We start from the raw sequence: 64,284 nt of genomic DNA on the forward strand, positions 1-64,284 counted from the left end.
GGGAGAGGCCTTTGCCCTGCAGTGGGCGTAACCAGGCTGATGATGATGATGATGATGATGATGATGATGATGATGATGATGATGATGATGATGATGATGATGATGCCAATTCTTTAAAAAAATCACTATTTGCGTAAATGAGCGTTTTTGCTTGAAACCTAGAAAACAAGAAAAATATTCATCGGTAGGTCTCATTTTTGTCCGGCGTTTCAGTTCTAGCTGAAAAGAGTTGGTGAAAGCAAATTTACAATAAAGCTAAAGCGACCCACAGTCTGCACGAAGCCGCAAGCCTACATGCGCTCCAATGATGGTGACCTGCCAAAGTTAAAGTCATGCGTCACTGGCGGCTCAAGCAATCTTTCCTTTTTTTTTCGTTTCTGCATCCGTTCTTTCTGCGTCTGCGGCAAAAACGAGAAGTGAGAAGGCACATAAACAGAAATTGGTGGAGGCAGGTGGTAGCGTAATGGTTAGACTGCCCATCTCCCAAATGCAAGATGCTGCATTTGGGAGATGGGCTCGAATCCCGGTGGTTTGTTTGCGAAGACAGCTTTTTGTGCTCTCTGGTGACTGCGACGCTCAGAATTAGGCGGCAGCCTGACGACAACGGTCGCTGTCAACGTAACCGAATAAGCGGGCGTGCAAAGTCACACTTAAAGCCGAAAGTACATTCAGAGGAAATACGCTATGCTCTTGTCGACAAAAAAAGTGATGAGTAACGAGCGGTGTTGTTGAGCGAAGCTGTAGCCCGATAATGTCACCATAGACAGGACCACGCTCCTATCCCGGTGCTCAATGGAAATATACGTCGACAGCATGTTAACTAGCGTGTTATTGATACTTCATTAAGGTCGTTGCGTGTTTGTGTTGTGTCTAGCAGGAGCGAGTAGTATAGGAGATGACATTGGAGAGAAGGCGGTGAGCGAAGTCCGCGAAAAGTAATTGAGGATAGCCATATTGAACGTCGACGCCGTGTTGAAGAAAGCCTGCGACTTCAGTTGCTCAGCCGACAGAAAGGCTTGAGTGGTAGCATACCGCTGGGCGTATTTGGTAACCACAGCGATAGACACACACTTTGCGGAAGTAAACAGAGAAAAGGGACGTAGTCAGTTGGCCGCCCTTTTTGAGCTCTGGTATAGTTTGAAAAATGAATGTGGCGAAGTATAACGCACCAAATAGTATATGCGAACCCAAATGAATCAGCGTGGTCATACTTGCGCGACATGCCATGGTGACTTGCCACCAGGACATCATGAAATTGCAGCGATGACAGTTTTCATTGTGTACTTGAGAATAAAAACGAGCACATCAGAGACGTCCGAGGGATGTTTCTACGGTATAAGAGCACATCGCCCCCCCCCCCCCCGCCCAAATAACTAAATCACGAATATAAGCTTACGAATAGGGGCATCGCAAGATCGAGCACTAGGGCGCTTGTTGATCTTGTTCAGGATGACGTCAGCGTTTCATTCAGCGTTTATTTCCGAGAAAATGAGTTGGAGTTACGTTTATTTGCATCACAATGGCGGGCGTAATCAGGCAAACATTGACAGCATTTCATTAGAGGGTGCCTGACTACTATGTGGAGATTACGTTTAACAATGACAACAAACATAGAAAGCTTTGCTTACATCGATTAGCACATACGTGGGATCCGGATAATTTTGTGACTATCAATTTAGATGCTTCAGAATGGCGCTCATTAACGCAATATTTCCATCCACAGTGAGCAAAAGTGGCTGTCGTATCCACAGTAGAATTGATTTAAATGTCTTTAATCCCATGGACATTATTTCGTCGCCAACTTCCGTGGGATTGGAGTCGTCAAAATGGGATACAGGTGACAGGGAAATCAGGAGCTTGATGAACGGCAAGAAGGCAGAAGCTTGCACAAGACCTCAGGGATATAAAATGACTTTTTGAGCAGCTTGGTCAAGGGGCCACGCAATGGTTTCCACGTCTAATAAAGATCCTCCGAAATATGAACAGAGGCCGACGAAAATGCGGGCATTTTGGGAAAGGTGGAACCGCTGGAAATTTCAGGACAGCATTAGTCTAAATATAAAAGATGACATAAAAATAAGAAACCATAACGTTGACAGGGTGGCCAAATTTTGGCACAAATAAATTGACTGTTGAAGCAGTTCAGCTGAAACGCAATGGTGCGAAATAAGGCGAGAATGTCGGTAAGAGTTGAACAAAGGTCGAGTAGGGCCTGTGGCCGACGCCAGCGCTCGGCAGCTGTCAAGCGACTGCCCGTATTAGCCAGATGCCTGGTCGTCAGTAGTTACAGTATGATTCGGGTCTGAAATATTGGACGCTGACTCCATCACATTGAATACAGTGCATTCTACGGTGTCACTCTTCGACAGCTGGCACCAATTCTCGCGCAAGGAGGATGGGAACAAATTGTCTCACGTGCCGGCTGTCACCTTCCTCGAACTTCCAACTTTCCTTGCCCTCCGTAGTTGCTTAGTTTTTATTGGGTTGGGCTGCTAATCACGAGGTCTCGGGATTGAAATCCCAACCACGGTAGCCGTATTTAAGTGGGTGTGAAATGCGAAAACACCCGTATACTTAGGCTTAGGCGCACGTTAAAAAATCCCAAGTGGTCTAAATTATTCTCGAATCGTCAACTACAGCGTGCCTTATAATGAAATCGTGGTATCGGCAAGTAAAACCTCATACTGTGTTATGTAACATTCGTTAAGGATATCCTGGGCAGTCGCACAACTCCTGAATACAATTAAGTGTCAGGAGTTGTGCGCCAGGTCTTTGAGTATGTGGATAGCCTCTATGGCGCTCGATATCTGCGAGTCTACGTTACGGCGGAACGGTAACATGGTAGAGAATGTGGAGAACATACACATCCCGCATATATTACTGCACGATAATCTTAAATAGCGTTCTTGCTTCACGCACGTGGATAACCATCATTGGAGACTACTTTGGAAACTAACTGCAAGTATTGTATATGTAATACCCAAAGGTGTACCTGGCCTGGTGGCCAGTAAATATGACGTAATATTGCGAGCAGCTTCGGCCATAGCATGCTAACGGATGACGACACAGACTGAAGTGACTAGCGCAAGAGTGGACAGGGGACACTAAAGTGGCTAGAAGGACAAGCGCCCAGTTGGAAGTTTGCGCTTATCCTTGTCGCCTCTTTAGTGTCCCGTGTCCACTCTTGCGCTAGTCACTGCAGCATGGAATACCAACTAGCCCGGTCTCACACCCTGCGACGACACAGTGACAGTTTGCTGAATTATTGGGTCGTGAATTTTGTGTCAAGGTGAAAAAGCAACATATCCATGTATATGTCTTAATACTTAAGCACATCTAGATGTGCAGCTGCGGCGGTAGCCCATGAGTGCGCATTGCAATGTCGCTAGTGAAATAATTGTGTGCACCTTAACGAATTCGATAGGTGAAAATCAAAATCCGTCCACGACGGCGTCTCTAGTAAACGCTGTGCGATGTTCGGACGTTAACAATGCGTGCTGACTGACGAAAGGCTGCCACGAAGAGCTTCTGACGGTTGGCCTAGCTTCTTTACTACGTAGAATCAAAAGAAAAAGAAAAAATAGCAAGAAGAAAAAAAACCGTATCAAAAGCCCAGAATCAACCATTGCTCGTCGCGACTAAACGCTCTTAGGATGACGAGTAATTTCCAGGCGACGAGCGGCTACGCTTTATCAAGAACACTGATAACGCCGGCGGGACAAGCATTGTGGCGAAGTTCAATGCGCAGGGAAAGCGTTAAATTATATTATTTTTGTTTTGTTGACGTCATCACGCGTCACCGCGGGAAGTTTGAAAAGCTTAAGGTCAGTACGCCACGTGGTGGCACTCACGCGAACTAAACCCTTGTGTCCAGAAAAGCTGGATACGAGCCCCTTTATCTTTGCTCCACTCTCTTTAATACTCCCTCAAATGTCCTTCCAGAAACACCTAGTAATATAAATGTGCGTATGGAGGACGTACGTACTACTCACCGACGTCGTAGTGAATATAATTATGCCTGTGGTGGTGCGCCTTGCGCCCGCGTTGCACGTAGATTGGCCACAGGCGAGGAATCGGTGCGTCTGCAAGTGCGCCGATGGTATACCAAGTTCTCCAGTATTCAATCTTCACAGTATTCTTCTGCGTCCCGCGTTATTTCCCAGACATACGTGCCGATTAGCGTTGCAATTCACACGTTGTTTCTTACTAATTCAATGTGGGTGCCAGAACGAGCGCAGCCTCACTGAATGGCTTAGACGGACTCCAAGCCATGACGGAATTGCGGGACAGGAAAGAGCAGTCATTTCGAGGGGGCGGGGGGGGGGGGGGCATGTAGCACGAAAGAGATTCTAAGTTTTCCTGATACTTTTCTGCCCCGTCAAGACAAACAAACGCTACTTGGAGAAACTCGGCAACGAAAGTTTAGAAACTTAACGGTAAACACAAGATAAACACAAGGTCCACCTAGTCAGACCAACAACACAGCGCAACCGCAGAAGAGAGAAAGGTCGTATGAGGTATATATATATATATATATATATATATGTATATATATATGATCGTGCCGGCTGTGCATAGGGCACATGCAATGTGACCCATAATTTTCCGCTTTTGGGTGTGGTCCAACAGGCATGCACTCGAATTCGCGTGCAGCTACAAAAGCATATGTGATATCAAACCAATCAAAAGCAGTCTGTGCCGCTTCCATCGTATACCTCTTTGCGCTATAGTATATAGTTGCACGCAACCAAATGTGTCCGAAGCATTGCTGCACCAATGAGACTAGCTGACATAATAGTTCTATGGTTCAGCGGACACGATGGAACGATCGCCTTCCTCAGAAATTTTGACTTTGACAAGTTCAGCGAAATGGCTTGGTTTGACGCTTGTAAGTAGAGCGGATAAATTTTGCACGGCGCGATGTGATAACGGTTGTGATCGAATGTGTAATGAATGTGCAATCATGGGGCGCAAGCTGCCCAATACGTCGCACCCTGTCGCTCACTTTGCAAGATACGGCGCTACCGACATTTTCATTTCATTTACTGTGTAGCCTTAAGGGCCCGAATGCATTTGCTCCGTTATCGTCTCACGCCAGTGAAGGAACGCAAGCACCCGGCAGAACTTTTGCTGGGATATCCAATAAGGGCAAAGCTCGACAGCATCATGCCGGCCGACGAGGCAGCAAACGCAGAGCTGTGTACCGAACGTCAGCAGTGATGGCAAGTTGGACAGCGTGTGTGGACGCGAACGCTCCGGCCCCGAAAGAAATAGATACCTGGTTATCGTGCGTGATAAAGGAAAGCGCATGGTCACAGTAGACACGGCTCAAGGAACGGAACGTTTCCTGAGTGCGATGTCGGAACGCTTCGGCCACGGAATCGCGCGATACCGACAGAATACCTATCGTCGCATCTTGGACTCGCTCCACGAGATACACCCAGGCATGGCCGCCATAAAGAACATGGCAACATCCCTGTTCTGGTTTCCAGGCGTGGATGGTGAAATTGAGCGATGGGTGCGTGCATGTCCTGCTTGGTGTACAAGCTGCGGCGATGCCTCCGTCGCAAACTCCTGTTCCATGGCCCACAAAGGGAGAAAAATTCAGCCCGTTACAAGCCGTTCATGCAGGTCCCATAGAAGGACACATGACATTCGTGGCCGTGGATTCAGAAGCAATGTGGATAGAAGCACTTCCAATGAAATCGGCGACAGCAGAAACGACAGTGGAGATCCTCAGGGCTATGTTTGCGAGGTTCGGCCTACCTCGCACGCTTGTGACAGATAATGGACCTCAGTTCACAGGTTTCGACTTCCGTAATTTCTTTGCTCAGAACCAAGCACAACACGTGACTACCGCGCCCTATCATCCACAATCAAATGGTTTAGCGGAGAGGGCCGCGAGAACACTGAAAGAAGCTTTGAAGAAAAATTCAGTGCCCTTCCACTCTGTGAAGGATGACCAACAAAACTGTGTACTTGGGTACCTTAGTGGCAAACTGCACCTCCGCCGCGGGTCGGCCCGGCATTGTATTACCTTCGGGATCGGCGCACGTATGGGGAGTGCTTAACGCCTGCTTCACCTCCGCCGCGGGTCGGCCCGGCATTGCACTATCTTCGGAATTTTGTGTCTACACACGGACATTATCCTGGGGGAACGAGCCCTTAACAGCTCGCTATAAAAACGAAGGAATCCAGCTACAAGCACGGAATGCAAGATTTTTGTTCCGTTATCGTAGCACGCCAGGGAAGGAAGGCAAGTCCCCGGCAGAACTTTTGCTGGAATATCCAATAAGGACAAAGCTCAACTGCATCATGTAGGCCGCCGAGGCAGCAAACACAGAGCCGTGTACCGAACGTCAGGAGCGATTGCAAGTTTGCCAGCGTGTGTGAGACGCAAAAAAAAAATGAATGCCTGGTATCGTACGCGATAAACAAGGAACGCGCATGGTCACACTGGATATGGCTCAAGGAACGGAACGGCGGCATCTTGACCAAGTGCGATGTCGGGACGCTTCGACCACAGAATCGCGCGACACCGACAGGGTAACGCCCCGTCCAGGACGGTCGGACAGAAGTACAGGATACACTCCGACACCGTCAACGGAACTTTTGCGTCGTTCAACGAGACAGCGCCGTCCTCCAGAGCGTTCTTATTTGCGGGGAGGGAGGGGGGAGAGAATGTCTGGTATCATCATCACCAGCAAGCAGACCTCGCTCGGCTCGTGACGCTGGTGCTGTGAGCGACCCTGGGCTTGAGCAAGTTCCGAGCTAACGTGTAATAAAGGGACGTTCCACAAATGTATGACTGACTGATGTCATGCGTCGCAGAACGAGGGCATTACATAAGGCGGGGGGAAATACAGGATGGTACAACTATGCTCGTAAAGGAAATACACGGGATGAAAAAAAGGTTTTTTTTTTTTGTACAAACCAGATTTCAACTTCCTCGGGCGCTCTATTCTAACATATATAGAGAGAGATTGCGACGCCAACAGTGCTATTTACGCAATAACGTTATCATATTATAATTGTAATAATTGGAGAAATTCATACCTTTCATGGCTTCTCGCTAGATGCGCTTCTTCTTTTACCTCTTTTAGCGCCTCAAGAACCTACAGCACAGTGCACTGTACCAACGGTGCCGCTCTGGCTTTTTTTCAGCATAGAAACTATATATATACAACTTACAAATGAACCATGTTCTATTGGACAAAGCGAGCTCGAGCACATGGTTAGTTAAAATGTACAAAGCCACGACCGCAAGTGACATCATTACCTGTAGTTTTCCATTTTTCGCACCACTTTGCGCGATGCAGTCGTGCGATGTCTTCTCAAAAGCTCAAGCATAACAAGAGACGGTGAGACTAAAGATACGCATTTACGTATGTACAGTATACTATATCTGCCCTAGTCGGACATCGGTCCAGTGGATGGTATATCCAGCAACGGTAATCGGGCGGCGGCTCTTGCATGCTTACTCAAAACAGTTAGAGGTGTCAAATTTGGACAGTTAGGCTTCACCTCTGGGCCGATCCCAGATACTGTGTAATCAAAACTGGACCGATCCCTGCACTGAAAATGAGCTTTCTTTGTCTGCGACCGCAGGGTATGGCGTGTCGGCTGTCTTACGGAGTAAACTGTCTCACAGATTAAGCTGTGAGACAAGTTCACGCAATTCATTCACACTAGGCCAACACGACACCGATTTTGGTCTGCCGACTGTCGGCGACAGCGGTTTTTTAAACCCTTCGTGTCGGCGCCTCTGTCGCACTGTACCGACGCCGACAATCTACCGATGGTCGGCGGAGAACTCGGCGTCGGTACAGTGTGGCAGAGGCGCCGACACGAAGGGAAAAAAACGCTGTCGCCAACAGTCGGCAGACCAAAAATCGGTGTCGTGTTGGCCTAATGTGAATGAGCCTGTAGGCTGCCGTTCCTGGGTAGAGCGTCGGCGTCGGCGTAACCGCGCGAACGCGTGTGTGACTGCTCGCGCGTTCGTCGTCGTCGTCTACCGCAGCTGGGCACAAGCAGTGGGAGATGGTGCTCAACAGCTCGGCATTGGAGGATCAGCGAAAGCTGATCGCCAGGGCCTAAGTGCTGCTCCCGCCGTTGGGGCCCTGGACTGAAGGCCCCACCCACAACGGAGATCCACCCCTCTCTGTGCCCTATCAAAAAAAAAAAAAGAAAAAATTAACGGAAGACACTTTGTCGAGATTAAAGTGTGAAACGGCGGAAGCCTGACACCATTGACAATGGCGATTTGTTGCGTCGGAAACACCACGGAGGCACACAACTCGTACACTGTTATGTGAATATTTGTTTGTTTATTAGACGCCTGCAACGTCGTTCTGGACGAAGTGTCAAAGTAGTTTGTGGCCTCCTGGAACTGTTGCAGCGCCGTTTAGGGATCAGGAGGAGACGCTTCTTCCATGGTGGTGTCGGGGTGTAGTTGGCCATCCTCATCCTCCACTTCGCTTGATTCACTTGTACTTGCTCGGCTTGCCGCGGCAAGACGGCGGTCACGGCGCTTCCGAGCTTCATTTGCCTTGGTACATGGGCATGCAGCGAGTCGCTTCAAACGCATTGCCTCTCTTGCGTTGGCCCGTCGCGTCCCTGGACTCTGTGGTGTCGGACGGGCCTCACCGCCCTGATGCATGCGACGTATACGCTCAGCCTCTCTTGAGCGCCGCTTACGTTCAGCGGCTGCCGCACGTCGCGTGTTGGGAGACACTGGTTTGGCGAGACGAGGCATATCCTTCCCACACGATACCGCAAAGTAAACTGCCGCCACCGCAACCGCCACATCACAATCAAGCAGACGGTCGCCACGCGCGCCTCGCGACAGTGACGTCAAGCCACACAGCGCTCAATCGGGAGGCCACTTCAAGCGCCGGACGACAGTGACGTCAGGGCGTACCGTCGAACACACGGCCGCCACGCGTGCCGATGTCCTGAGTCGTCCCGCGCGGCGCCGAACCACCCCGACACCCGCACTTGACAGTGACGTCACGCATGCGAGTCAATCAGGAGGCGAAAACCTGCGCCTAGCGACACTGACGTCACGACACAGAAGAGACCAATCAGGAGGCCGGAAAGCTGCGAGTTTCTGCTAACGGCAGATGACCTTGACAATGAGCCATTAAAGGCTTCCGTCGTATTACCACCAATTTTTCTATTGCTTTACTGAAGAAAGGCAAAATGCAAATGGATCTATATTTAGTCATTATTGAGAGGCCACCATTTTTTTTTAAACAGCAGTAATCTTTCCTCGTTTTAGCTCGTTTGGGAAAATGTCCGATTTGAATATACTATTAAAACAAAGAACATCTGATATCAGATGAGCAATCATATTTATATGGTAAGGCTGCATGTCATGCTGTGGTTTTCAATATTCGCATGAGAGGAAGTACCTTGTGAGGTGTTGGCAACATGAAAAATTAATGAGGAAGACGAGTAATGGAAGCCTTGAATTCGTGCAATTTGTTCACAGAATTATTGAAGCAACCACTGAAGGCATCAGTTATTTCTTTCGGATGACCATAAACCCTATCTTCATGCCCGATTAGTTATATGATGATCAACCTTGACTTTTCTGTTTAAGAAGTCATTCACAATTTTCCATTTTTACTATTATCTGATCTACATTCAGTAATTCTTTTTTTATAATACTGGCGTTCGGCTTCCCTCAATTTAGCATTGAGAGCAGAGCAGATTTTTTTTGTACCTGCAAAGCAGGCGGACATTAAAAGGTTGCTTTTTCATTTTTTTCATAAAGGTTTTCCCACATACGCAACGCTTTAAATAATTCAATATTCAACCAGGGTCTTTGAGAGGAAGTTATTATTTATTTATTGCATTTCTATCAGTGAGAGTTCAAATCAAAGTGTGTGCAACAAAGTTGGGATTTTCGACAATGTCTCTGTGAGTCAGTAATATCAGTTACCAAGGGTCAATTGATAGCTGTGATAGCATCAATGAATCTATTTCTATCTAAAACAAGCTTAGTGAAAGCAGAAATGCTGCGAACACAAGGTAGAGAATCGAAATACAAAAATATAGGGTAATGATCCGTGGCATCCACACTCAAGGTACCTGCTTCAGGCTTAAGCAGCAAATTTTGTAGTGCATGATCAATAAGCATACCTACGTTACTACTACACCTTGTTGATTGGGTAATTAGGCACTCGTAACCAGAATTATGAAATATACTAGAGTAGCTTGTAGAGGAAAGGCTGTTTTATCGTGTAAGTTAATATTTATGTCACCCATGATGATAAATTTTTTTTTTGTTTCCATGATTTTAGTGAGTGTGTCACAAAATTCAGTGGTGAATGAGCATGGGGAGTGATAAATAACTCCGAATACAAGTTTTTGGTTGTCAAAATTAAGAAACTGGTTGTCAAGTTCGAGCCATACATATATGCAATTGCAGACATTTATGTTTAGACTGCGTCTACAATGTCAATGATATGTTGCACCAGTCGATACAAAGACAGCAATGCCACCATGATTGCTCTTTTGTCTGTGGCAGTACTCTGAACTGTAATGCGGGAAACAAAAAAGATTGCGAGCATCATCATCACAGCCAAGTCTCAGACACAAATAATCGTAAAAGCAGTACGAAATCTCGAGAGTAGATTGTTTATGCTGTCAAAGTGCCTGCGCAGGCTTCTAGCATTAAAATGAATTAGCGATAGAAATCACTGCGACTTAAATTGGTTGAGAAAGTCGACAGAAAAGTAGGATGCCATGTTTGGGGATCAAAAGAATTAGCATTATGAACTGTGCATGCAGCTAGGTAATTATTGCAAGGTCAGATACGTGAACAATGCAATGGACCCTGCTGTCCGTTGTCTTCAACACCTTAATTTAACAGTTATTGGTCCAAAGAAACTTCCAGTTCCTTGCCTCCTTTAACGCTAGAGCTCTCGAAACGAGCACCTTATTCTCTGTAGACAGATGGTCATCGACAAACACAGGAGGATCAAGCGTTGCGGAAACACCAATGTTACTGAGGTGAAGTCTTGCTTTCTGTACCTTACTGATGAATTCTGCTTTCTTTCTGCATGAGCAAAAGCGAGTGCTCAGGTTCTTTCGGCTTTCCGATATTGTGGAAACCCAGTGAACAACGTCGAGATCACTGGGCAAAACACGGCACCCAATTTTTTTCCAATGGTTTGCATGATAGCTGAGCAGTCTTCACCTTGAGCGCATGGAATGCCCCTGATCTCGCATTGTTGATTCTCGAATATTGATCAGCTACTTTAGTCAGGAGATTTAGTCATTTCGGACTCAAATTCGTTGCCTCAATATATTGCTAAATGAAAACACGTATAAAGCTGTGCTCAAATATCACTTCAGGAAGTATCCAGGGTGTCTACGAAGTTGTCATTTCTAATGTGCCCGAGTTTTCCAGGTTTTCCCTAAGTGCCTTTGCCAAATTCCCAGAGTGACCCAGAACTTTGTTTTATGTGAAGACGGGCTGACACCATGTCGCCCGATGCTGTCACTCTCTAGCAAGCGTGTTATGCCGTGGCTCTGAGACGAGAACAGTGCTGCTCGGAAGGTGCAGATTTCGTCATCCCAGTAGCTGTCATGCCAACGTTGTTGCCGTGCCATCGTCTTGTCATTGCTGTGACACACACAATTGCTTGTCTTATAAGGACACTTTGTGCAATCTGGAAAGTGCGAAACCCCACAAGAGGCTATAGATAGTTGCAAAATTCTCTGCAGAATACAGATTCCCCCACTAAGTGGGATCCTTTTTTTTTCCCTTCCATTTGGTTTGTTGCGGTAAATTACTCTCGAGAGGAGCGGAAGGAAGAGGGTAAGAGTGGGGTAGAGGGCTACTGTCCTTTGTTCATCGCGTTGGTAACTAAGTCTGTGATACACATGTCCAATGCTAGTGCAGTGGCAGGAGGGGACAATGTAGAAAGTTGAGAACGCACTTTGGTGGAATTTTCAAGAACCTTTCATTTATTACAGCAGACACCAATGCAACATTCGCCTTCCTGGCACGAAGCAAACATTGCGAATGGTGGACACAGGACACGCAAGGTGACATGGCTTACCACACAAGACGGGAGAATTGTGAGACTTGTCACATCCAGTCTGCAGCAATGGCAGTATTTGCTTTGTGTCAAGAAAGAGTGTTGCATTTGTATCCGCTGTAGTAAATTAAAGGTTTTTTGAGAATGCCACCTAAGCGTGTTCTCACTTAAGAATTAGAAGAATGCCGTCACTCACACACCAACAATGCATGCCAAAACTACGCTGCACACTGTGCTGAAGAAAAAGATCAACACCAAATGTGGTCAAGACCTGTCATGAAGAGGCCGACCAGGAAGGCTAGACAAATGGTGCCAAAAAGTACTTTGACGTCAATGACTGCCTCAACCAAGAGTTGGATTAATATGGTCATTCATGCACCGAAAAAGAGCATCAACACTATACTGCACAAATTCCAAAGAAAGAGCAAGATCTACAGTAACTGAGTGATGAACCCTCATCAACAACAAGCTCAGCTATTCACTTGGATAATCTTCAACGATTTCTGCGAACATAAATAATTTCTGCTAGATAAAACTTAATGCATTCTATAACGAAACGAACACATAGTTAATCAAAGACACCAGTATGCAACACAAACAACAACTGCAAGTTTAATGACAAATCGCTACATGACAGCACTCCGGACAGTATAAGAGCATACCATGTGACTTGAAATGCTGCAACTAAGCCAGGTACCACCACCATTGAAAAAAATGAAAGCAGATTTCCCACAATACGAGAGAGATTAAACCACAGTCAAAGTCACCACTATGACTTAACTTTGTACCCTCACCACTTTTCAATGTTCGCACTGGACTCGCTTCACACTCGCTGACCCAATAGTTTCAAGTAGTTAAGCACCTATAAGTTTAGCAGCCTTACTGGAAGCCTGGCATTCAGACAGGTCCCCTGTACTGTCATGCAATAGATTGGCAGCAGCACTGTATCAACTGTGGACATGCTGCTGCGTGCAGTGCAGTGAAGATGGAGTGCGAGGCAATGGCAGGCGACCGAGCCAAGTGGTGTCGGGGGACCAAACTTCGAAATTTTTTTTCTCACTGAAAGCAAAAAATACTTCAATTAAATTTCATCGATAAAATTTTACTGTATTCATCTATCATATACATCATGTTGCATAATTTTGCATTGAGGGCTGAACACAAGGCTCAACTGATTTTTAATCAAGTTCAAAACCTTTTCTTGAAAACTTTGAATTTCCCAAGTAAGAAATTACTTTGAGTTTATTATTTGGATACTGGGTGACAATATCAACGTGTTATAAAATATAGGAAATTAATAAACAATTATATAAAAGCTCTCCAATATCTTTCATATTGGACTTCCAGAAGCACAGCAAGAGCACTGTGCGTGGAGTTCCTCACTTATGATGGCATGAATCAAAGTGCGCAGGTCTGTAGGGAGATGGCCGTCATAAGTATCTGTATGACCACAAAGGGACTGCAGTTCTTCAAGGCGCTGGCACATGGTGATGACATCTGGCACGGGGGTAGGGTTCTGTGTAACCAAGGCACTGAAGCCAACAGTGTTGATTCCCTCGATGATGTGAAGGATGCAGTCGCTTTCGGACATAGCGGAGTTTACATGCCTGCACAGGGCAAGGACATCTTCAATGTAGGACGTATGACTCCTCAGAAAATTGAACACACTGGTTGAACTTCTCTTTATAAATTTCAGTGTGAATAGCAGGAATGCCAAAAATAGCACGAAACTTCTGCATGAAAGTGGTGCAGTCAGGGAAGTCAGGCTCATGGTTCAATAACCAAGCTTTAGCGACACTGGAGAGTTAGAAAGGGACGTAGCTAAGTTTGTGAGAGTTGTCCCACCTATTGTAGTCGCTGACACAATCGTAGTTCTCAAGTGAATCTTCAGCACCTTCACCGTCTAAGCCAGCGAATACTTGGAGTCCTGCTGACGGCTATTGATTGTCCACACAGAAGACTGGGCAGAGATGGCAGCATCAATTGTACAGGGCGGGTCTTGACATTGCAGCAAATGGTGGAGTGATGCGATGACCCGAGTGGACTTCCAGGGAGAGGTCTTGGGGAACAAGAAGCAAACTCCACTCCTTCTGAGAAACTTCTTTATTCTCAAAGATTCTGCGCCACGACAAAGTCGTCGCAGCTCGTGATGATTATGATATGTACAGATGAAGAAGATGAGATGCAAATATTGTGCTCACAATATATCCAACCCACCGTGGTGTGGTTTCTTAGTGGCTTCGGTGTTATGCTACTAAGCACAAGGTGGCGGGAATTAATTAATTTAATTAATATTTGGGGTTTTACGTGCCAAAACCACTTTCTGATTATGAGGCACGCCGTAGTGGAGGACTCCGGAAATTTTGACCCCCTGGGGTTCTTTAACGTGCACCTAAATCTAAGCACACGGGTGTTTTCACCCCCATCGAAATGCGGCCGCCGTGGCCGGGATTCGATCCCGCGACCTCGTGCTCAGCAGCCCAACACCATAGCCACTGAGCAACCACGGCGGGTAAGGTGGCGGGAGCAAATACAGGCTGCAGTGGCCGCATTTAGATGGTGGTGAAATGCAAAAACTCCTATGTATTATGCATTGGGTGCACATTGAATTTAATGTGTGGTGGTTAGTGCCGCAAGGGCCAGGTATGGCCAAGGAGCGCCATGCTAGTGTTAATGAGTTTGTAGTGGAGTGATGAGTTCTATGAAGTTGATGTGACGTGGCTGTAAAGGGGCCTAAATATAGTCGCTGTAAATTGCGTAAAATTTACGTATAATAAGATTATTGCAATGACTAACGACATGTACTATGAGCATTGAAATGCACTGTGAAAGAATGATATGATGTACAAAATATGTCAGATGCTAAAATTGACTAGAGCATTACTGCCGCATTAGAGCCCTTGAAACACAAGGGCTTGGAGGCATGTGCTATACAAAATAACTATCACAGCGGCATCCTCTGGAAATAGGATGCGCTATGAATTTAATGAACTTATAACATGTAGAACAACATATTTCAAGAAACCGAGGACTGCTTTGGTGTTAAAAAGCGGTTCTTTACCAAGAAACATAGCCGGGTAAAGAGGGACACAACAGCGGTATGCGAGAGGAAAATGTTTCTCACAGCTTCGGCTTCCCAGCACTCCAGAAGGACGTGGAGGACGGTCAGCCTCTCACCACATCTACCACAGGTTGGAGGTTCATTTCCAGTAAGTAAAAAATTATGGGTGCCAAATGCATGTCCTATTCTGAGACGACAGAATAGGACATCTGTTTGCCGTGATTTCATAGCGGAGGGCCAGAAACCTAATTGTGGCTTTACTACGCGTAGCTTATTAGTTTCTGCGTCCCACATGCGTTGCTAGTGGTTTTTCAGTTTCTTTCGTAAGAAAGGCTTCAGATCTGTGACAGGGACAGCAGCGGTAGGATTAACAGCATGCGATGCAATTGGCAAGGCCATCTGGTCCGCCAGAATGTTACCCTCGGTGCCCCTATGGCCAGGCAGCCAGCATATAATGACATGCTGGTTAGTTGGATATGCTTTACACAAGATGGAATAGAGCTCAAAAGGTACGGGCTTTTTGTGCTGACAGAGTGACATCAAGGCCTTCATGACACTTAGGGAGCCTGTATATATAACTGCTTTTTGGAGTTTTGATTTTGTTATATGCTTCATAGCCAACAGTAGTGCATAGGCGTCAGCCGTAAAGATATTTTATCTGGATGCAGCACACCGGATTCCGAGAAGGATAGGCCGATGCCTACATAAGACATTGCGGCATGTGACTTCGAAGCGTCTCTGCAGAACTCTGTGCAGGAGTGCTCGTACTGGAGTTCTAGGAAATGCATTTGGATTTTGAGCTCTGCAGTGCGCTTTGTAACTTATAGAAAGGATATGTCACATTCCGCCACCTGCCACTTCCAAGGAGGTAACAGCTTGTTTAGATGCATTAATCGACGTTCGAGGAGTGGGACATGCATTTCACCACTAAGCTCCCTCACAAGCAGCGAGAAAGGCTGTCTTACAGAGGGACGATTATGGAAAAGTGTAGCACACATCATATCGTTAACGGTATTAAAACATGGATGTTCATGGTTAGAGTGTATTTTGAGAAAATATGTGAGGCTGATGTACATTCTCTGAAAATGGAGTGACCACTCATTTGATTCTACGTATAAGCAAACATGTCACATGGTATTTTTTTGTATTCCGCAGACATCTGTAGCAAGCGGAAAAACACTAATGCCTAATAAATAGAAAGTTAGAAACTGTTTAACTGGACATTTTGCAAATTGCTCTGCAACTTTCTAATTAAAATTTTTTTCCTAACTTCGTTGCTTCATAAGTTGGTAAATTAATCTTGACTAACTATCTGATTAAGCAAACTACAAAAATAGCCTGACAAATAGGTCGGTGGACCAACCTTTATGAAGGGCTACCAAAAAAGGTCGGTCCACACTGAAAAATGTTTGTTGTCATTTAAGCAATGTGTGTGTGCGAGAGAGAGAGAGAGGGAGAGGGGAATAGATGGTGTGCAGTTTGCACCCCACTTGAGAAATAGTTGCACCTAACTACATTACCATCAGTATTTGCTTGTCCTCTCACTGACGGGCATAATGTGGAAAGAATACACCAAAGCTGAAATTTATTCATGGAAAGGATAAAAGTTCTATAACGACAGTTATGGAGATGTTATAGCTGAATTCACAGCAGTGTCTACATTGCTGTCATATGCATAGTAGCTACTGTGTGCTGTTGGACCATTCAGCCAGTATCTATCTGACAGCATATCAGTAGCTGACATGCTGACAAACAAAGCAGCTGGCAACACAGCATGCTTACAGGGACAAGTGTGCTTATCTTGAGCATGCTTCCCAAGACCGAATGCAGTGACAACTTATAACACAAACAGGTCATTTTGTAAAATGAGTGGTTTTATTCAATGTCTCCTGCTTCATGCTGTAGAAGCAAAACAGGCATTCAGAAAAGCAAAAAAAAAAAGGAAGTTGTGGTGTAAATTAATGCTTTCTTCGTTTATTTTCACTCCTGCTTCACGTTCCAGAAACAAAACAGGCACTTGCCAAAGCAAAGAAGAGTCAACTTGGCTTTTTCTGTTTAATGTGCACGCCTTGCTTACAATAAGAATAATGACATGTGCAACAATATTAAGTGTTCAATGGCATGCACTCTCTCTAGAAAAATGCATGTTCTGAAGCTAAAGTGGTCACTTGCTAAACTCTGGAAAAGAAACAGAGTCAAATTCATGATGTAGAAACATCTTGTAGAGTTTTTCCTGTACTTTTGTGCCCTGCTTGCCAGTCTTCAAAATGTCTATAACAGTGATGGTCAGATACTGCCCTTAAATTAGGTTGCCTGTAGCACAACCTAGCAAAGGAACCATCTGCAACATCTCAGCAAGCCATAAAAGCTATCAGCAGCAGCCCCTTTCCATAAACATGTTGTCCTTACCCCAGATGGCTGGGGGAAATGGTCTGGCAGTTCCCCAACACTCCAGAAGCTGTGACAGCTGCCATTCGTCCATCACACACGTGAGGTGATCGACAACACGGATGTGATCATCACCACAGAAGCTGAGACCTGGGCTAGGGATTAAGGCAACATCTAAGTTATTCTTTCCCTCTACCAGAGGGGATAACTCAAACTAAGAAGAAAGAAAAAGCAAGGGATGGTATACATCTACTGACAGAACAAGGTGAAGTGCTGTTGTTCTTAACTATTTGTTTATTTATTAATTTATTTATTTGTAGTACCCTCAGGGCTTACATGAAGCATTACAGAGAGGAGGGGCTAATAAATACAGACAACTACACAAAGAACAAAACACAATAATCAGACAACAGTGCATAGTCCAATGTGAAAATAACGAAAGCTAGAGCGACACAATAAACATATCATAAAAATACAGGCGAAATATAATACAGACGGGTAATACAGATGAAATATAAGTGCATGGTACACATAGTGAAAGTTAGAGTTAGAAGATCAATCATAATACAAAGTAAACTGTTTGTAGATTAGGTGAGTAATACTATGGAAATAAATTATAAACACTATTGGTCGGAAGAAAAAGCTACTCTACACGTGTCAATATAGTAAAGTCAAATTATACTAGATAACGCTAGTAAGCGCGTTACGGAAGTCATCGTGTTAATAATACAGACTAGTGGATCTGGCAGGCGATTCCATTCCTGGCATGCTTTTCGATGAAACGAGTTGGTATAGGTAGATCTTCTGTTGGATGGGATGTTCACTTTATGACGATGGTCCAAGTGTGCAGAAGAAGTTGGTTTGATATAGTGCGATTTGAGTGTAAGAATTGAATGGCATATTTTATGGAACAAAGGTAAGCGATTTTTCTGCATTTGGTAAGGGGATATATCTTGAGGGCAAATTTCCTGCTAACTATGCTTTTTGTGCGCTGGTAATTGTCGAGAATAAAATGAACAGAACAATTCTGTACAGCTTCTAAGGTGTTAATTAGTGTTAATGGATGAGGGTCCCACATAGATTATGCATATTCTAGATTAGGTCAAATGTAGGTGACATCTAGCTGTTGCTTTAGAGAAGAAGGTGCCAGCGGAAAATTGTGCTTAAGGTACTCCAGGATGCGATTAGCTTTGGATGTAATATGTTCAATATGTTGCTTCCATGAGAGATTATTTGTAACGTGCACTCCAAGGTACTTATAACATGACACAGATTCGAGTGAGATGTTGTCAACGTTGTAATTAGGAAAAGTTACTTGGTTAAGTGGGATTCTCATGAATTTACATTTTGAGGCGTTAAGATTCATGTCCCAGTGAGAGCACCAGGTTGTTACATTATCTAAATCTGATTGTAATGTAACCATGTCAGAATCATTAGTTATCTTCCGCTAAATTATGCAATCGTCGACAAATAAACAAACAGAACTGGTGGTTTGATTAGGCAGGTCATTAATATCAATGAGGAAAGTAAAGGCAGCAACAAAGAGCCTTGAGGTACAACCGATTCTACTCGTACCTCTGGTGAGTCACTGTCATTAATAGTTACATATTGAGTATGACTAAAAAGAAAGCTACACTGAACACCCACAAGTCATTCTCGTTGCCACAGAAAAAAGAAAAAAAAAGTACATTTTCATAACTCGATTTGGCATACAATTTGTCTATACTGAAAATTGCCCAACACCTCCCCACTTTGATTTGAACGGACACCGAAGAGAAACATTATCTCAGATTGGTACATTAGAGTCCTGACATACACAGTCAGTCTCATCATGCAGAACACCTATGTATCTGATGAACTGAAGTTAATGCCTGGTATTCGCAAATACATACCAAGCAAAATGATCAAGAGCATCAGCCTGCTTATTCTATCAGCAAGAAAAGTTATGCCCTTGAACGAACACTATAAGGGGCACTGTGGTTTCTACAGAGAATGTGACAGTGGGTGTTGAAAGCCAAAAATTTTCTATCAGGGCCAAATTTCACTACCTATTAATTATGAGCCCTTTCCTATTACTGATCTATGGTTGAGACATGCAATTACACCTTAAGTGGTCTTTATACCAGCAAAAGATAAGCTTATTTAGTCCTCCCTTGCACTGGTGTTAAAATTCATGTGCTCCCTAAGTGTTCATCAAACCACATTTCCTCACAATGAGCATATGTGCTCTGTACTCATGATACATGCTTGCAGGAAGCTCCATTTTAAGAAGAAAGCTTTGTTGACATTTTTTGTGTTCTACAGAATGTGTGCATTCTTGTGTAATGCAAAAATAAATATGTAGAAAGCCCTAACTCAAGCTACAGTAAACAGGTTAGCAGTCAAAGTGGTGAATGGAAATAGTTCTGCAACGCCAACATGGCTTACTAACAGCAAGTTCACGTACAACTCTAGAAGCCACACATTCTGTTCAAGGCTATTCAGTTTAAAACCTTGCTACATGTTGCCACATGAGTGCATGTCAGAAGAGTTGTTGCCATGTCTAGGGTAGGGACAGCGTACATTCAACTTCAGTTCATTTCAGCAAACTGCCCTTTATTCTACTGCATAAGAGAGGCAGCTACATGTCGATGACACGTCCAAGAAATGTCACTTTTCTACAACCTAAACAAACGTTACAAACCCTCAGCCATTACTGCTTGCAGAGGTGTCTGCGCCTGCCTTCGGTACTTCCTGCTCACCCCGCTTTCGCTTGTAGTCACTGAGAGCTGCCTTGATAGCATCTTCAGCAAGCACTGAAACGACACAGCGAGCTTAAATAGTTGCACAATTTACCACCATACAATTCAGTACAACAGTGTCAGTTAGACAATAACAAGCAACACATGTAATTAGTGAAACTAATGACATTGTAGTTCATGGACCAATAACTTAGATGCCTATGAAAGCAGCAGTGTGCAACAGGTAAAAAAAAACGTTACTGGGTGAACACAGTTGAGCATTATGGCAAGACATGTGCCATACATAAAAATGTATTTGCAGGCCTGTTATAATGCCAACCCCTGCAAATACTACAAATCTATATACCAGCACTATCAGACTTCCTGTGTGCACATCAAGTGCACTTTCAGGCTCTGCTGAAATACATCAAGACTTTACCAATTCTAACATTGCGCACAAACTAGCTTAGCACATTACCTCTTAAAGCATCAGTGCTTCCTTTCTACAGTACACATCTGTTAAATAAAGCTACTATATCTGCAATTTGCAGACAACCTTTAGCAGCAAGAATCAATGTGTACATATGACAGTACACAGTGCTAAATATGATCACTGTTTGTAAGATAAATATAATTTTTATCTGCACAGTTGTTAACAGAAAACATTATATGCAGTAATATTTTATGCTTGCATCAGACCAAAACCTATGTAGAGGGAAATATTGTGGGCATAAAAACACAGCAGCACCAGAAAACCTTGCTTTAGCCATTCTGCTCACTTGACCATGAATCTGCCATTTTTTTTTTCACGATGATTCTCGCACAGAAGTGATTATTGGCGCAGGAATAAGACACCATGCTTTCCAAAGTGTGCCGCTAGGATGTTGCAAAATTTTCAGCATGCTCAAAAACTTCCCAGAGTGTTGCTTTTCACAAAAGGCATTGATATCATTTGATCACAAATGCTAAAATAAAGCCAAAATGCAGAAAGGCACTTTCAATTTTCACTAGTTTTGAACTTAACGATGTTGATGGCTTGATGACATAATATTACGAACAAAGAAATGTGAATGCGTGAGCAAGTGTGGCTGCTCTCACAAATTTAGCATGTGAAATTGTTCCCGTAATGCTCAAACAGTTTTACATCAAACAAAATTGGAACAGCTTGTTTGTCTTTATTTCTTCCTGCTTGATGCTTCACCAATCTCACTTGACTTCTAAAACCAGAAACCCAAACTACTTAGTGAAAGAACCTTGTTAGAAATTCCAGTGTGTATTCAGGAATATTATCTTACAATACACACTTTGCAACAACTAAAAACTTAAATTCCAGAGCCTCTATAATCCATCTCACAATCTACTTCCAGTGCAGCGAAAGCTATGGGGCATGCTAGGGCACCCCGCAAGTCTGGAAAAGAATTCTGTTCCATGCTTTAGCATTGGTTATACAGTAAAACCTCATTAAACCGTGCCCGCGTAAACAGTAGCTTCATTTTAAAAGTAGTGAAGTGAAATCCTCGACTCAGCAGCCATTGAACATAATGTGTTTTGTATCCACATAAATCGTACCAGCTTATTGCGTACACGTCAGTTAGCACCTAGTGTTTCCACTTTTCGTCGCGCAACCACAGCGGTGCAATCTGATTGCATGTACAGCGCGAATTGTGCAGAACTTTCAGGAGGACAAACGGACACCACCGATTACTCTAGAACCTTCGATGACTTGTGCATAAAAGTGGACGCGCTTTACCGGCAGATCACATTTTCGCCGATCACCGACTGTGTTTGCCACTGTCAGCATTCTTTGAGTGTAGCCTGTTTTTGAGGGAACAAGTTCGCCCAATAAAATGCTAGTTTCTTCATTCCCAGTATTGCTGCTTTCTTCACCGTCACTACTACGTGACAGTATGTTGATTGCATCACAAGCTTACACTATCAGCACACTGGCTTCCCTGGTTAGCTGACATAGCCCGTAGCTTTTGTTACACAGCAAGTACAGTGTGCGACAGAATATAGTTCTTCAATATTTCATTCAACATAAATTCTTGTGTCACAACACTCATAAGTCCACACTGTAGGATAAAAGGTGGAGTATAGTAATAATGCATGAAATGTCTACTTACTTGAGCAGTGAAGCTTGACTGGAGGTAGGCTCAGCTCTTTAGCAATGTCTGTGTTCTTAATTTTCATAGCATCATTCACCTGAAAAAAAAAAGAGCAGCAACATGACATTCACGGTTGACATGGCTTACACTGCCTCAGAATTGTTCTAGTTTATCACAAACTGAAACTGCTCACTAACATAAGCAGAAACTTGTATTAGTAACTCTCATTTGTTTAACCATAATGTAAGAATCAAAGCCAAATTTGTTTCACTTAAAAGATCCTGCTGCATGCCCAAGAAACTGTCTTAAGAAACACCAATTCAGTGGTGGAAATGGCCAAGAGCGTGTCGGAGCAGATTTTGTAGCAGAAAAATGGTGATTTAGGGCAAATTTTGTAGCAGTCAACAATGATGGCTCTTAATGGTTATCCGTCAGATATTATTCCTGTGCATCAAAACTGTTTCACACTACTGGCACACATGATTGCGAATATTCTCGAGGAAGATAATCCGCGTACATGATCACTCATGAACAAGTTACAACAATCACAAGGCCACACTGAGTCAACCAACACATTTGAAAAGGGAAGTACTGTGCGTCCCATGTGGCAAAGCACGACACACAAAGTCACACAAAACTCACAACAATACAGTGCCATGATATACAGGATTACCATTTGACCAATTTTGTTGTAGGCCTAATGACGCCCAGCTAGTAAAATAGCCGTGCTACAAATGTGCTGCATAACGAGCACACAAAGAAAAGTGCGACATATCAAATCAAATAACAACATGCAAGGGGGTAAGTTTCAGTTTGCCGGGTGGACCATGACACCACCATCTACACAGCCGCAGTGACAAATGCACAAAGTGCGCATTGTCGGTTGAGGAACAGGTCTCCCAAGGCCAGACTACCGATAAGTATGAATGCGGGCCTCTTCCTCTCTACAATCACTCTCTCCCTCTCTTACATCAAAAAGTGTAATGTGCTAAGCATGCACTACTAGGCCCGATAGAACATCCTCTTAAACTATGAACAACCAGTAAATATGGCGCATAGAGTTTCCAAATGGCTGACTGTGAACATGAGCGAGTGCGCACTAGATCAGGTTAGCTGAGCGACCCTTTACCTCATTTAGCTTTATCAATGGCAGGAGATGCAACGGCACTCTACACAAGGGTGGTGGCGACTGCCACCTGACTTTCGCCACAACTTCACTTCACGGTGGCCTCCGATAGCGCGTGGCGCAGCTCATCCTGGAGCAGCTTTGTAGCATGGGTGTAGCAGCTTTAATGAAATGTAGCAGATTGGAGCAATTGTAGCAGAATACCCACCACTGCCAATTGCACTGTCTCAATGCAGTGATTTTGTGCATCCGAGACATCACGGACTGCAACTGTGATGATCGGATAAGAATTTAATTCACATTTCGTTTTGAGTTGAGTGCTACGTAAAATCTACTTAAAGCTACTTAAATTATCAGGGTTTCAGTATCTCCCACACAGTGGTAAACAGTTTGAAGCATAGGTGAGTACAGCAGCGCCACTGGAAAGGTACTGTAACCATGGCAACTACATTATCAACGAGTTCAACAGGCTTGGCAATCATGGCACACCAACTTCGTCCATGTAACACAAATGCCCTGCTGCCATTAGGCACATTGCATAGCACCATTATGAGAGTGATACAGTGTACAGACAGCTGTGATAATTCAGGTCGAAGGCATCGCTTCTCTTTCTTGTATTTTGAACCTTCTGCATCCAATAACATATGTTTGCCTGCCATGTACAGACTAATCTAGAGCAAATACAGTGGCTTTAGGAAAGTTGCAGGGCCCTTAACAGAATTCAGTGCACAAGTGGCAACAGTGCAAGAAAAAATAGCAGGGAGGGGAGAAGACACTCTTTTCTGTTTGTGATAGTTGTTTCTGCACTCAGTTATCTCATTATTAACTTGCACAACAAGTTGCTTAGGCTGTTTTGTATACTGTAGAGTAGTACAGTAGCCCTCACACTTCTGTTTCCTAACATGAATAAAATCAAACAGAAGCTGTGCTTTTTTGGGCTCTACTGTAAAGACATTACGTGAACACTAGTGCCACACATAGCATGCATAACCATATTGCTGATATGCAATTAATCATACACAAAGCCATTACTAATATAAATAAAAGACACAATTTGTCAGCCCTTTCACAATATTTACACGACATAATGCAGTGTCATGGTTGGATATACACATTGTTTCATTTCCATCATGCTGAGGTCAATTCAGACTGCTCATATCTTTTCGTCCAAACACTGTTCATGCACATTTTTCCATTAGGCATGTGTGTGAATTGCACAATGACATCTGATGGCACAAGCTTACTGGGCCCTAGCATCATTTTCAATAGCCGCATGTACATGTGCTCAAGCTAGTACAAGCACTTGCTGTCAGTGCATGCCACCCCTGTGGCTTAACTAGTTTGCACCTGTCCTAAACTAAAATTGTAAACTTATGGGGTTTTACGTGCCAAAACTACTTTCTGATTATGCGGCATGCCATAGTGGAGGACTCCAGAAATTTTGACCACCTGGGTTCTTTAACATGCACCTAAATCTAAGTACACGGGTGTTTTCGCATTTCACCTCCATCAAAATGCCGTGGCCAGGATTCGATCCCGCGACTTCGTGCTCAGCAGCCCAACACCATAGCAACTGAGCAACCAAGGCGGGTCTAAAATTAAAATTATCATCCTTGGATAACTTTGGAGCAGGAACTAGCCTGCTTCGAGATTCTCTTGGTTCACCATGGTGGATTCAGCAATGAGACAGGACATACAGAGCAACATCAAAATTAAATGAATAAATAGGTGACGGACACATTGGCATTACTTCCCTATCACTCATGGAATGGAAAGCCAAGTTCTTAGTTAATTTCTTATAATTTGGTCACCTCACAGGCAATATTTTATGCATGTACATAAAATCTCTACCAAATAATATTCAGTTGAAGCCAGAGACCGTCCAGTTTTCGTATGTTAATGCTAATCCTGTGTCATCTGGTTTGCACCAAATCCTTCATACAGCTACTTCATACAGCATAAAGAACATGTCAGCACGATCCACAGAAAAATTTGTCATGTAACATTACGCAGCAAATTAGGCTGACAAAGCTATCTCCCAAGCTGGTCCACAGAAGTTTGAGCGAATAACTCACATTTCTTCCCTTTATCCATTCAGTTGCAAGGGAGCTGGATGCAATGGCCGAACCACAACCAAATGTCTTGAACTTGGCATCGATAATCTTGCCACTTTCATCTACCTTGATCTAAAGTGAACAAAAGAGTTATGTTCATAAACATAAATTGTAATTATGCATTTCATAATTAACTACAAGGATAAATGCTGAAAGTATACTCTTAAAACAATTAAGGCTTGCAGTGGGACGTAAATCTCGTAAAATCAGATGCATTTTACGATATCACATCTCTTCGCTACATCAAGAAGATCTAGTTCAAATTAGCAATTCAAAATGTTGCGGCACATCACTCTAAAACAACTTGTAAATTCGTAGTTAACGGGTTCAACTTGATGTGCAACACAACAAGCAGCAACGTTTATATACAATATGTGCCCACAAGGAAGCCGTGAATTTACAAGTCGCATGAATTCCAAGGAAACAAAAGTCAGCTACAAGCGTACCAGACTTGGCTTGGCCCAGCATGGCCCAGCCGAGCCTGGGCCAAGCTGGCCCAGACTAGGCTCAGCTCTGTCTTTTTAAGTGCTTTAAGTACATTATCAACAAGTTCAACAGGCTTGGCAATCATGGCACACCAACTTCGTCTATGTAAAACAAATGCCCTTAAAAGTGTTTTTAAGTGCTTTCAGACATTTGCATACTAATGAAAGACATGGGAAGACTAAGACATCAAGATAAAAAGGCTTCTAGCAACTTTAGTGTTCGCAACAAAACTGGCAGAATGGCAATGGCCAATTACAAGATGCCCTTGGAGAACTAAGAAAATGTTACCACATCAGAATTCAGCTTTCAAAAGATAGTCCCGTAAGGTTCAGTTCAGGGTGAGCTCCGACCTTGCTTTTCAATGTCACCTTGTAAGGAAGAGCTTTATGAATTTACAATATGAGCATGTTTTTATAACTTGTGCCAGGTGTAACAAAAAAAAAACCACCTTGCACAAGCTATGAAAATGTGGTATGCGTGATAAAGTAACTTCATTATTTTATTACCGAGAAGGAAAGGAACAGAAGGGCCCAATTTTTATTAATCATATCGTAAGAAGCCAACAAAGACACCTAGCACAACATTGGGGATATTACATGCACTTACTAAATGAATTAAAGCAATGATAAATTAATGGAAATGAAAATGGATGAAAAAGACAACTGGCCGCAGGTGAGCAATGATCCCATGTCTTCGCATTAAGCGTACGATTCTCTTACGAATTGAGCTGCAGCGGCACCATTTTCTCATCCATTTCTGGGCTATTTATGTTTTAGTGCTAGAACTAACCCTGGGAGTGTTAGCCAGTGCCACCACTCACAAACCTTCACAGCAGATCTGGAACATCCTGTCTGCCACAGGCATCACAAATACATGATATTTTTGGGTGAAGGCAACTGGTCAATAAACCCACACATGCTACCTGAAGGCATTTGACATTTTGTGGCTTCATGTTATTTAGTTGTTGCATACACAGTAGGTTCAGTTATAAATTTTTTTTATACTACGACTGTTTACATTTTGCAGTTTTTGTGCGTACATGTTGATGCAATAATAAGTTCTCGAGAATGTATAATAGTCCAGTGTCATTTGCTGTTCTGCCTTACTTTTTCTGGGGTTTTCATTACTTCCTTCATGCAGCCATTGCAATAGCCATATTGTGTATGTTAGTGTCTTTAGCTTTGAGTTCTTTTTGCTGTCATGCTTGTTCTTTTTTCAGACATGACAGCTCTCTCTTATGGGGAGGCTGAGACTTCAGATGCTTCACTGCGGGCATCCTACCCAGTATTTTCAGACAGCTGGAGTGGAAACTTTAGCGGTCAAGGCCAGTGGCAGAAAAGGAGGCTCAGACCTGCATGTCTACAGTCTGACTGAAGGTCACTTTAGAAGACTGTTGTTTGACTGGGCATAAGTGTAGTGAATCTTACTCCCAAAATTCATGGTGTTCGGAATGAGAAAAATATTGATGGACACAGTTTAAAGAGAAAATTGTCATGCACCCTGCGTAGCTACAGTTGGGTTTTTATATGAAACTCTCTCCCCTTTGCGGTTCCACGGAACTTAGTTTCCGCAAACTTAATTTATGAATTGCAGAACTGTTCGTATGTGACAATGATTCGGATGTGAGCCAAGACTGCTGATACTGTGTGTTACCTGCATTGTTTGACTAGATGGTTTGGTATTCCAGAAGCTATTCGAATCTATCCCACGTGGGAAAATGTGGCGACCGATGTCATTTGCCAAGCAGCAGTCGCCTGGTTGAAGTATTGCAGTTTGCGAGCGGTTAAGAAGTGCATGTTACGTTAAGCTTATTGTTCAGTTAGTTTTTATTCAGAAACTTAAACTACACTAATGTTATTGACTAAGTCCGCATTGTGCAGCATGTTTACATTCCAATAAAATTGACTGTTGGTTTTACATAAAAATTAAGAGCACATTATATGATTCATATTTTGTCTTAGGGTTCTAAACTCTACTTAAATCAACTGTCACATGTGATCTTCAAATACCTATTAACAATCCAAGGACCATCTAAGCATGCTGTTGCGACATCATGCTTTACTGTCATCATGTGGAAACTTGTGTTCATTATGATGTATTCTACTTCAGACACAATAAATTTTGGGAACACCGATGTAAGACATGCAGTTATTGCAGTTTTAATTGGTGTTCAGGGCCTCTTGCCAACAAGATGCAAAGTAAAAGAACACTATAATAACTTTACTTCCAAGCAGCAAAAGAACATGGGAGATGCTTTGGGTGAGCCTGAATAGGCATATTAAATTATAGAGTGAATTATACCGTTCTTCTGGCATTATGCTTATGCCTGCACTTTTATATTTGTGATGCCACCGACTAAAACTACTGCTTATCGCTTCTCGTTTTTTCCTCGAACTATAACAGAGTGGAATGCTCTACCGCAAGAAGTCGCTTGTATGCCCTCGGTTGAATCATTTGTGTCTGCCGTACAATCTTTGCAATGAAGCGTGTTCGTTTTAGAATCACCATTTTCCTATTTATGTAAATTTGTACATGCTGCCTTTCCCGATGCAATAGTCTGTATATTTAAGCATTTTTTTATGGTTCCTTGTAACCCATGTTTTTGTTATTTCGACTTGCAGTGCCGACTTTGTATAACACTCACTCCTGCCTGGACTGCCAAGAGGCAGTTGGCAGTATCTAATAAATAAATAAAATAAATAAATAAATAAATCTTTGGTCCCTTACTTATGGTGCTTGTTACTGTTGTATTTGTTTTTTATACTATTGTTCAATCTTGCAAGGACAGCCACTGAAAAGTGAGGCTTAAGATAAGCAACTATGCACCATGAGTATTAATTGAGGTCCTAAAATATTGTAATTTCATGACTAGCATGGAATTTCTATATTGCTTGAAAATGGTGCATGCATTACTTAAACTATAGAGTTATAAATATGCACTTGACAGCTGTCAAAGGGGAACAGTATCGTTTTGGATAGTGTCATTGCAATTTTTTTATACGCAGAGATTATTTCTTAATCATGTTTACGTTAAGCATTCAACTCTTATTTGCTGGTTTCACTCTAAATGAGTGCTTTTTTTTTTACAGGCACAGATTCTTCAAAAGCCACTGGGCCTGATACAAGCTGGCATGCCTTTTTTTGTCCTCCTTAGTCCTGTACCTTAGTCTTGTTAGGATGCAGCTGTTGGGTCAGTTTTTCTAGACATGCCACTTATAATATATATATTCTAGTCAGTCAACGCAAAGCATGGTATGTCAGTCATTACCTATGTATAAATTTAGTCACAATCAGTGCAAGGTAAGTAGATGTACGTAATTTCCAAGAATAAAAATTTTAATTTTGCTGATTTTCTTGCCTCCTAAATATTGTTTTAAAATGCTGGCTATAGAAAAGCCATTTTACAGTATTTTTACAAGATGTCTTTTGAATTTGCCTCATTCAACACCCTTGTGTGCTGCATGTATTTTCCTTGTGTTAGCAGTATACCCGAATTTCTAAAGTGCTGTTCACTTGCAATGTGTTATGCTGTTGCGAGACAATTCATTCGTGATGAATTTCATTTTGGTGCTGAAGTGACATGGCTGCCGTATGTGCACATGTTTGCGTATTATACAAAGGCTCTCAATGATATACCTTCACAGATTTTATTCCAAATTGTGGAATCTACGCAAGTGCTTTAAGTAATGTATGCCTTTGCATAAGTACGCATTTAGCCCATAATACTGAATGTTTTTCAGATTAGTAGGTTTTAGCATGTTTTAATTTTGAAGTTAGAACCAGTCATATTCTATACATGTACATTTACTAGACATCCTGAATCATGACACTGGTTCCAAGAAAAGCATACCAGTGATTTGCATTAGCACATAGTCAACATATGCATTAGTTAAACTATTTTTTACAGTGCAGATTGCATACCGGTTGTTTCAGTGAACACTTTCAAAATGTTTTTTAATTGCTTGCGGCAGATAGCACAGTTCTAGTCCGTGAGCTGGCCTACTCGAAGAGGCAGACATTACTTGTGCAAAAATATTGAAATTCATATATGAATAATTAAAAAAGCTTCCCTAATTAAGTTTTTAGCTAATTACCATATGACACATATTGCAATTTACAAATTCTATCCGGGGAGTTCGCAAGGATCCACTAGGAACGAATTCCCAGGATGACACCAGTTTTGAGATATTCCCTAACTTTGCGTAGAAATGCATTGGAGTACCAGTTACTTTTGTACTTCAATGCATAAAGTGATGTTTCGTTCGGAAATTTAGTGGAATGACAGTGCATTTTTACCGCAAGTTTGATGGTGGATATCTCGCAAATAGTGTCATCCACACAATTTGTTTCAAGTGGATGTGCCTTGCAGTCTCAACCGCTGGAATTTGTAAATTACAATATATGCCATAAAATAATTAGTTTGAAACTTAATTAGTGAATTTTTGCTATTTAGTCGATCATGCATTTCATTCTTTTCTGCGAGTAATGTCCACCTCTTCAAGTAGACCAGCTCATGGATCAGAATTGAGCTATCTGCCACAGGAAATTTTTTAAAAAGTTTGAAAGTGTGTTTGAAGAATAGAGATAGATGTGTGAGTGAGCCTTCTATCACATTGCTAGATGCCGAATTTAACTGCTTGCACAACTGCCTTTGATGTGCATATACCGGTTTCTCGTCTGCTTGGTAGGCACATGCGTGACAAGAGGATATATATAGATGTACTATCCTACCTTCCATTAAGCAGTTGTGAGTAGCACTTGCCCTTGCCCTTGTCCGTCTTTCCTGTTTCCATGGTTTTATTCGCGCTAAGCTACTACTTCAAATATGGACGACCAACTAGACCAACAGTCAACCTTTCTGTCCACTGAAACAGCCTGTATTTTCTCGGGCAAGCAAAATAAGCCTTCATACGCGATTTCTACACATAGTCTAAGAAACAGCTTCCCAAGACTTCCCCAAGACGAATATGGAGGGAGCATTAGCTTGGCATCAGGAGTGCATGCGGAGTTCTAAGGCTCAGCGTGTACAAGCCGGATCGTAGACAACAGTTTGGCTTGAACAAGCCCAAATATATATGTCTTCTAGGTGAGTTTGTGCTACCTTGGTTGAAACAAGCGCGACAAGTTCGGAACGGCACTTTACCGCTACGCTTCAATGTCATAACTGACATGTGGTGAGAAACATGATGTGAGTGCAACGCTGAAACTACATCGCGGTATCCGTCATGGCGTCGTGATCCTGCGTCGGCCAAGAGGCCAAGCGCGGATTCCGAAATCACGATCACAACGACGGATAAAGTTTACCTGCAATTTCATGACATCGCCGCAGGCTGGGGCGCCGACAAGACCAGTGCCAACATTCTTGTCGTCCTTATTGAGCGATCCAACGTTGCGAGGATTTTCGTAGTGGTCAATAACCTAGTAATAGAAGAAAAAACCCACGCCAGCACGAACCAGGATACTTTAGCGGAGGCGCAGATTATAAAGTGGTTGTTGCTAAGATGCAATTAAAAAGAAATACTCTTCGGGATCTTTAGGTGACGTGCGCAGACCTTCTTGTTTCAAAACGGCATGCAGTAATCTATTTCGTTTTGCGGTCGACGCAGTCACCTCATCTAAGTCGGTCATGGCAATGTTGGCCATGGTCGGATCAGGACGAACTATCGAAAGAAAGTATCGGCTGAATAAGCTCAGAAATCTACGTTCCATGCTGAGTAAAGGCACAATAACTTAAAAAGTATCGCGTTAAGAAGAGGCAATGTTAGACAGTTTAATAATCAATACACGCATGCCTTAGTGCGCAGTTACGGTACGTGTACTTGCCTTCTCGTGGTAGCTCGCAGAGGATACGGGGACGATAGCCAATGTCTTCCTTGCCGGCGACAGGGACCTGTGCAGTGTTCGCATAAACATCACGCGACGCAGTCCTCGATCCTCTTCGAAGCAAAAATTTTTTACGACAACTTCAAGCGCAGATATTACTTCTTACGACGACGGCACCGTGTGTAAAGGCGCCCAGCGACACAGCTCCAAAGCGCGCATGCGCGCGTTTTGATGATGATCAATAACATTCGGTTTTTGTTTCGTTTTAAAATTGTGTTTTTCAACATCTGCTGTCAATTGTTACGCCACGTAATATTTAATTTGTAATTTTAGGCTTATTTTAATATTGCCATACATTTGTTTGTGTTGCAACAAATCCAAACTGTATCCAACCTAAACCAAAGCCGATCTTACCAGCAACCGGCGTGTGTCTGAATGCGAGCGTGTCCTGTGTACCTGTGTCGCAATAATTGTCGCGTGAACATGATAACCCGTATGGATTCGGTGACTGGCGATGTTCCCACTAAACAGGAGAAAAAGGTGCAGCTTGACGACTTGATTGAAAAGAAAAAGAGCGAGTACTTGCGCCTCCTTCAAGATGCGAAGGAAAGCCAGGAGCCCGAGTCAGGAAGCGCTGAAAACCTAAACCGCAGGTGACCGACGCCTAGCAGCCTCTAAATTAATTTTACGGGAGCACATATATATATATATATAGCTTCTTCCACAAGGGTGCACACACGTTATTCGCTGCCACTTTCAGGAAGTACGAGCTTGCGCTGGCATACAACGAGCGCGGCCAGATACTCTACAGGATGATAGAATTCGACAAAGCCGTGGAGGATTACACTGAAGCCATATGTTACTGTGATTCTCTGGCGGCGGCATATTTCAATCGTGGGACCGTTAAGTACAGAATGGGTAAGATACGGCATACGGCTTTGCTTGAATGTATAGTGTATGCAATGTTTGGTGTGGTAGGTATTGTATGGTGTTTTGTACACGTATTGTACATTTACACAGCTTTGAGCTACGTGACATAAATATTAAAAGAACACCGACTTGTTACGAGATAGCTAAATGTCATACTCTGAACGTGGAAATTTTGTTCCTAACATCGATCTTCGTTATTTTGTTTTCGTGTTCATGAATATCGCAGTAACCTTGTATACGGGACTGACAAATGTGGTGGGTGTTGATTGCTAACGATGTCTATACAAACCACTCAAGAATTTCTTTTTCGTGCTTTGTTCACAGGTTATTTTGATGTAGCTTTACCCGACATGGAAAAGGCTGTTTCACTGGATCCGACCAACAAGGAGTTCCAGCTCGGATTAAAAGAGACCAAAGAGCAGCTTTGAAGCTTTATTGTAGCAAAAACACAAGTACCCGCCCAATGACGTGCACCACGATGTATATGTGACAGCTGAAGACTAGTCATGAATGCCCAGGGCAACAAAACAAGCAGAGGGACCAACCAACATTGGAACAGTTGGACTTGAGAGTGACGTATTTTTATTTATTTTTCTCAGAGATAAAATTTATAACATATAATTGCGTGTTTTGTGTCGCCACATAAAATGCAAACTGTGTTGTGATGCTAGAATGCCGACTGCTTGAGTAATTTCCACTCCTGGCATGGACTGGAAAGTGTGCAACCAATAAGAAGCTTGCATAATATACCATGGATGTGTGCACTTTGGCTTGAGTTCCACACACTGATGTTACGTATCAGTCACAGTACCTTGTTAAGCTTTAATAACAAAATGAAGGTGTTGTAATTGCACAATAACAGGATGCGAAGAACCTTGTGAATGTAGCCGTACAACACTTCTAACGGCAATGCATTGATGATGGAAGTGTGTGAAGTTAGCTCCAGAATGGAAAGTTCTTATACAGAAAACAAAGTGTAGAAGTGAAAGGCGAGCTATTGGGTTTGCTTCTGTCTTCTGCAAGCTTACAGTGGGGCTATATCATTTATCACCGTGACATGTTCAATTTTTGCTGTGAATAGATGATAAACTGTTTTACATAAACAGACTTTGACTAGCCTGTTTTCATCAAAACTTTAGCAAAGTGTGCTTTTTACACCAATATGAAATAAGTGTGTGGTTTTCTCACTGCAATGTGCAACGCTTTACAGATTGTATGAGGAAAGCAAGTTCATGTAAAGACATATGAAACCCCCCTCCTTTCTTTCGAACTAATGGCATGCATACAAAACCGTGCCATGAATATACTTTATCCTTATAGGTCAACGTTACGTTTTTTTCTCCTAAAACATTATGCAAAACTAGGCAAAACCAACTTATAATCGTGACTGACATGCCAAACACCACAGGGTGCACCAGCTCCATTAAAAGAAACAAAATGCAGCTGTACTTGTGAAACCATTCTAACTGTTCCCCTTGCATGCTCTTTAGGGAAAGCTGGAACTGGCAGTGTGCGCAAAGAAAGGGTCATGAAAGGTCAGAAAGGGTCAACAGCAACAATGATTGGATAGCTCATGCAGTTCCTTGCTGAATGCACGTCCTGGTACCACCATTCACTTGAGTTGTCCACATACACTTGTGCCCCATAGATGCGCACAGCACAGATTCACATTTTTAGACTACTTGAGCTTTAAGCACAGACTAGAGGTGGACGAAAGTCAACCTTTTCAAGTACAAATAGTAAGTATTGAATATTGAATAGCTAAACGCAGACGCATATATATATTTACAGCAGAAATATTTATATCAATGCAACCTGGTGCCACACTTGCGCTGGTAGGGAAAAAAAAAAGGACGGCGAACTAGCACAGACAATAGGATCAATTTTAATAACAAGATCACTCATTGTCATTAAAATAGCAGCGAATAGCCTTTCAACGTCTTTAGAGTGTGGTTACAAACAAGCTTTTCAAGGACGAATGGCTGCTATACTGGGTATTTTTTTAATTTTTTTTAGCTGCACCAAATTTTTATAAATTGCCTGTGGCAAATAGCATAGTGTCAAGATCAAGTATCCTTCATCTGAATTTCTCGATCAGGCAGTCACCACTCCTATGAGAAATCAAAATATTTAATTGACTAAACATACTCATACTAATTAACTTCTTAATTATGCAACATTTTAATCTACGAATTGTAGCTTATGAGTTTGCAAGACTTGGGGCAAATTATCTGAACTCCGCCAGTTTCAAGATAATAATTTTCAGTGTCCAACGAAATGCATAGGTGTTCCAATTACTTTTGGACTTCAATGCATAAAACAGTGGTTTCTTTAAAAAAGTAACTGGAACAGCAATGCATTTCATCAGGCACTTTGAAATTTAATATCTCAAAACTGGCGCAGTCCTGAGAAATCGTTCCAAGTGGATATGCCTTACGAACTCACCTGCTATAATTTGTAGGTTTAAATATGTGCCATAAAGTAGTTAAATAAAATGTTAATTAATGTAATTTTGTTAATTATCCAATTAAGTGTGTTGATTTTTTGTAGAAGTAACAGCTGCTTTGTCGAGTAATTATGGTCAAAGGTGCCATCTGCCACAGGCAATTTTTAAATATTTGGCACAGCTAAAAAAACGAAAACACCCTATATGACTAACTTTCCAAAAACAATAAATAAGTGATTAATGAAAAAGAGATGACAAGTTCTGAAAAAGAAAAGAAATAGCTGATGAAGCTCCTATGTGCCTTGCGTACATTTAAAAGGGCCCATAGTAAAGAAAACGTCACTGCTCATCGCATAAAGGATAAAAATACTAGATGACCAGTCTGCAAGAGACACCAAATAGCAGACTACAAGCAAAAATCGCAGGTTGCCACGTAGGGTTCTGCTGTGAAACTGAAAACGAAGCTTGCATTTTGATTTTCCATTGATTTAAAATTATTTCTGATTGTTTCACTTCTGATAATTTATGACACTTTGTTTACCAGATAGAAAACAGTAAGCCAACTTTAGCATTCAGTTAATGTGAAATATTTGGTTAGTGTCGATATTCCAAAATAGCGAATAGTTCATTTTCATGTACATATAGTGCATAATATTTTATTTGTATTCTAAACTTCGATAATTCACCCACCAATAGCCAATCTGGACCATGTAACACGGCACCAGGTGCCTTCCTCTCTAATGTCTCTGGTCAAGTCTATATTCAAACACAAGGTCTGCCTGTATTTGAATATGTACATATTTATCAGGATGTGCCTGTAAACTTAGAAATCAACCAACATTCATGACAGACATATAATATGAGGAATAGCTTCCAATACCCCATCTTAAAATGCCACATGCATGAGCAATAGGAGAATGCAAACCTTTGTATGATATTCTGTAAGTCCATTTCCACACACACCTATATAGCGCACAAAGTGGTGCAACACACTGCCTGATTTGAAAAGCCCAGGGCTACCTTTTCTTTTTTTTTTTCCTGAGTAATGTTATCTAGGATGTGTTGACACGTCACACCCAGGCAGTGTGGCTGAGTAGAGATGATTAATAGAATTAATAGACAGGTTACAGGCGTTCAATGCTATGGGATTTCACAGCAAGCCTGCATAATTGTTTCCGGGTAGATAGTGTGGCACAGAAGATAAAAAAAGGCAGACACGTGACATTGCACACCGTAAAAGGAGAGTAAGTTCAAGGCGCGCATGGTGAGCAATCACATCTCTATCTGAGTCATCGGTGGATAGGACGCCTCGGAGATGTAGAGAGAAAGTCCCAGCATCTTGTTCGAGGGCGTGGACGGACGGTGGTCATTCGAGAGCTGCTCCTCGCAACAACCTTCGCGCAGGCTGCGCTTCTCTTCGTCGCCGTCTGTTGGATGGCTCTGAACGGGACTGACGACTATCATGCGGGCACCGTCGGGTGTCTCCATCTTCTTCTCATCCGGTGGATCTTCCTCCCCAGGACGTTCAGCCTGGGTAAGAAGAAGATGGCACAGGATTGCTAAAGGGAATACTGAAAAAGCAACGCTAAGGATAAATATTAAGCTAATCTGAATTGAAAGTAGGCTTCTGTAATAGCCGAACTTCTACTATTGCCGTGAGACTTAGGAGGCTCGGCAAGCCAGAAAAGACACAAGGACAAAACACTTGCAATGGACACACCACCCCGAAGTGTTCACGCACTAGTCTGCCATGAGATCATCGACTTGGACAGCGTTCACCATGGTGTTTACTCCGAAGTGCTATTCTCGACACTGAAATTCCGCCATATTTATGTACAGAGTTGTTCATAAAGGACATGGACACAAGAACTATGGGACGCACGAAGTGGCTCTTTATCAATAAACAATTAACTAGACCGGGGTAGGGTGGCTAGAAGTGTCTAGCATACATCCTAACCAGGGGTGTACACTGCACATTAATTCCGCCCAAAGCTGATTTAGTAACGTTGGATTCTGCCATATTGTCAAGTTCATCATCTTGTCAGCTCTCATTGGTTCAGGAGGCTGCTATGGCCTCTCTGATTGGCTCAAAACACCGCCATTGCAGAATTCAACAATATAGTAGTGTCCGAGGGACATTCTATTTGGGACATTGTCAAATGCGTCTGTGATGTCAAATTCACAATTCATGTCAAATTCTGCAATGGCGGCATTTTGAGCTAATCGGAGAGGCAATTTATAGTAGCCCCCTGAGCCAATCATAGTTGACAACACAATGAATTTGACAATATTGCAGAATCCAATGTTATTAGATAAGCTTTGGGCGGAACTAATGTCCAGGTTAAGCCCCTGGTTAGGGTGTATGCTGGACACTTCTAGCTACACTACCCCGGTGTAGTTAATTGTTTATTGATAAAGAGCTACTTATTGGAATAAAGGTTAAATAACCTAGCAGATTTCGAGAATGTTGTTCCTGTGTGCTAAAACGATCAAAAAACGAGGGGGGGAGGGGGGGGGGGGAGTACCTTAATACCTCTGATGTTACACTTAACCTATCCATGCTGAGGTTGCAGCATGAAATTCAAGAAATAGACGATAGCCTAATTTTCTCCAGTACGAAACTATCTATTCCATCAAGTGACAGAAAAATACCCCATAATTAGATTAAATTATACTGAATAATAAACAGATTATACACAATCATCTTCTCATGTCCGCTGGTGCAATTAATGTGTTTGTTGGTAATGTAACCTCTTCAACTTTGCTGCTGCTCTACTGGTATTACAGAATTACTGAATGTCTTCGCTGACACTCGATCATGCACACGCATATTGTATATACTATGCAATATGAGCAAGTAGCGTTTCTTCTTCCCCTGGAAAAAGTTGGGAAAACGCCAAAGTGAAGTGGGGGGGGGGGGAAGAGATAGAGAGAGAAGGCAGGGATGTTAACCAGAAATGTGTCTGGTTGGCCATGCTACTGTGGGGTACGGGAAAGAGGGAATAGAAAGATTAGACAGAGAAAGGGAGAGGAGGGGGAGGAAAGCTGCGGTGAGCTCGTGCATGCATGCGAAGGGCCTGAGCTAGTCAAAGACATTCACAAAAGCCAGTCGCCCTAAAGAAAGACAAAAGTGCCTTCATAGCTTTATATATGGGCCGACGAGCGATGGGGGTGGTCTTCAAGTAGCACCTGCACAGACAACGGCCGATCGTCCAGTCGTCGTAATGCGATAGATAATGTTTGTCTTTCCGACTGAAATCGATGACAATGGCACATTAAATGTTCGATGTTCTCTACCACGTCTCAGACATCGCATGCAGCACTGTCGGTCATTCCAATCAAAGTAGTGTACGCCTTCGTGAAATCCACTCCCAACCACAGCCGGTATAGAAGCGATGCCTCATGTCAGTGAAGCCCAGGTGGAGGTCAGTTGTAGCAAAGGGTTCAGTTCGTACAACCTGATGCGCCTTATATTTGTGGTGTTCCACTCTGTTAAAGAGAGCTTTCACGTCAGGTGACAAAGCTGCCTTGCGGTGCCTGTACTGGAAAAAGGAATGGGAACAATTTGTTGTTCTTGATGTGACTCTCAAGCAGCTTTATCTGCTTAGTCATTTCCACTGATCCTGCAATAGCCAGGTAGCCACTGGAAAATAATTTCATGGCCTTTCTGTTTGACGTCGTGATGAAGTTTCGCGATTTCGTATGCTAGCTGTTAGCTTCACATCTGGGAATTGACTGCATGCTTTGTAAAGCCGGTCTTGAGTCAGAAAACACGGCCCATGTACTAGGACTCTCTGTGTTAATAAACTGAAGCGCACTGCGCAGAGCCGTGAGTTCTGCAGCCATGGACGTCGTGACATGTGACGTCTTGAATTGCAGTGCGACTCCTCTTGTCGGTATAAACACAGCACCCCCACCAACATGAAGCAAGAATGTGAAGCAAAAATGTTAAAAGAGAACTAGCTGTTCCTCACCGTGACTTCCACCTGCTCACGCTCGAAACTGGCTATTTTATTGCCATTCTTGTCCCCTTCATCTTCAGGTATGCTGCCTTCCTTTCTACTTGCCTTGGCCCTGTGCGAGAAAGGTTAAAGAACACCTAATGATAATTGTGCCCGCATGTACTACTACTACTACTACTACTACTACACGCACACACACACAAACACACACACATATACAGGGTGTCCCGTGTAATTTCAGCCAAACATTAAAAATGTGCAAATGCCACGTAGCTGTACAGAAACATGGTAATGTTGTTTGCCATCGCTGGAGATCTACTCAGATATTTTTTTTTCATTCCGCTTAATTAGATAATTAGTCATATTTAATTAGCCAACTTCTCAAATATTATAATTAGATGAAAAGTGGCAATGCGAAAATTGTAGAGCAACATGACAAACTCCTGATACAGCTTTCTGTTGCTCAATATGTGCTGCACAAAAGTATTTTTCTGAACATGAAAGAAGCCCGCAAATACGCACAAAATTGCCGCGCGACTGGCTGCTGTTACATATACACTTTTTTGTTGTGACATCCACTTTGTATACGGCAACTTGAGAACTCTGAAATTATACTTCAGCTGTATGCCTTCTCCTCTTATAGTTTCTGTGTCTTAAGGCGCCGTCTCTTTCTTGTCATCAACATTTTGTCAACAGGGTGATCATTTCTAAGTTTTACGGAATTTTTAAAAATTGCCTGTGGCAAATAGCACAATCCTTGTCCTTGTGCTTGATTATTCGAAGAGCCAGACATTGAAGCATGAAAAATTGAAACACATATTCAGACAATTAACAAAAATCTAATAATTAACTTTTCAATTGATTGCTTGCGGCACACATTGCAATTTACTAATTGTAGTCGGCGAGCTTGCAAGACGTATCCACTTGAAATTAATTTCCAGGATGACACCAGTTTTGAGATATTTCCCAAAGTGTGGAACGAAATACATGGTCGTTTTAGTTTCTTTTGTGGTTAAATCCACAAGAGAGCATTTTGTTAAAAAGGTAAGCAGAATGACTGTGCATTTTTTGGGCAGCTTTGATGACGCATATCTGCAAACGGACATCATTCTGGAAATTCATTATAAGTGGATACGCCTTGCAAACTCTACCGGCTACAATTTGTAAGTTGTGATATGTACCGTAATGTAATTAATTCAAAATGTATTCACTGGATTTTTGTTAATTAGTTGAATATGTGTTTCGATTTCTCATGTAAGTAATGCCCGCCTCTCAGGATAATCCTTCTCAAGGACTAGAACTACGTTGTCTGCAACAGGCTATTGTTAAAAATTCCATAACACTTAAAAATGTTCACCCTGTATATCTTGCGATGCGTCACACAGGCCAATGCAGAACAGTCGCACTTAAGAAATGACGGCGAACAAGCAATCAAGCTGTGTGAAGCATCTTTCAGGCTTCTTCACTGATTTCGCAGCAAAATTAACACCCGAAACTAAATCTCGGTGGCAACTTTTTTGAAAGAAAAACCAGCGCCATGCAAATAAGGCCGACTGTTTTCACGAACGGCAGAGAGGCCAGCTCCATGGGGCGACGTTGAAACGTATCAATAACGTTGCTCATTTTTACAGCTGCTGCCTTCCACATTTTTTCCCACGTCAGGTGTGGCAAAGTGCGTACACGTCTCAACCAAAACAGAAAATTCAGCCTTAACTGCTATAATAAGCTATTGGTAAGCATGGCCGTTAGTATGGTGCACCAAATGGCAGTGTTCGCGTCTTGTCGACCCCGTGCGCAAGCAGCCCATTGCCGAGCAAAGTTTACTGTTGCTGGAAATAGCGCAATGAATGACGGTTGTAATCGCAGACATCATGAAACTCCATTGTTTTAAGCCATAAAAAAAGCAGGAGAGAGATGGGGAAAAGAAGAGAAACGAAGGGAGGTTGACCAGAACATTCGGTGGAACAGGTTATTAAGTAAGAAAGAAAGAGGGGGGGGGGGGCGAAATCGAAGTAAGAAATGTACAAAGAAATGGGGTATTACAGGTAGAAATGTGCACTGGCGTCGACGCAAGTCGGTTACATCACTGCAAGACGTGAGAGTGGATGCTGCACAACATACAACACCACGAGGAAGCAATGGGAGGCACTACGGCCCTCGACGACCAGCTCAAACTGATCAAGAGAGCGGAGAAGATTGCAAGAGCCAGCGGCGCGAGTGACGCTTGGGAACCTGTAAAGCTAGCTTCTCCACGTATTAAACTTTGTTGCGCAGAAGCGAGCTTTAAGAAACGCGTTTTCGTGTGACTCGCTCGCACGCACCAGGCGTCGCAAAGACAACAGTTGCCTCCGATTCGAAAGAACAGTGATTTCAGCTACGCAGTACCTGTTGATTGAACTACAATGACGCAAAGCTAACGGTAAAAAAGGAGTCTCGTGCAAACGACCATGAGAAGAAACAAAGTACAACAAACAAGCAGCAAATCGCGTGATATATTCATCGTTTCCTTTAACATTCGTCCTGTGCAGTGAGCCTGCCTTCTTGCGATCATTTCTAATTTGTATTAGTCCTCGCTTGTGATCGCTTATTTGTGCCCAACTATTTTCAAATCACAGTACGGCATGGTGATATGCCTGAGGAAGGCAGAGTACCACGTTAGTTGCACGTGCCCCACCGCGGATCCACCCTTCTACGCTCCAGTGCGTTTTCTACAATGAGGAGAGAGACGCGGAGAAGCAGCCGCATCGTTCACAGATGTTGCAAAGTACAAGTGGCTGGAAGTAAAAGCGTGCGGTATACGACACCTGTGCTCACCTTAGCTCTCTCGCCTTTTGGACCCTGGCGAGGCGTTCCGCTTTGTCCCTCTCTTCCTGCTCACGATGCAGCGCTGTGTCCCGTTCCACCCTGTCCTTGAGCTCTTCCCAGTTGCGGGCAATGTGACCCAGGAGCCACTGGAATCCTTTATCGATGCCCGGATCTCTCTTGCGCCTTCGACCGCCGAATCTGATGGCGCAGCAGTTCTCCTGCACGTCCCATATTGACGCTCATCTCGGGAATCGCGAAAGTTTACCACAGCGCGTACATAGCTCGCATTGCGAATATGATCAAATAAGATACAACAGGAATACGCGGCATCATTTGTGCCACCGTTACTTGTTTCACACACTGCGGTGTCTGAGTCGCTATGGTGTTTTGCTACTAAGCACGACGTCGTGGGTTCGATCCTCGTCCGCAGTTACCGCATTCCGATGGAGGCGGCACACCCTGTAGTCGAAATTAACGCCACGTTTTGTCAGCCCGGCATGCGAGAGACCTTTTCCCAGAGGGATAAATTATACCTCCTCACTGGTGAGGGATATTTGACATGCACTCCATGGTTTCGGAGGCGACGGATAAGTGAAGAGCGCCAAAAAATGACGTCGCGATAATTCATTCTCTGAGACATTTATTGTACGTAAGTAGGGATAATTTGGAGCTTTAGAAGTAGGGGACCCAAAGTTAGGGAATACTATATATATCAGCCAGGCGTGCAAGAAAAGGCAAAAAGCGAACAAAGAAGTCGGCGCGTAAACTCGATATTTGCCAAAGCGGTACAAGATCTCCGTCGGAATCGACGTCATGGTACTCCTTGATTTGAAAGTCCGCTTCATCAGCCTGAACAGATCGCACCGTGCGACACCGATACCCGCCCGTTAAAGCCCCATGGCGCCCGTCGCACAGCCAGTCCAGCCGCGGCATGTATACCATCCGCTTTCTGTATGTACTTCTCTTCTGCGCATAACCTTATCCTGGTGTTATGTAATTTCCCGTTCCCTTTGACGACTCATCAGGGGGGATAACTGCTAGCATGTTTCTTGCCCCGTGCTACAGGCAGATAAGCGAGGCTCGGAGGAGCATACCACTCGGGTGGGACACTTGTGCTGGTTGACCATATTCTCCAGGTCTAGCAGGGAGCACATCTCCATTTCGTCGACGGCCGTCTCAAGGTCCTGCTTGTTGAGCAATCTGCACGTGTAGCGAAAACGGTTATACATGTAAGTTTGGCTGACAGAGGCCAAGGCGCTATCGGATAGGAAAAGTGACATATGGAAGGCACGCCAGTTGGTGAACAAATGAAATACGTCTACTTACTCTAAACCGTGTAGACGGGTGTAGCGGCAACGCTTACGTACAGGGACGGTGCCATGGTAGCTAAGTATGGACAGCTGGGCTAGTTGGTTATGATTAGCATTATGAAACATCGTTCCAGCGCACAATTGAACACGGACGAGAAGAGAAAGACAACACGAACGCCGGACTTCAACTGAATTTTATTCATGGAAAACAGGGCTTTGTGTATACAGGGGGAGGGAGTGGGGGGCTTCTAGTGCGCAGGACCACTCAAAAATATTTCCTTGGTCTAGGCAACAGTCATCAGAGGTGCCAAACCAAAACAAGAAAAAAAGAAAAACTTTTCCCTCTCTTTTTTACATCACTCAGTACAATCTTGCTCATCTCCCGCCCTACCTAGCTGATTCGACACACCCGTTTGCCCTGAGATAATCAAGTTCTTTTTTCCCGAGTACAACAGAAGGAGCACTGACACATCCCCACACTCCCTCCCCCTGTGTACATAAAGCCCTGTTTTTCATGAATAAAATTCAGTTGAAGTCCGGCGTTCGTGTTGTCTTTCTCTTCTCGTCCGTGTTCAATTGTGCGCTGGAACGATGTTTCATAATGCTAGCCATGGTAGCATAAAGGAGGGGTGCGGTTCTCATGAAAAAAAAAAAATGAGAAAATGAAAAGGAAAGGGGACGCAAGTCCCCTACCCCCTTGTCTGGATCCGCCAGTGCTTACGTAGCGGCCGCAAACCAAACTTGCAAAACTGCCCCCTATTAAGGACATATAGCCGCTAGAAGCAACCAGCAGGTACATTTATTTATACTCTATTGACATACTCTATACTCTATTGACAAGCTAGCAAAAATAAATTCGAGCGCACTCGGAACCCCCTCCTCGCTGCTAAATAGCAAGGCGTGCTTTAAAAAAAGAGAAAATACTATGAAGATATTAAACAATTCCTGCGGAAATGTAAATTACAACTGGCCCTTGAAGCAGCAGAAATGAGCAAATAGCCCCAACACGGATTCGTCGTCTTAACTTGACTTTGGACTCGTCGCCAAGTGAAATTACAATCGCCAGAGCACCAGCCATATGACAATCAACGCTTAAATGATGAAGTGAATACTTTAGTAAGGTTGGATAAATAAAGAAAGGGTCTAAACAGATAATTACTTATCTGGTTCTGACAAAGAAATGTGGCCTTGTAGAAGCGACTTGTCGATTTCGGTATCTCGTCAGACCGTGAGCGAAGACGTAAAGTAACAGTCTCAGCGTTAGTTACGTTCATACACAGGTTTAAAAAAGAAGAAAAAAAGAAAGAAGGAATAGCGTAGAAACTGTGGCACTGTACACATATATGGTGAGGCACTGAAAAGGACTACTGTCTTGTGAAGTTCACTTCTACTTCCGCGGTAATTCGGCTTATGTAAGTGCGGTCCGTTGTTAAAGTGGACATGTGATATGTATAGAGCACGTACGTGCGAATTTTTCGCATTGGCAAGCGCACAATTGCCTGGCTTCTCAGCAGATGACTTGTGGCTGGTTGGCGCGGGCACCTTTTTTACGCAACTGTGCAGTGCATCGATTGCCATCTCTGCAGCCGGCACAATTGCATAAAGCACTCCATTTAAAAAAAATTCCCGACGATTACGTTACTTCCTAATGCGAAATTTGAGCGCAGCAAATAAGCTGTTTCACCTTTTCGATAGATTGAGGCAAAGAAATCGAGCAACACATGTATGCGCTATCACAGAATTTTTTTTTTATATTTCCCGTACTCCTGGATCATCTCGACGGCGGCGACGGTAAGCTTCTGCTTCGGCGGCACGCACCTCTGGATTCTGACGGCGACGGCGCTGGGCCTCTGCTCTGGCAGCTCGTTTAGCAGCAGCAGCAGCAGCAGCAGCAGACGGAGGACTTCCATCGGTCGTCTCGCTCATGGCTCAGAAAGAACTGGCAGATAATTTCGCAGTGGCGAACGGCAGCGGCAATTTCGGCTCGGGCGGTGCACATATACAGATCCGCCGCCACCGATCTGGCTCTCTGATTGCCACCGCACAGGGGTTGCATTGGAGGAGGAGCGAAGAAAGGAATTAAGTTCGAGCCGGCGCTTTGACAACCGGAGACTCGCAGGAAGAGGGGGGAGGGGGGCGGCGTGTACACCCAGCGGCAAACGATGGGGGCAGAAGCGCGCGCAGCAAGCGGACAACACGATAAAGGGAGGAGGGAAGAGATAGCAGCGACTGACTGATGCCGCTGACGCCGATAGTGAGTCAACCCCAGCTGCGGAGTTGGTTTCAGGGACAACGCCGCCGATGCCGACACAAACAATATGATACCCTCGCTTCCGCAGCGCTAAGAACCAGGTCTAGCCGTGGGAAGGTGGTCACGTATTCGTCGACGTGCCGGGGCCTACGTGAAATAACCGGCGCGTCGGCAACTGAAGAGCACCCTATCCGCCACACAAGAACAGGGGGGGGGGGACCCTTTCCTCCTCTTTCTGCATGGCGGCGACGGTGTTCTATGCAGTCACGTTATCTTGACTCTCTAGCGGCGTCAGCGGCATCCAGCGGTATCAGTCGGTCGCTGCTAGCGCTGGGGGGATGAAAGGGGGGCGGAGCTGGTTACGAGGCCGACGACAACGCCGACGACGACGCGAAACCCAGGAACGGACGCAAAAGAGCTGCGCTCTAAAAAATGGCAGTGGCTTAGATCGGCTATGCCAGGATATACGTAGCGAAAGCTAAGGCATAGCATGGTTAGCCTTGGTTAATCTTGATTGCAAGTCCAGGTTAGTCTGGTTATCTATGTAGCTATGTTGCGGCGTTTAGCCAGTCGTTCGGCGCGCTGTTCGTCTGTTTCCTGGGCGATTCGTTTCCTCTTCATCTCGTTCCGATGTCGATTCCAAGCCTGCTCTTGCTTATCAAAATTGTCGCCGTCCATACTGCCGCCTCAACTGTGGTTGCGGCCCACGCGAGCTCTCCTTTTCAATGCTCCGACATGTTATCAGGCATGCGACGCAGCTGGCGAAGCGAGTGGAGGCGAGCGCAACGAAGAACGCGGAGTGACGTCATACAAACAGCGGAGGTGGAAAGGCGCGGCGCTGCGGCGGAACATCTGTGGCTCGGTGCTACTAGTGGCGCGTGCGCAGTAGTGACTAGGGAGAGAGAGAGAGAAATATCCGCGGCGAGGCGCGCGTTGTGACGTCATGTGCCTCCTCGGAGCACCGCCATGCCGAAATCGCAAGTTCGGGGCCAGTAAAGCTTTCGCTTTAAAATTGACCGCACTGTATGCACAGGGCGTGCGTATATATACTCACACGAGCAGAGGCTTCCCGCTGATCCGCGGGTCGGCCAGCACCTGCGCGACGGTGCGGCGGCACTCCAGTGCTCTGTGCGTCGCCGACGCGTCTACCACGAGCACCAGACCGTGGGCGAGCGCGTAGTAGCGCTCCCAGATGGCGCGGATCTTCGCGCCGCCGCCCAGGTCACAAAGAGTCACGTGGAAGCCGCAGCGCTCCGTCTGGACGCTTGAAAAGCCCACCGTCGGAACCACGTCCTCAGGATTGCCCTCTGCGCAACAGTCGTTTAACTGAACAATCAATCGACCGATGGCGCTTAACCTCTTAAAGGAGGTGTGATAGTGTAGGGTTCCGGATTAATCAGCACCACCTGTATATATGTAGGGTTCTTTAACGTGCGTCCAAATCGCGCTACACGAGTGGTTTTTCTCTTTTTTTTTTTGCATTTCACCCGCCATCGGAGCTGCGGAGGGCTGAATTTGAACATGCGACCAGCAGCAGAACGTCGGAGTCATCACGGCGGGTAGTCCCCGTTTACGCTCTTTATATACCGGGTGTTTCTACGAACACCTTAAGTAACAGTTAAATATAGCGTTTTGTAATATAAGGAAGGTTCATTCGGAGACACGTCGTCAGTGGTGGCGACCATGGGGTGACGGCAGATAAGTGGTAATTAGTCGCTAATTAACGAAAACGCAATAATGAACTTTTGAACGTTTTGTTTCAGCGATCTCATCGTAATCGAAAAATTGAAGCGAGTTCTCCGTACAAGTCTTACATCAACTTTTGGAGAAGTGCGATTACCCGCGGAACTGTGACACGATGAAATTCGCCTATCAGAGCGCGCGAAACCGAAACTGGGAGGCTGCAGCGAGCGCAAAGCCGCGGCTCTCGAGGCGACGTTCTGCTTGCGTCACCCAGCAATGGACAGCCGCTGCGGCGGCGAGGAGCGCAGAGCCGCTAATTATCGCGTATCAGCCGCCACCCCATGGTCGCCACCACTGGCGGAATGTTTCCGAAGGAACCGTCCTTTTATTCCAGAACGGCTATTTTTAAATATTACCAAATGTATGTGTAGAAACACCCGGTATCGTGATGCCGTGCTTGCAGGTGTTCTCTGATATGAAAAACAACGAAGCGGGTAAAGGAAGAAAAAAAAAAAACATCGACAACAGTGCTGCCTTTTCTGACGATGAGATATAAGCGACAGCCATCAAGTCTATTTCAGGCAGCGCACGTGTACAAATAAGGTGGTTCGAATTAACCGGAGCCACGAAAAACCCGAGTATGTATTATCGCGTGTCGACGATAATACATGCTCGCTTTCGAAAGGTAGGTTACGAAGAGCCAACGAATGAAAAAATAAAATAAAAAAGTAAAATAAAGTAAACGAGTCAGGAAATTCCAAAAGACAAATGTCTTCTCTTCATTACCAAGACCAATTAAACGCTCGAAAACCTTATAAAGCAGGCGCGTAATTACAACAATGACAAATGGTACAACGCGAGTCCGGAATTGTGATAACCAAACCGATGAAAACTGGCTCTAGTTTGTTCGATATATTTAGATGCTCAGCGCAAAACGTATTGGCACAATTTTCTTTCTTTCTTTCTTTCTTTCTTTCTTTCATCGAGCAGCACAAATTGGCAAATTGTTCGGGCTATATTTTGCTCAACATTGCATGTGTACCTCTCAACAGGTGCTTCGTTGTCGATGTCTTTCCAGAGTTGTCAAGACCAATCATGAGAAGCGTGATGTGCCTGAAACAGCAAAAAGGAACATGACGTGTATCTTAGACAGCATAACGCCAAAAAAGGCTGTCGTAATATATTTGACTTATGCGATACCCGAACCTAGTGCCATGTGTAGGATACCGACATAGAAATATCTTAAGCAAAACGAGTGACGTTTAGACGTCAGCACAGATAAAGCGCATACACCTTACTCGAGAACGATGTAATACACAAATCCACGTGGTGTATCAAATACAAGAGATGCACTAACGCGGAGCACAATGACGAAATTTCAACAATTTAGCCGTAGGTCGCAGTGGGATACGCATAAACATCACCTTTTGGTTTTTATAGAAGCACATGCCCCCATATCCGCCTCGTCTTTTCTTTGAGAAGGAGCAAGCGAATAGAAACACGCGTTACCAGGGAAACACAAGCAGAAACGCAAGACTTGTGTTCCGAAACCGAAACTGTTCACATATAGCACATTTTGACTCTACATATTTTGGGAAAAAAAAAAACGAATGTGTTACACCATTACAACATAAATATGAGTAAAAAAAGCTGAACAAATGTTGCAGAAAATGAAATGTGAATAAGAAAATTGTCTTCAGTTTGACAAGCTCACGGCACAAAACCCATGATCGCACATCACAATCGGGCAACCTAGTTCATTGTTTTGCTGTTGTAGTTGATGTGTTTTTCTTAGTTTATGCAAACATTGGATTGCACGTTACGCCGGTTGTGGCTTGTTCTGTGGGTGCATCACTGTCGAGAATGCTGCGAAGGTAGCGATCGTGCGCTGTGCTTGTTCAATGAACACCGCCATACAGTGGTATCTCCGTCACTAGCTTTACTCCAGTGTCGGCGCTAGAACCGCAATGGCGTCGCCCATGAAAATACTCGTGTGCGGAGATGTAAGCGGCGAGTTTGACAAACTTTTTGACCGTGTGTCCAACGTCAACAAAAAGAACGGGCCGTTCGACATGCTGCTTTGTGTTGGCGACTTCTTCGGGCCCGACGCTTCGCGATGGCTTCAGTACAAGTTGAGCGGGCGCAAAGTCCCGTTGCAGACATACGCCGTTGGCGTCACACCGGACTCGTATTCGGAGTCGGACCTCGCGGACAACGTCGTCCACTTGGGTTCTCGAGGAATTTTCACCGGTGCTTCGGGGCTGAAAATCGCCTATTTCTGCGGAAACGAGAGTAAGAACGACAAACCTGCCAGAGGCGAGTTTGTCAAGAAAGAGGCGCTGGAGTTTTTGTCCCCGATCGCCGAGAGCACAAGCCACAAGGGCATAGATATATTCATCGCATCTCAGTGGCCCAAAAACGTCAGCAAATATGCTCACACCGCGTCCGCTGAAGAAGAAAACGGTTCGGATATCATCTCTCTACTCGCCTACTTTCTTCGACCTAGATACCACTTTACGTCGTCCGGAAACTACTACGAGAGGACTCCCTACAGAAACCACAAGATACTCCAAGAACAAGCTCGCCACGTTACACGATTCATTTCACTGGCATCCGTCGGCAACGCGGCAAAGGCCAAGTGGCTGTACGCTTTCTCGATCGCGCCCATGTCGGTCATGCCGAGTGCAGAACTCGTGAAGCAGCCGATCGACGTGACCGAATGCCCGTACGAGTTCAGCGAGTCGGACCTCAAGGATGCGTCCAAGTCGCAACAGTTCTTCTACGACCTCACGCCGGCTGCGGAAAAGGGTAAAAAACGAAATCGTGACGCCGGCGGCCAGCAGGAACGCAAGAAGCGCCCTCCGCCAGCCCCTAAGGGGCCCTGCTGGTTCTGTTTGGCGAGTCCCGAGGTGGAGAAGCACCTGGTCATCAGCATCGGTGAAAGCTGTTACCTGGCGCTGGCCAAGGGAGCACTTACTCCGGATCACGTGCTGATTCTCCCTATCGGTCACCATCAGAGTACAGTAGAATTGGACGAAGAGACATTGGAAGATGTTGTAAAGTTCAAGGAAAGCTTGAAGCAGTACTTCAAGACGAGAGGGAAGCGACCTGTATTTTTCGAAAGGAACTACAAGAGTTCCCACCTGCAGATTCAGGTTGTGCCTGTGCCTGAGCCATTGATGTCTGGTCTCCAATCTGTGCTAGTGGACTACGGCATGTCACTTGGTGTTGACTTAGATGAAATACCCCGAAACTCAAGCCTGCGCCAGATTGTAGACCCTGGACGACCGTACTTTTATATGGAATTTGATAACACCAAGTTGTTGCACAGGATCAAGAAAAACTTCCCTCTTCAGTTTGGCAGAGAAGTGTTAGCCTGTGAAGAAGTTCTCAACTTGCCAGACAAAGCAGACTGGAAGGACTGCAAAATGTCCCGGGACGAGGAAGTGTCAATGGTGGCTGAATTTCGAAGACAGTTTGAGCCCTTTGACTTTACGTTGTGATGCATTGTACATTCTGTAAATACGCAGCACTGCACAGCATTCACATGTGCTTATTCCCATATTCAGTTTTTGTAGATGTAGGAAAGTGAATGTATGATCTCATTGCTCTGAAAATATTAAAGGAGAACAAATTGATTTCACTTTCTGTTTGGCAATGTGTTTCCAGGTGATGCTGTGTGTGGCAAAGGACAAGCAAAAGGTTGTCAAATTGGTCTGACCACCTGATAGATGTATTGTGCAAATCTCGACACATCTTGCAGTGCACCGAGTTTGACTTTGTCTATAACATTACTTCCTATGCCACCGTAGCTCTACATTTAACAAAGGCAATCTACCAAGTACATGCAAATTCAGTCTTCAAAGAATAAGCAAACTATCATTTTATCCTGATATATTGATGACACTAATACTAATTCAGAATATTGTTTTTTATGTTCGTGGCCTTGAACTTTAGATGTAACAACCAAGTTCATGTAAGTAACTTGCAGGTAACTGACTAAACTGTTAGAGGCAGTCAAGAAGGTTCAACACAAAGCAAGAAGCTTCATTTCAGATTTTGAGGAGAAGGCATGTTATAAATAAAATAAGGAAGAAAACTCAAAGCAAGATTTTGAAGTTAGGTGTAACTAATGGCTTATCAGGTAGCAACTACCACCTTTTACTTTCCATGTGAGGAAAAACAAAGAAAGCTTTTGTAAAAAGAATTCACCAGTGCAAGATATCTACATTTGACTTACGTGCTTTGTACTTGCGTTTGAGCATAATGAGCTGCTGCAGTTCATTTTCAGAGCACCAAATAGAAAAAGTACCCTAGAAAATATTTCAGCCAACAAGAAAGGCTGCATTATGTTACAGTAGTAAACTGTCCATTTTATTCTGTTTACAAGTCCCAGTGACTAGGGAGCTGCCATTATTTTCACTTATCTTCATAATATAGCCATCAGTAATAAAAATATTCACTTATTGTGAAGATAGCAGCATGATTGCTTAAACATGTAGATTGTAATGGGTAGAAATCCACAGTAAAATGTGGTGGTGTTTATGGTAGTGAAGTAAAGAAAATGTGTATGGCATTGGGCCACTTGCCAGAGCTGAAGATTACCAAATCTTCACAGGTTTGGTTAAAACAGGTGCTGTTAACTTCCATGTACTATATAGCAGGTGTGGGAATAACATGAAATAGTAAACCTCTTTGTCTCCCCTCTTCATTGACAACTGTTACATAACTTTGAAATTATTTGGACCACCATCCAAAAGAAGTTTTTGTTAAAGCATAAAATGTCCTTTGAAATAAATACACAACACCTATGCAGTTAGAAATACTAAAAACCAGATTGCAAGTTTTCCGAATGACCGCTTGCGAGCTATTTGACCAAGTGGATCAATGCAAAATATAAACATTTAGGGGCATGCCAGGGCACAAGCCTGGCAAAGTGCTCTAAAAGAAACGGGTGAAAAATCTGACGTATTTGCCGGCGTCGCTCGCTTCCCGAGTGCCGCCCCGATTTCTATGCGCATCCTGACTGACAGCACTTTGGACCAGCCATGTGTTCTCACCACCACCTTCTTTTCCCTCACTCTTTTACTCAACTTACTTTTAAGAAGCGCGCCAATTTTGCTGTTGTGTTATAACGACCTCTTCTGGCAACGCGTTATTGGGAGAGGGGCACAGAGAGGAATAGAAAGGTGAAGAGTCGCGCGCGCTCTTGCCTTTGCAGAAAAACAGTAGCGTGGTTGGCGTGGTCGTGGCGTGGTGGCGTAGGCAGTAGTAGCAATCAAGGATGGCGCCGGGAAGTAGCTGGAGGTGGCTCTTGATCGCTCTCTCATTAGTAATCGGCCCACAGCTGACCGCTTGTGTTGAGGAAGCATGTCATTCGTATGGTGGCGGCCAGGTCTACCCGCAAGAGAACACAAAGTCTTCAGCACATAACCTCCACTGGAGCAAAACCCAGAGTGAGTATTAATACGTGACGTGTTACATGCCGGCGTCGGCTTCAACGTTCGAAAACGTGCGCGTGTTTTTTGCGGTACACAGCGCACTCTCATCACAAATTGCACGTTTTGGAACATGTCGTGCTTTTATTCGATTTTTTAAATATGAACTCGCAAGCGCTTACGTCGCTGCAAATACATATTATCGCTGAGTTTTATGCAGATTTATAACAGTGCTCTTAAGAAGCCGCTGATGTTGCAAAACTAATTTCATCAGCTGCGACGCTCCTGAATTCAAGTTCTGCATTGATGGATATTGTAAAAGCAACTTGAACTTATTTATTCTGTTGCAGTCTCCAAGCCGGCTCCATACTTCACGGGAACCGCCGTCGTTAATGGCGAGTTCAAAGAGCTCAAACTCTCGGACTACAAGGGAAAGTACCTGGTGTTTTTCTTCTATCCGTTGGACTTGTGAGTATGAATTATAATACAAACCGCGGTGACGCGAACTTAATGCCAAGGGATTTCACTCACACCAGATGGTGTTTCGGACCCGTTTCTCGTTTCAGCACGTTTGTCTGTCCGACGGAGATAATCGCATTTAGCGATCGCATCCAGGAGTTCAAGGCTCTGAATACGGAAGTTGTGGCATGTTCCGTCGACTCGCCCTTCACCCACCTTGCATGGTACGTGGCATGTCGTCATTTGCCTTATATTACAAATAACACTATTTGGAAATCATGCGAAAGGTTGTGCTTCAACAACCAAAATACTTTTGTTGCGTTATGTTTAATTATTGGTGTAATGGTACGGTGAAATTCTCAGATACCTACTATGGAGTGCTGCATACAAGAACACTTTTTTTCTTTTTTGTTATTTGAAGCCTTGCTTAACTTGAGATCATTTCACTTGGGCCTGATCCTGGCATATTGTTAGAAAGGCTGTTATTTGTCAAGAAACAATGCCGCTACCACTTTGCTGATGCACGATTTTTACGCTCGCACGCTTTTTATAGGATCAACACGCCAAGGAAACAGGGTGGTCTCGGACCTATCAAGATTCCATTGCTCTCCGATCTCACTCACCAGATCTCCAAAGACTATGGTGTCTACCTAGAAGACCTCGGCCACACACTGAGGTCAGCGTGCAGAACGAAGTGATGCACAAATATTGCGCTGCAATTGGTTCTAATACTGACCTTAATATTTTCAGGGGCCTGTTTATCATTGACGACAAAGGCAACCTCCGCCAAATCACCATGAATGACATGCCAGTGGGTCGATCTGTGGATGAGACCTTGCGATTGGTGCAGGCTTTCCAGTACACTGACAAGCATGGAGAGGTCTGTCCTGCAGGATGGAAGCCTGGAGGAGATACGGTATGGCAACATTGCGTGCCTCTTATGTTTAGGTGAAAAGAAATGAGTAACTTAACCCTTTCGAGCGCTGTGTACACAATGTTGTATGCCAAGCACCAACAAAAGCATCAATGAAAGTAATGATATTTAAAATGTGTCATATATATCTTGAAACACTCCCGATTGGAACTGTGCAAAATGTTTCAGTAAAACAAGTGGGAAAGTAGATGGTTGGGCACTTGTGCTTAGGGTGAGTATATAGTTGTATGTAGCAGGTTCACTTCTTTCATTGTTTTTCACAAATGTGTTGCACTAGCCACAATTTTCAAGTGGCTGAATAGGTGCTTTTCAAGCCTGCTAAAATTGAAGTTAGTTGATGTTCCCATATCTGATGTTCCTGTAGCAAGCTTTCGCATGAAGTCCACATTCTGTAAGGTTGACAATACTCACTAAAGAATTCAAATTTCTTGATCTATTCTGCAGCTGTATGCTTTTCATTATTCTGAAGATGTAAGAAATGCAGTGAAAGTAAGTTTTCATTCAACAGAATTAACTGGCACCTGAAAGGGGTAATCATCTGAAAAAATTAAGAAAAATATTGTGCAGGTGCAATGCACATATTGGAGACTTATGTGAAGCGAAACTTTTGTTAAGTGTTTGATTAATATAGAACTGGTCACATTATGCATAGCTTTTTGCAGCATAAATATTATATGCCTGCGAGGCAAGAGAACACCCCTACTACAGATTACACTATCTCTGGTATCAGCCCACTCTGCTATGACGCCGTCTCCAGGGTTATTTGCCGAGGAAAGTGGCCCAATCCTGGAGATAGTGCAATGATAAATTGTATTCCCACTTTATTTTGCGAAAAACCAAGCGAGCAAACTCTCCAGACACCATAGAAAGCTTTTGTCTTAATAAAGGAATTATGCACTCGATGGCATGTATTTGTTACAGTGAAGATATTTAGATATTGTTTCTTGTGTCAGTGCGTAATTTCGTAGAGAACAGAGCCAGTAACTAGAACGTTTGTAGGGGTGGTACAGACGGGGTCACACATAAGCCAATTTGCTAGTTAAACTAGTATTTTATTGTGTGTGAACTAGCCAGCCTGGAGCGTTTGCAAAGAACGCTTTGCTTTTAAAGATTCCGTGATGTATCAGCTTCTGCTGCCACGCCATTACTGACAGCTGTCACTGGTGAAAGGAGCTTGAAGGAAGGCCTTCGGAATAGTAGTACTTATTCAAAAAGGGCAGAATGGCAGGCTATTTGGTGTAGCATGATGTCACAGCCGCATACTGTGGACAAAGAGAAGACTCGATGACATGACTCTCACCTTTTTCTTTTAGTCCATTGCATGTTTTGCTGTTGCACTTTGACATGTGCTGGTTATCTCAGCAGCATTGAAGCTGTTCTGGAAAAAGTTTGAATTACAAACAATGCACTAATCCTGTTTGATATGTTGCTCTTGATGTTAGTTTAGCTGTGACTGAAAGCTACTAGCTGGGACATTTCGAGAACTAGTGCAGTCCGTCTGCGTTTCCTGAATCAATACCTGCTTACAGCTTGGAAGTGTCGTCTTGTGTTAAGCTTGCAGTGAAGTGAGCGTTGATATTGGGAAGGGCTGTGGTAACATTAAGCTTGGAATTTTTCACCAATTTGAATAAACTGCACACATTTCTTCCTTTCTTCTCCTGCAGATTATTCCTACCCCAGCGGACAAACTGAAGTACTTCAGCAAGGTCGTCGATCCATAGTAACTTCTTTTTATATAAAGCACTGGCTACTTTTCCACAATACATTCATACTCATTAAGAAAAGGAAGACTGCATCTGCAAGCATTGAGACGTCAATCTCCATGACAAATTTCTGTCGCAGATATCTCCTGGTCAACTTACACGACTGCCTAGTCTGCTTTTTGTCACACTTCGCGTTTTCCATTTCTGAAGTTTTTCAATAAAGAATACCTTGTGCCTGTGTTGTGAAATGCACTCCTAAAGATATTAAAAGTAGTCGGACACAACATGTCAAAGTTCCTGTAGTAGTATAAAATTATACAGATTATCCTATTCAAAACAAAAACAAGCTGCTAATAGCAAAAACAAAATTATTGCACAACACAGCTGCAAACCAAAAGCATGTTATTGCCAGCTGCCTGGCCTTGATGACAGATGCACAGCTGTTCTCTCGGAACTGAGCATAAGCGAGTTGAGGGTACATCGCAAGAGCGGAGAACAGGTTTTGAGCGTGGGAAAGAACACTGCAATAGCTGCTCATCAGACTGAACTCGCTGTGTGCTTTTATTTAGCAATCTGTGTAGTACAATACAAGTGGCTAGAGCAGTCATCAAAACAATGCACCAACATTACAAGGCACACAGTAAAGCAGACAAACACCAGCACCACTTACCTAAACTGTGACCCTTGTATGGGTGTACACCAACTTGCCCAGGTTTCAGTTATTTTACTGCCTAGTACAAGTCTGCGTAATAGGGTGGCTTTGTTGAAAAGCTTGGCAGTGAACGATTACAGAAATAGCAGATGTAAAAACTTGGCAAGGCACACCCTGGCAGGAAGGTTCCAGAATATATGCAGCTTTGCTGAACTATGAAGCACTGACAACGGTACTTGGCATGCTATGCACAGTGCCAGTGAGTGCTCGTAAGGTTTTTAATCACGGCAGTATTTATCTCGTTCTTCATTATCGAGAAATCTTTTCACAAGGCCTGATAATATTGCAGTTCCGCTTTTTTCGAGGGGCTTTGTTGCGACTACTGCAATACTCGAGTTCATTGTAAGCCACACAAAGGTCTAGTATTTGTTTGTGGTGGCAGTAGGTCCACATAATATAGTGCTAGCTGCAAAAAGTGCCATGTGAGGGGGGGAAGAAAAGTTACTTGGTGGTTAGTGTGGTCAGCTGGCATGCCGCAGACCTAGGTTCAAATCTAAAAGCTGGGCAGAACATGTGATATCAGCTACATTCGATGCTGTACATAAATTTGGGACAGAGAGCAGCTTATAACAGCAGTCACTGTAAAATCTATTTCGTACCTAATCTTCACACATGGCTTTGACCATAGCCCTTGAGCGCTACTACTTTGCAAGTTAACACAAGTCTTCATGAATGTACTTGCATACTATTATGGCTTACATGCAGATATCAAATAGAATAGCCTTACGTTCACAAGAGTTTAGATTCGGCTTCGTTGGCATTGCATAGCAACAGATACAAAGCACTTCAAAAGATGAGGACGAAGAAGGAATGAATGAATGAATGAATATAACTTTATCTGAAACGGCTCTTCGTCCATGCCGTACGCCGCTTCGGTGCCGTGTGATCATGTAGTAGCACCTGGAGCGGGGGGTGTGGTGGCGCCCTGGACGTGCCTTGTGTGTTGCACAAGGAGCGACCAAAAAGCGGCTCAGTGGGGTTCACATGTAGTGGTTCAGCTCTCCCAACAGTAAGGAATAGATGGGCTCAGGGAAGAGGTGGGGAGATAGTGAGGCGAGGACTGTGCACGGGGGCAGGTCCAGTACGTGTGGCGAACATTGGGATAGCCGCCGCACACCGAGCATGCCGGGTGGCCGCGGCGTCGTTCAATAATGTGTTGCATGGCGTCATTCGCCAATGTTAGAGTTTGAGCCTGACGAATTAGGGAGTCGTCGTGGCGGATGAACGAAGGATCGGGGGCCGGAAGGGTACATGCAGACGAGCGCAGATCGCGGAGTCTAGCGCGGCTTTGCTTGCGGTGTTCAGCGCGGTGCATTCTGGCGCAATAGGTGTCAGGCCATGGAATAGGAGCGCTCGGTATTTTAGACTCGGGAGCGAAGGAGTGAGCATGCTCGTTTCCCTGTATCCCCTGATGGCCCAGCACCCACTCCAAGAGGACGTGAAGTGAGGGATGTTGTTGCACGTGTAGCGTGAGGGATGCCCCAACTTGACAGAGAAGAAGGTTGTTTGCGAAAGAACGAAGGGCTTCCTGGTTGCCTGAGCGAACGGTTATGGTTAGCCTGGAGTGAGGGGGAATAGTAATGGCTTCCGATATGGCAAGGATCTCGGCGCTGGTTGGAGACAGTACTCCACTAAGCCAACGAGTGATGTCACCCTGAGGGTCGATGACTGCCGTCTTGGATGCGGTCGGCGAGAAGGCGGCATCAACATAGTAGGTGTCATGCGCTGGGTTAGTTAGAGGGGTTGCCCATGCCTGCCGCCTGCCTGCGTTGCGTTTGGAGTGCATATTCCGGGGTACTGATCGGACTTCGATTTGAGGCATAGTTATCCATGGTGGAGGATCGATGGAAAGAGGTGGAAGTGGTGAGTGTCGTGTCCCAACATTCGCAGGATGGTGCGTCCCTGGGACGAGGTGCTCAGACAGAGATGCTGAGACTCGCGGTGGGCTTGGACCTTCACAGCCAAGGTGTTGTGCAGGGTTGCGCGTCCAACATCGACGCTGCGGGCGTACCTGGGAACACCCATTTCAATGTGGTGACACCTTCGCAAACAAGCCTCGAGTCATTTGGTGTGGGTGTGTGTAAATGCAATGTATGGCAGGCCACAGAGAATTCGGGAGTAGATTGCTGCCTCAGCAATTTTACGGAGTTTGTATTCACGCAGGCCTGTATGGCGCTTGCTTACACGTGTCATCATGTGTATGACTTGACTTGCCTGATGGAGAATGTGCCGTAGCCACTCTGCACTACGTTCATTCTCCGAGGACTTCATTCTCCGAGAAATCCGAGGACGCAGACGGATTTTCTGCGCGGGATAGGTTCGCCGGTCATAGTCAAGGTGATGTGGCCACATTCAGCAGCTGCTTTGCGCTGTTAAGAACGGCCAGCTGAAGTGCAAGTTTTGCCAGCCACTTGCGACAGGGGCGGCAATTTTCCTTGCCGTTACGCTCTAGCCTCGTCGCCGTTGTGACTGAATGAGTTCGACGAAGCAGGCTTTGTGCCGCAACACGACACCGCCAACCGGGTTGGCCGCGAGCGGGGGAGTGCCGCGGGAACGTCCCTTCCCACGCGCCGACCAAGACACAGGACAATGGCTACTTGGGCGTGCCGCGAGGGTCAGCTCCGAATTCTACGAAATTCGTGTGATGTCGGTTTCGGACCGTGAACCTGTGTGTGTGTGTGTGTGTGTGTGTGTGGGTGTGTGTGTGTAAGCCATCCCGGAGAGAGGCGGCGTGTTTACAATAACCGGACGAACGTTTCTGTCCCCATGGAATCAAAGGGGGACCGGGTGTTATAAGGGGGGACCGAGTTATAAACAGCTGTTGTGCGGATGCTCGAGACACTTTCTTAGCAGTCATGTTAGACTGAGACACTCTCTCAAGCAGTCGTGTTAGACTGACGTACTTTCTCTCGCAGCCATGCTAGACTGATGAACTGCATGTAAATACTGTAAATAAGCCCATATTCCTCGTTCTCGAGGAGAAGCAGTCCTTCCCTTCATCAACGTCCTCAGCGTGGATAAGTTGGACAACGCCATGGGCCAGCTACCTTCTTATTCACGCCCGACTCCAATCTTGACAACGGATCATGAGCGATGGGATTGAGCCCCCAATCCTGACAGCGCGTGGAGGAATTCAGTATGACGACGTACTCTGATTTTTCCGGGGAGCACGTGAGGCTTAGCTGGTGTATGTACGTGTCGACGATGTCTAAGCCATTTTGAAGTGTGGCTTCCTGTTCGCCTGGGTTTCCGGTGGCACATCAAAGTGTGATGTCGTCAGCGTATATTGCATGGCGTAAACCTGTCACGAGGTTGAGCTTTGTAGGGAGGTCCTTCATCGCTAAGTTGAAGAGAGTCTGTGACAGAATGGAACCTTGTGGCATTCCTCGGTTTATAAGGAAGCACATGAATGGCTGGGTGTCCGGACCCAAGAAGTGCACTTGCCTAGCATTGAGGAAGCCGCAGACGTTGCGAACCATGCATTCTCCGGGTTTGGTGGCTGCTAGGTTGTCAATGATGGCTTGGTGCAGAACATTATCGAAGGCACGTTTGGTATCCACGCCTACAATTGTCCGGAGTTGTGCTGAGCTAGGGTGATAGTAGAGATCTGTGGTAATTTGCAGGGCCACGTCTTGGGCGCATACGTGCCTGCGGAAGCCGATAAGTGTGTCTGGGAGATGGCCCTGGCTACGGCTACGGCTGCAGTCGGTGTCGAGTGCCGAATACCGGTTGCTGGTTGGCACGCCGGAGTCTTCTCGAGTAGCCGGTCGTGAGAGGTGGTGGGCTGCTTGATGATTTGGATTGATGCGTGTCGGTGGTTTGCGCAGGCGAAGTGCCTCCTCTGCAGCGCGGCGGTGCGGGCAGTTTGCGTCCGTAGCAGGGTGGTCACCCCCACAGTTGCAGCAGCGCATATCGCACTCGTGAGGAGTTGTTAACGTGTCAGTTCCAGGGGGGAAATGTTGCCCACAAGATCTACAGCACGAATATGTCGAGGCGTTGGGGCAGACATCAGATCTGTGTTTCGGGCTGTAACAATGGCAGCACTGAAGGCATTTCGGCTTGGGTGGGTACAGGATGGCGCTCTTTGGTATTTCAGGGCCCTCTACCGTGATGATGAGACACGCCATCTTGCCAAGTCGCTGAAAAGACAGGATTTTTCGGCCTGGAATAAGGAGTTCTTCCCGTACGGCATTTTCAGAAAAGGAGAGTGGTACACTGTGCAGGACGGCGCGGGCGTTCTGTGGGTTGTTGGCGCAGTACGCACTTACAGGGTGCGATTTTCCGCAGACTTCCACGGACTGTAAGGCGAGTAGTTTGGTGGTGGCTGATGCACGGTACGTGTCGATGGCGATGAGGTTTTGGGTGGTTCGAATTTTCACGACTGTGTCCTGCCTCTCGAAATTGGCAAGGTGGGCCACCCGACGAATTTGTAGGCTCAACTCGATTGGTGTTACTGAGGAGAGGTTGAAGCCATCGGTCAACTTCACAACTATGGTGGTAGCCTCGTACTGCTGTGGTGCTGAAGGGGTCACAAACGTACATGCTCCCTGTGAAGCGTCACCAAAGTCCATGCCCTGTGGGTTCAGCGTGGTGGATTGTGCAGGCTGCAACGCAGTCATAGCTGTTGAAGGTGGCGGATCCATGCCGAGCACGGCAGCGGCGGCGGCGAAGCGCCTGCAGTGCGGTGCGGGGTCGGAGGGCTCTGTGCTGGGGTGGGGGGGGGGGGTGCCGAGGCCGCCAATGTTTAGACGAGGCGCAGTGTGGCGGGCAAAAGTTCACCCAGCGATGACAGAGAGCTCACTGAGTTCGGCGGACCTCTCGTTGCGCACGTCCGCTCTGGGCGAACATTGAGCGCCGAATCCCCACGGAAGAAGGAGTACACAACACTCCCGTTCATATTGCGTCCTTATTCATCCTCGTCCTTTTAAGTGCTTTATGCCTGTTACTTCACATTTGGTTATTCTTACTAATGTGTGAATGAAATAGTTCTACAGATACACAATAAACAACTAGGCTAAAAAGACTCAAACGGAAAACATTATATTAGGATAGATTGCTGGGTTACTCAAGAATACGTTTAGAATTTGTTCAATGGAAAAACAAGAACTTATTAGTAAATGAAAACAGATCAAAGTACGTGAAAGAATTTAAGCCTGAATTTTTTAGTTAGCTTGAATGTTACACCTCATAGGAAAGGGAAGGGAATTTCTGTGACTGAAAGGCCTAACTCTTTCTGTTGCAGCAGAACTATAGAGTCGACTAGCTGACTTTTCTTTCCTCTGTGTTTCCGGGGTTAGTACAGAACATTTGGTCGAAAATTCAAGGAATATTGAAGAACTTCAAGGATGCCAAAAATCAAAATTCAAGAAGGGGAAAACAAGCCTTATTCGTATATATGCACTAAAATATAGTGAAATCTTCTTTTTCTTAGCTGCAATTTCTTGTAGCTAAGCAGCAGCCGAGTTGGACACATGCCTCAAGCTCTATCGGGTCACTTTTCTATGCTGATTTTCCCATTTTAATGATGTCCATCACCTTCTGGCATGATGGTTAGTAGTGGCCAAAGATACTCGTCATGTTATTGCCAGATGGCTGAAACTTGCTTTCCTCCAGGCATTTCTAGCCTAGGACATGACAATGGAGCCATGATGGCTGCGGTGTGAACCAACTAGCAGAATAACAAATAAAATGGTGGCATGGTTTAGAGATCTTCATCTGGCTTAGTCGAGCTCCACAATGGTAATGGTGATTTAGACAAGCCAGTTGCTGTTGCCTGTGGGCACACAACATTGCAATCGTTTAGGAATTCTACGAAAAGGAAATAAGGGATTGTTTCTTGATAGACAGTGTCCATGGCATAGCCCCTATGTGGCATTTAATACTCTGAATGTTCATAACTAACATTCAACTCCAGTTTTCAAGAAATCTAAGGAGCACATATATTTTTAAGGAGTTTTAAGGGCCCTTGAATGTTTTTGTAAATTTAAGGAGGTGTACGAACCATGTTTCCTATCCTAGTTCTACCATGAACAATAACAAGAAAATGCTCTTATCAACAGCCCACCATGTTCAAGATTATTTACAGAAAGTGGAGGCACTTTTGTACTAGGAGAGAAGGTGAACTGCTGCCACAGGAGAGCATGAATTTACACAACAGCTGAAGTGTTGGCAACAGGCAGCTTTAGCCTGTTGGCAATACATGCTACAGTATCAGATAGAAGATGTGAATGGTAATGCTGGGGATGACATATTGTAACAATGTGTTTCTCAAAGCGCTTTCACAGCAAATGTTTATTGCAATGAGCAACCACATATTAAGCAATCTGTTGATGTGTTGGCAGTGACTTAAATATCAGAGACGTTTTGTATGCTTCCTTCTTTAAAGAGAAGAGTCATGCAGCATAATGTTTCTAATGTGTTATGGCTAGTCACAATGTTGTGCGAGATGCCACCGCAATCACCGGTGTGATTATGGTGGCAAATGCATCCTCCGGTATTTCTGGTGTGTTTCTCCTAAGCTAAGCTCTACCACAGTAGAACCATGTTATAATGAAGCCGCATGAGACATGAGAATACCTTCGTTATATCCAACATTTGTTATAAACATATATTTGTTACATGTATGCTGGGATAATGGTGAGAAACATTCTACATTTACTTCTTTCATGCAAAAATGTTCAAGAAGCCAGATGGATTCATGACGGAAGAAAAGGTTTAGTTATAGTTAACATAACAAATTCACAACAACAGGGTGTAGATGTTTCACCACCTATGCAGGTGGCACCTTAGTATACAATGACACAAATGAGGGGAGGTTAGGCCTACTCGTCCCACATGTCCTTGTAAATGCCCTGCAAGGGGTCACGGTTAGTGTTGCATGCCAATTCGTCACAATGGATGAACCAGGATTCAAGGGGTTTTCTTTTCCCCCACTTTTGCTCTCAGGCCAGAGTCATTGCATTGTCAAGGTTGAAGCTGTGCCCTGTCGTCCAGCAGTGTTCCGATAAGTTTGGTCTAAGAACGCATTGCATGGGTGGCCTTGGCAACATCTCCTTTGTGTTCTTTCAATCTCACTGCTCTTTTTCTGCCCGTTTCACCAATGTAAGTTGCGTCACAATCCCCTCATCAAAGTTTATTGATGACCACGCTCTGATCGCTTGCAGGGGTGTGGTCTTTCGGTTTCATGAACACATTCCCCAAAGTATAATGGGGTTTAAAAACGGTTTGTATGCCCAGCGGACACAAAGCGCTCTGAACAGTGTCTGACACACCTATTCTATTCCCTATGTCCAGGGTGTGTCAGTCAGTGTTCGGAGAGCTTTGTGTCTGTTGGGCATACAAACCGTTTTTAAACCCCATTATACTTTGGGGAATGTGTTCATGAAACCGAAAGACCACACCCCTGCAAACGATCAGAGCGAGGTCATCTACAAACTCCGATGCGGGGATTGTGGCACAATTTACACTGGCGAAACGGGCAGAAAAAGAGCAATGAGATTGAAAGAGCACAAAGGAGATGTTGCCAAGGCCATCCATGCAATGCGTTCCTAGACCGAACTTGTCAAACAACTTGTCGAACACTGCAGGACGAGAGGGCATAGCTTCAACCTTGACAATGCGACGACTCTGGCCCGTGAGCAAAAGTGGGGGAAAGGAAATTTCCTGGAATCCTGGTTCATCCATCGTGATGAATCTGCATACAACACTAACCGTGGCTCCCTGCCGGACATTTACAAGGACGCGTGGGATCAGTAGACTGGACCTCCCCTCGTTTG

The 64,284-nt window shown here is 44.5% G+C and overlaps 5 protein-coding genes across 8 annotated transcripts; 3 read left to right on the forward strand and 2 right to left on the reverse strand.

Moving 5' to 3' along the window:
* Positions 1-12,640: 12,640 nt before the first annotated feature.
* On the reverse strand, positions 12,641-32,095 carry IscU (Iron-sulfur cluster assembly enzyme). 4 transcript variants are annotated; one of them, XR_012829052.1, is made up of 7 exons: positions 31,877-32,095; positions 31,358-31,471; positions 25,529-25,639; positions 22,346-22,424; positions 20,186-20,297; positions 17,524-17,657; positions 12,641-13,112 (listed from the first exon to the last, which is right to left on the reverse strand). XR_012829052.1 is itself a non-coding variant. In XM_075695773.1 (6 exons), the coding sequence occupies exons 1-5, from the start codon at positions 31,964-31,966 to the stop codon at positions 20,188-20,190; spliced, it is 504 nt and encodes a 167-aa protein (XP_075551888.1). In that variant the 5' UTR covers positions 31,967-32,095; the 3' UTR covers positions 12,641-13,112; positions 20,186-20,187. The 4 variants fall into 4 exon arrangements, 3 of the variants coding, with proteins under 3 accessions (XP_075551888.1, XP_075551886.1, XP_075551885.1); XM_075695773.1 differs by lacking the exon at positions 17,524-17,657; XM_075695771.1 differs by lacking the exon at positions 12,641-13,112 and having other exon boundaries at positions 17,524-17,652.
* Positions 32,096-32,273: 178 nt separating this feature from the next.
* On the forward strand, positions 32,274-33,558 carry LOC142585209 (uncharacterized). Its single transcript, XM_075695774.1, has 3 exons — positions 32,274-32,529; positions 32,637-32,794; positions 33,131-33,558. Exons 1-3 carry the CDS (start codon positions 32,312-32,314, stop codon positions 33,232-33,234), a joined length of 480 nt encoding a protein of 159 aa, XP_075551889.1. The 5' UTR covers positions 32,274-32,311; the 3' UTR covers positions 33,235-33,558.
* A 50-nt stretch (positions 33,559-33,608) lies between these two features.
* Positions 33,609-48,753, reverse strand: LOC142585206 (ADP-ribosylation factor-like protein 13B). Its single transcript, XM_075695768.1, has 7 exons — positions 48,688-48,753; positions 48,306-48,376; positions 46,635-46,887; positions 43,114-43,219; positions 42,029-42,237; positions 39,227-39,326; positions 33,609-36,782 (listed from the first exon to the last, which is right to left on the reverse strand). The coding sequence occupies exons 1-7, from the start codon at positions 48,717-48,719 to the stop codon at positions 36,525-36,527; spliced, it is 1,029 nt and encodes a 342-aa protein (XP_075551883.1). The 5' UTR covers positions 48,720-48,753; the 3' UTR covers positions 33,609-36,524.
* Positions 48,754-49,014: 261 nt separating this feature from the next.
* LOC142585205 (CWF19-like protein 1) lies at positions 49,015-50,906 on the forward strand. Its single transcript, XM_075695767.1, has one exon. The coding sequence runs from the start codon at positions 49,231-49,233 to the stop codon at positions 50,764-50,766; it is 1,536 nt and encodes a 511-aa protein (XP_075551882.1). The 5' UTR covers positions 49,015-49,230; the 3' UTR covers positions 50,767-50,906.
* A 1,569-nt stretch (positions 50,907-52,475) lies between these two features.
* On the forward strand, positions 52,476-56,033 carry LOC142585207 (peroxiredoxin-4-like). Its single transcript, XM_075695769.1, has 6 exons — positions 52,476-52,719; positions 53,052-53,169; positions 53,268-53,384; positions 53,714-53,836; positions 53,911-54,076; positions 55,759-56,033. Exons 1-6 carry the CDS (start codon positions 52,548-52,550, stop codon positions 55,813-55,815), a joined length of 753 nt encoding a protein of 250 aa, XP_075551884.1. The 5' UTR covers positions 52,476-52,547; the 3' UTR covers positions 55,816-56,033.
* Positions 56,034-64,284: the final 8,251 nt, after the last annotated feature.

Source organism: Dermacentor variabilis, chromosome 6 (assembly GCF_050947875.1).
Source record: "Dermacentor variabilis isolate Ectoservices chromosome 6, ASM5094787v1, whole genome shotgun sequence".
Taxonomy (NCBI): domain Eukaryota; kingdom Metazoa; phylum Arthropoda; class Arachnida; order Ixodida; family Ixodidae; genus Dermacentor; species Dermacentor variabilis.

What these genes read in the sequence shown, in the direction of transcription:
- IscU (XM_075695773.1), bottom strand. Translation starts at nt 31,966, where the DNA reads ATGTTTATGCGAACACTGCACAGGTCCCTGTCGCCGGCAAGGAAGACA. An exon ending in CTGCGAGCTACCACGAGAAG is followed by an intron (nt 31,472 to 31,876) that starts GCAAGTACACGT and finishes TTCTATTACTAG; the next exon opens with GTTATTGACCACTACGAAAA. An exon ending in AGTCAAGCTTCACTGCTCAA is followed by an intron (nt 20,298 to 22,345) that starts GTAAGTAGACAT and finishes GTGTCGTTTCAG; the next exon opens with TGCTTGCTGAAGATGCTATC.
- LOC142585209 (XM_075695774.1), top strand. Translation starts at nt 32,312, where the DNA reads ATGCGAGCGTGTCCTGTGTACCTGTGTCGCAATAATTGTCGCGTGAAC. An exon ending in GCTGAAAACCTAAACCGCAG is followed by an intron (nt 32,530 to 32,636) that starts GTGACCGACGCC and finishes TGCCACTTTCAG; the next exon opens with GAAGTACGAGCTTGCGCTGG. An exon ending in GACCGTTAAGTACAGAATGG is followed by an intron (nt 32,795 to 33,130) that starts GTAAGATACGGC and finishes CTTTGTTCACAG; the next exon opens with GTTATTTTGATGTAGCTTTA.
- LOC142585206 (XM_075695768.1), bottom strand. Translation starts at nt 48,719, where the DNA reads ATGGGGGCATGTGCTTCTATAAAAACCAAAAG. An exon ending in GCTTCTATAAAAACCAAAAG is followed by an intron (nt 48,377 to 48,687) that starts GTGATGTTTATG and finishes TTGCTGTTTCAG; the next exon opens with GCACATCACGCTTCTCATGA. An exon ending in CAAAAGGCGAGAGAGCTAAG is followed by an intron (nt 39,327 to 42,028) that starts GTGAGCACAGGT and finishes TTTCTCGCACAG; the next exon opens with GGCCAAGGCAAGTAGAAAGG.
- LOC142585205 (XM_075695767.1), top strand. Translation starts at nt 49,231, where the DNA reads ATGGCGTCGCCCATGAAAATACTCGTGTGCGGAGATGTAAGCGGCGAG.
- LOC142585207 (XM_075695769.1), top strand. Translation starts at nt 52,548, where the DNA reads ATGGCGCCGGGAAGTAGCTGGAGGTGGCTCTTGATCGCTCTCTCATTA. An exon ending in GACCTCGGCCACACACTGAG is followed by an intron (nt 53,837 to 53,910) that starts GTCAGCGTGCAG and finishes TAATATTTTCAG; the next exon opens with GGGCCTGTTTATCATTGACG. An exon ending in GGAAGCCTGGAGGAGATACG is followed by an intron (nt 54,077 to 55,758) that starts GTATGGCAACAT and finishes CTTCTCCTGCAG; the next exon opens with ATTATTCCTACCCCAGCGGA.